Source organism: Mizuhopecten yessoensis, unplaced genomic scaffold (genome assembly GCF_002113885.1).
Source record: "Mizuhopecten yessoensis strain PY_sf001 unplaced genomic scaffold, ASM211388v2 scaffold2681, whole genome shotgun sequence".
Classification (NCBI taxonomy): Eukaryota; Metazoa; Mollusca; class Bivalvia; order Pectinida; family Pectinidae; genus Mizuhopecten; species Mizuhopecten yessoensis.
In genome coordinates this window covers 1,387,080-1,459,168 of record NW_018404667.1, presented here as the reverse complement: position 1 = coordinate 1,459,168, position 72,089 = coordinate 1,387,080, and the positions used below count along the sequence as shown (strand labels likewise).

At 34.0% G+C, this 72,089-nt stretch overlaps 5 protein-coding genes across 17 annotated transcripts in view; 3 read left to right on the top strand and 2 right to left on the bottom strand.

Moving 5' to 3' along the window:
• The window catches only part of LOC110446386 (galactoside 2-alpha-L-fucosyltransferase 2-like), a 31,651-nt gene extending 29,747 nt beyond the window's left edge, over positions 1-1,904 (top strand). For all 7 annotated transcript variants that reach the window (XM_021491518.1, XM_021491517.1, XM_021491516.1 and 4 more), the window contains one exon: positions 655-1,904. In XM_021491518.1, the coding sequence (XP_021347193.1) occupies positions 655-1,866 (1,212 nt within the window). In that variant the 3' untranslated portion in view covers positions 1,867-1,904. The remainder of the gene's footprint in view (positions 1-654) is intronic.
• Positions 1,905-6,013: 4,109 nt separating this feature from the next.
• Positions 6,014-13,625, top strand: LOC110446385 (ladderlectin-like). Of its 7 annotated transcripts, none has more exons than XR_002462457.1 (6): positions 6,014-6,565; positions 7,175-7,269; positions 7,820-7,913; positions 8,625-8,817; positions 9,237-9,735; positions 11,921-13,625. XR_002462457.1 is itself a non-coding variant. In XM_021491511.1 (5 exons), the coding sequence occupies exons 1-5, from the start codon at positions 6,256-6,258 to the stop codon at positions 11,943-11,945; spliced, it is 717 nt and encodes a 238-aa protein (XP_021347186.1). In that variant the 5' UTR covers positions 6,015-6,255; the 3' UTR covers positions 11,946-13,625. The 7 variants fall into 7 exon arrangements, 5 of the variants coding, with proteins under 5 accessions (XP_021347186.1, XP_021347184.1, XP_021347188.1 ...); XR_002462456.1 differs by having other exon boundaries at positions 8,625-8,853; XM_021491511.1 differs by lacking the exon at positions 9,237-9,735 and having other exon boundaries at positions 6,015-6,565.
• Positions 13,626-27,555: 13,930 nt separating this feature from the next.
• Positions 27,556-42,429, bottom strand: LOC110446398. The gene is made up of 18 exons (XM_021491530.1): positions 42,352-42,429; positions 39,794-40,009; positions 39,446-39,607; positions 39,060-39,119; positions 38,606-38,856; positions 38,038-38,118; positions 36,221-36,586; positions 35,479-35,579; positions 35,018-35,078; positions 34,218-34,400; positions 32,986-33,194; positions 32,212-32,485; positions 31,801-31,950; positions 30,997-31,192; positions 30,647-30,837; positions 29,784-30,047; positions 28,936-29,150; positions 27,556-28,575 (listed from the first exon to the last, which is right to left on the bottom strand). The coding sequence occupies exons 1-18, from the start codon at positions 42,401-42,403 to the stop codon at positions 28,485-28,487; spliced, it is 3,123 nt and encodes a 1,040-aa protein (XP_021347205.1). The 5' UTR covers positions 42,404-42,429; the 3' UTR covers positions 27,556-28,484.
• A 5,993-nt stretch (positions 42,430-48,422) lies between these two features.
• LOC110446356 (oncoprotein-induced transcript 3 protein-like) lies at positions 48,423-52,535 on the top strand. Its single transcript, XM_021491470.1, has 6 exons — positions 48,423-48,533; positions 48,714-48,911; positions 49,380-49,550; positions 50,085-50,189; positions 51,733-51,868; positions 52,071-52,535. Exons 1-6 carry the CDS (start codon positions 48,467-48,469, stop codon positions 52,222-52,224), a joined length of 831 nt encoding a protein of 276 aa, XP_021347145.1. The 5' UTR covers positions 48,423-48,466; the 3' UTR covers positions 52,225-52,535.
• An 8,560-nt stretch (positions 52,536-61,095) lies between these two features.
• LOC110446384 lies at positions 61,096-67,783 on the bottom strand. Its single transcript, XM_021491507.1, has 4 exons — positions 67,581-67,783; positions 65,978-66,406; positions 63,304-64,458; positions 61,096-62,650 (listed from the first exon to the last, which is right to left on the bottom strand). Exons 1-4 carry the CDS (start codon positions 67,624-67,626, stop codon positions 62,292-62,294), a joined length of 1,989 nt encoding a protein of 662 aa, XP_021347182.1. The 5' UTR covers positions 67,627-67,783; the 3' UTR covers positions 61,096-62,291.
• Between the last annotated feature and the right edge of the window lie 4,306 nt (positions 67,784-72,089).

Genomic DNA, 72,089 nt, shown 5'->3' with positions numbered 1-72,089 from the left:
AAAACCTATGCCGTCTTTAAACTTAATACAGTTGTTCGATATTTGAATGTTTGAAAAGGGAAATAACAACGTGAAATCAACATCTGCATGTTTCGAACTAAGGACCTCTTCATTACAAAGCTTACGCTTACCTAATGCTATCACCCAGTAATTGTAAATACTCCAGGGGTTACGCTCAATTTCGCTATCTGCACCTCTGGAATATTTCATAGTGGAATTGAAGGATCGCGGCTAGTAATTGGATTGATCTTAGATAAAGATTACAGAGGATAGACAATCGACTTCAAAGCCAGTCACTTTTACCGTTTCGCGACAGACAGGATGTACATAAAAAGATAAAATAGTATTCTAGTCTCATCTGCAATTTGACGCAAACTTCGCCTTCTATTTTGTGTATATATTATGTATCTATATGGTATTTTAAAATCATGAAATATTCCAGGGGTGCAGTGGACGAATGTGAGCGTAACCCTTCGAGTGTTGAGGATGGCCCAGTCGCGCTACAGTTTTATCCAAAGCGAAGTTTAGGGGAACTTTCTAAGGTTTTGCTTGCAGCGAGACAGGTATCAATAAAGCTACTTAAACAGGCGGCGACTCGTCAATTAAGTTGACCTAAGATATAAGTTGAATTGATTGTGAATTTATCTGTTTCAGGAGCAGATGATCCATCGCTGTGATATGAAAAGGAGGCTGAGATCCCCAGGGAATAGGCGATGTCACGTATCGTGCCAGACATGCGTGTTGTACACGTTTGGTGTTTCCGTATTCCTGGTTGTCATTAGCAACGTAATTTCGTACACTGCACTAACAAAAAAACCTGGCTTCTTCCGTGAATACATCCGGAATATGTCGTTTATGGATTCTTCTTACATGACCAATAGATCCACAAGAAATGGTCTCGGATGGATGTTACCTGCTATTATAAGTAAAACCCAAAACTTTCCGAATGTGCATAATAAAGGAGTTTTGAAAGAGGATGCTACATATCGTTATAACATCGTTAATGGAACGAAAAGTACATACCAGAGAACATCTAAACCGGAAACGTTTTTAAGGAATGGAACAGAGGCTTTCCGAAAAACACATTTTATGACTGTTCAAGGAAATGGTCGTCTTGGTAACCAGATGTTTCAGTTTGCGGCATTATTAGGTGTGAGCGCTTTGCATAACTACGCACCGTTTGTGGCTCCCCATCACAAACTTACGCAGATTTTTGACCTTGCGCAGGCGCGTGTGATTACTATGGTAAATGCACGAGGACACGGAGAAGAGCGCGCAGGCGCATTCGACACCCGAATAAAAAACTTATCACATTCGAAAAATTGGACGTTACAGGGATATTATCAATCCTGGAAATACTTTGATCATGTAGCCAAAGATGTTAGGAACTCCTTTCGATTTAAGGCCGATCTTTATCAAAAGGCTTTCACAAAATTAAAGGCTTTGAATGCTTCCGTCACTGTTGGAGTTCACATCCGTCGCGGTGATATGAACAGTAAACGGGAACTGTCCCGGGGATATAATGTGGCAGACGAGTCATTCATTAAAAAAGCTCTTTCTTACTTCCGGTTGAAATTTAAAAATCCAGTTTTTGTTTTGATTGGTGATGATGCAACCTGGATGAGGTCGAAGGTAAATTATGACGATGTTAAAATTGCCACTTCCGGAAATGCTGGTGCAGACCTTGCTATAATGGCCCAATGCAACCATAGTATCGTCACTTCCGGTACGTATGGTTGGTGGGGCGCCTTTTTAGCGGGGGGAGAGACTGTGTACTTTCTGGATTATCCTAAACCAGGATCCTGGCTGGATAAACAATACAAAAGGGAAGATTATTATCCGCCAAAATGGATTGGGATGAGCTGACGTCATACAAGCTGTGATAAAGACCGTTGTCTCGTTTATCTTCTCGTTATAGTTTTCTTTTCAAACGACATGTAGTTTGTGAAAAGATTCTGGTAGCACAACCAATAATTGACCAACACTTACTATTCGTGCTACATGAATCGTTTCACAAACCGTACTTACCAATCTGAAGAAAATGTTAAGAACGAGAGGCCCAGAGGCTCTGTATCGCTCACCTGGATATCGAAGCAATCATGGCAAAATATTTCCCAAAAAAGTTAATACTGATTTCAAAATGACGCAAGATAAACTTTAGGTTGGCAAGTTGAGGAATAACAATATGACACAAGCTATAATGAAATTGTAAGACCGACATAACAATTAGGCGCGCCCAGGGCCCAGTTGTTCAAAAGGTGATTAGCTTAATTATTGTTTAACGACATTTTTCAATCTCTAATAATTTGGTCACTATACAAAGTAAATCCTATAGGTTTTGCATGCAATTTACTCTGATGTAATATTAGCTGTCTTGTAAATTTTAACTCGGTGAATGGTTATATTTTAAAGATACACAAAAATAAAATTTGCGCTTATCAGTGATTATGCTAATCACCGTTTGAAAAACTGGGCCCAGGACAAGTTCGGCCAATTTTATGAAAGTCCGTTCTGGGAAGTATGGCAGTACGTTCGTTTTTTGGAAAAAAATATATGGCTAAATGAGCCCCGCCGTGGGGTAAGTTTGGACAGATATTCCGGGTAAGTTCGACACCCTTAATTATGACGTCATAAAGCATACAAGGGCAGATTTCCCCGCCAATATTACGGCTTTTTATATGTTGCATGGGCAGAGCTTACCCCGGTATCATGGGCCGAACTTGTCCGGGCCTAATATTGAGATTTCAATAAATTCTTAAAGTACGGCAATATGATAATAAGTGCTTGGCTTGGCTTTCATGTATATTATCTGACCGTAAAAAAAGTAATTATTCCATTTAAAAGTAACTTTCTCATGTTGAGTAATTTTATATGAGAGTTTTCCTTACCATTTTTCGTGTGGCTGCCAACTATAATAAGCTATGTTCCTTAAAGTTGTAAATATTAGCTCAAAAACAAAAATATGAGGGGTGACCGAACTTGCCCCGGTCTCCCGTATGTATATTGTTTATATCATGTATAATTGGTAAACATATATTCATGTTTTTGCGTCAAAGACCATTTTCTTCCAGTCAAAGCTCACGTAGATATTTGTTCTTTTACATAACTTCTATGTTGGGCCAGGTGCACAGTGGATAGCGCGCTCGTCTTAACCAATATGGTCGGATTCGATCCCGGTCACCTGCCCGACTACGCGGGGTTTCTCATGATATTTCGGCTTCCTTCCAAATTAGGAATTAAATCCTCTGTGTGCTTCCCTCAGGGCATAAAAGAGTGATTGAGACGAGTTTGGAAAAAAACCTGTTTGGTAATCGCTTCAGTGAAAAAAATAATATTAGGTATTTGACGATTAATCTAAGTAAATGTATAAAGTATTAGATATAAACAAAATAAAAATAAATCAGAGAACATTTTCATACTTTGATGTAACTGAGATTGTCGTTATATCGAAATAATGTCTCAACTCCTGTTCCATCCTGAAACGCCGGCTTGAATTTATTTCAGTTTTGTTAAAGTCACCGAGGTTTGACAGGTAAGGATACCAAATAAAAATAAAACAGTTTCTGTCTGTAACTATAGTCATAAATCGGCACGTGTTGTGAAAAAGTAATAAGTTGCTAAAAAAAACCATTAGTTGATTTCGACATAAATGTATAATTTATTGTTTCTTTTATGAGTGGTGATGCATAAATAAATTGTGTTAAGATTTTAACAAGACTTTTATACGTGTTAATTATTTCGTTCATATTCTCAACAAATGGAAATCAAAAGCTGATGAAATTTGAGACGATGAAAAAATCAATGTACACGTAGACCTATCAGCTTAATGCTGGTTCTTTTTGAAGATAAATCAATGTACACGTAGACCTATAAGCTTAATGCTGGCTCTTTTTGAAGATCAATCAATGTACACGGAGACCTATCAGCTTAATGCTGGCTCTTTTTGAAGATAAATCAATGTACACAGATACCTATAAGCTTAATGCTGCCTCTTTTTGAAGATAAATCAATGTACACGAAGACCTATAAGCTTAATGCTGGCTCTTTTTGAAGAAAAATCAATGTACACGGAGACCTATTAGCTTAATGCTGCTTTTTGAAGATAAATCAATGTACCCGTAGACCTATAAGCTTAATGCTGGCTCTTTTTGAAGAAAAATCAATGTACCCGTAGACCTATAAACTTAATGCTGGCTCTCTTTGAAGATAAATCAATGTACCCGTAGACCTATAAACTTAATGCTGGCTCTTTTTGAAGATAAATCAATGTACACGTAGACTTATTAGCTTAATGCTTCCTCTTTTTGAAGATAAATCAATGTACACGGAGATCTATCAACTTAATGCTGGCTCTTTTTGAAGATAAATCAATGTACAAGGAGACCTATCAGCTTAATGCTGACCATTTTTGAAGATCAATCAATGTACAAGGGGACCTATCACCTTAATGCTGGCTCTTTTTGAAGATAAATCAATGTACACGTAGACCTATAAGCTTAATGCTGGCTCTTTTTGAAGAAAAATCAATGTTCACGGAGACCTATCAGCTTAATGCTGGCTCTTTTTGAAGATAAATCAATGTACACGTAGACTTATTGGCTTAAAGCTTCCTCTTTTTGAAGATAAATCAATGTACACGTAGACTTATTGGCTTAAAGCTTCCTCTTTTTGAAGATAAATCAATGTACACGGAGGTCTATCAACTTAATGCTGGCTCTTTTTGAAGATAAATCAATGTACACGTAGACCTATAAGCTTAATGCTGGCTCTTTTTGAAGATAAATAAATGTACACAGATACCTATAAGCTTAATGCTGCCTCTTTTTGAAGATACATCAAAGTACACGTAGACCAATAAGCGTATGTACCGTAATGGGCTGTAAATCAGGTAATTAATTGATAAAGAATTAAACCATCCAATAACATGTAAGCTAGTGGGTATCTAAAGAGAGCAGCACTTTGGTCAAAAGTACATTTGAGGTAACACCGTGCATTGATTGACGGAGGACTGTGGAATTGTAGATAATGCTTTAGTGCTATCCATCTAGTGGCGACCAGGTCAGTCATGGATAACATAGAGATAGGACCGGGAGAATGTGAACTCCCCAAAACAGACATGTGTACATGTAACTGCCATTGTCATATGGTATATCTAGCATTGCTGTTTCGGAAGAGGGAAGTTAGCTTAGAAGATATATTAAATTGCTGCACGTACCTCATTATTATGTACATAGGTGGTGTCTATTCACCAATAGTTAATGTTGTATAGATTGTTTTGAGGTGGTGATCTTAACCTTTTCGAAGTTATGACCCACGGGTTAAGTATCCAGGGGTAAAACAGACCCCAGAGCAATCCTGGAAGCAATGTTGCATTGAGGAAAATGGTTGGTGGATTATGTACATAGGTGGTGTCTATTCACCAATAGTTAATGTTGTATAGATTGATTTGAGGTGGTGATCTTAACCTTTTCGAAGTTATGACCCACGGGTTAAGTATCCAAGGGTAAAACAGACCCCAGAGCAATCCTGGAAGCAATGTTGCATTGAGGAAAATGGTTGGTGGATTATGTACATAGGTGGTGTCTATTCACCAACAGTTGATGTTGTATAGATTGTTAAAAGTACTTGGGGGGATTTTATAGGGGGTTAGACGTCTAGAGTGAGAGTTGGAAGTTGATGTTCGGAAATGTGAGCCTCTGGAGAAGGAGTCTATAGTAGGGATCGACCGGAGGGGCCAAAGATGAAACCGTATACAACACTTAGTGAACGTTAGAACTATGACGCTATATAATCTGTGTTCCAGTAAATTTGCTGTCGTGTTCAAGCACTATATTAAAAAGGAAATTTACACAATGTAAGAGAGATCTTGCTAAGAGAGCCTTGGTTATGGCCTCTGAATGACGCGATCACAATAAGTAGTAGTTATACAAACAATAAGTCCACTTTTGTTGTTCGATGTGCTGTGTGATACACACAAGGAAGTTGTTCAAGCACTTGATATAAAGTACTTGGATAGACCAATGACGAAGGAAAATGAAAGTGAAAATGATAATTTTCGGTAACATAGTCAAGTTCAGCCTTCGTGAGGCAATGCTATATGATGTGAGTGTATATATTGCTAACCAGCAATCGTATTTATTTTAGATGAATTGACACGCAAACAACATCTAACGCGTACTGAATTGTCCAACTAGGCCTACTTCCTATATTTGAAAACTCCATCTACAGGAAATACGAAAGCAGATAAAATTAACAATGAAGTGTGTGGTGCTGATGTTGATAGTTTTACTACAAGTTGATGCTTCTTACCAACAAAATATCCTTCCCGAACACAAAAGGAGACACTGTAATGCTCTACAGACCTCGGATATCATGGAGCATGCGTTACCTGAGATACGCCGCATACTTCAGACAGAAGCCGAAAAAAACAGACGTCTCCTTCAGACAGAAGCCGAAAACAACAGACGTCTCCTTCAGACAGAAGCCGAAAACAACAGACTTCTCCTTCAGACAGAAGCCGAAAACAACAGACGTCTGCATGAAGAGCACGTTTCTACTTTAAGAGGTAATATCATATCTTCAATTGTTTAAGAGTTGTAATTATAGAATATCACACTGTGTTTTCAGGGTTTGTTTTGAACATATTTCTCTCATCGCTAACCCGTGTAATAAATCCAGACGTGAACAAAATACCAGATTATCAGTCTTGGACAATTGTTAATAAACAGATTTTCGCAGAGGAATTCCATGAACTTTAAAACTATATAGAAAGATATTGTAATACATTTTAGAGCGTCGGCTTCTCAATATGCACATTTACGCGTAACTGATGTTTTTTCCTCACAATCTTTTGTTTTATAATCCCAAAATGGTAGGTTTATGACGAACTAGCTAGGCGGAACACTTTTTCCATTTAAGGACGACAAATGGCGTGAGCAGACGAATTTCATTCAGAAAATACATTCTTCAGCAGGACATGGTTCTCATGTCGTTCTCAAACTTATTCTCTTACTTGCAACCCATTATAACAAATAAGCCTTACTACCGGTAGGCGATACCTCGTCGATAATCATTTTTTGTGTATTTAATGCTTCAATGTATCGTAGACGTTTAACCAAACTTTGCCATGGAAATCACGTGTTTTATCGCTTTTTTCTCTGTCTTCTTATTGCAGGTGTGATCTTGTTGAGATGTGATCCTGGATGGTTATACAATGCTAATCATTGTTACCTGTTTTCTCAGTCACGCAAAACATGGCAAGAGGCAATAGTAAGTCTATAATTTTGCTTCACAATTGTTCATAATGCGAATACATTTATTTTCTGGCAAAATCACAAAGGTTTCCCCTCTCCCGAATCATTGGACATAATTTGGGTTACCGATTAGTTAGTAACACACTTGACGTAATTTCATTGGTCAATCTTCTTATCTTGAGGTCAAGTGATGATACTGATACATTGCATTGCTATACACTTTCTTATTTTATTCAGATAATTCCAGGATGGACGAAACAGATGCATTGTCCTTTGAAAATGTAATCTCATTTTAGCATACTGTAAAAATTATCAATTTAGGTAAATGTATTTTTCTTACGTACATCTTCCATATGATGTATTTTTTTTTTACTTTCACACTATTGAAAAAAAAAAAATGCCAGAAATATGCTTGACACTAGCAGCTGTATATTGTTTTATCTGAAACTTTACATTTCTAAAATTCCAGGGGTAAAATCTCACTTACATTCTTTGCACTAACTTAAGTGAGCATAACCCATGAAATTTCGAGGATGTTAACTGAAATGACAAGGGTTTTTTTCTAGGAAAAATGCCAGGACATGAACGCCTACCTAGCAGACATTCAAAGTGATGAAGAAAATCGATTTGTCAAGATGGAATTGAGCAGACGCCATGAAGGTGCCTGAAATAAGCATGCTGTAGACGTGTACATTTTAGCGGTAGTCTTATTTTAGCGCATTTTTCTCTGTAAATATTGCATTAAATCCTGATTGCGTCAATTTAAAGCGCAAAGCCTCGAAATTTAGGAAATTTGAAAACCCCTCGGTTGGAATTTCCCTTTCCTACACCCCTTGACATGCATGAGTCTTTTAACGGTACATTCGGAAGTTCTGCTAGTTGGTTTCTTAGTTCCCGAGGTTTGCCGTAACCTCGATGTGGCACTGTTCGTGATTACACATTTTACTTGTTATTGATTGGAAATCAAACTGTGTGTCCTTCATTTTATAATTCGTGTAAATTGTCGTTTAAACAATTTTGTATCGCCAACATTTCAGTCCCTAGCATCACCTATGAGTCTCAAAAGGACGAACCAGCGATGTAGTTTAATTTGTATATGGCATACTATATATGAGACAAATTGTAGAGGCGTTATCACGTTTGTGCCATTCGGTCATTTTTCATTATCAAACGTAAAAGACGTTATTGTTATATTTTGGGAAGTTTGTTTTCTAGATATTCAACAAGGTTTATATAGAAATGATATTTAAGTGGAAAATATGAAAAATATGACAGCAATAGTTTTATAAAAAACATAAAGTAATTATGTTACTGCGCAATATAGCAAATCGACTATGGATTCCTAATTTCGTAAATGATCATTATTTTTAGAAAACCCAGAACTTGGTGATTATTTTCTTGGAGGATATCTAAGCACTACGGAACGTAAATGGATCTGGAGAAGGACTGGTGAGCAATTTGGATATACTGACTGGGCACCAAACGAACCAAACAATCACCAGGATCTTGGTGAAGAATGTCTGATGCTGTACGGAAGGACACTCTTTCAATGGAATGATGTTAGGTGCAGCAAAACTTTCTTTTTTATCTGCAAAAAAAGGTAATGTTTGGTTCAAGATAATTGTTCCTATGCAGGGAAAAGTCTACAGAATTCCTCTGTAGTTATCTTACAAACATACACTGTATGTGTTACCTCCCTTTGATTTTGATTTCGATATATTTTATCAAGACAGAGCTAGAATACTTCCGATAACCAGTAGATTAGTTTGTTCGAACCACAAAATATGAATTAAATCTAGGGTTCAAATCATGGTCCATCTTTAATAATCCAAGAGTTTATGATCCCCGTCCTATCCAGAGCAAAACACTAAAGAATTCCACTGTCGTTTTTCAGTGTTAGAGTCACCTGCACCTGATAACCATTTCGACAATGTTGTTATCTAACCTTGAATTGATTTCGTTTTAATAACGTTTCGACTACAGAGTTGTGTCCCTTGCGTTGAAAATCTCCAATCGCGAAAGTGAGGGGAAAAAGCTGTCGTAACGATGTAAACAACGTCGCCGTAGCAGTCATGACAGACACGCAAGCCCGACGCAAAAACGGCCGTTTTAAATGTAAACGAAACACATATACTGACAATAATAACAACAACAATGTCCAATATGAACTGCTTGACCACGACTATGCGACAAGAAAATGTGACACTCGTTCACACATTGAAGAGACGCTATCTACTGGGGCCCCTACTGCCAATTTGACTGAGGAGCCGACACCGATGAGGATCCCTTCAGTACTACTAACAGTGACCAAGAATACACCAATAACTGTTTAACCTGGTCGCAGGGTAGACGTGTGGTTGAACTCGCGGTGCTATCGGAATAACTGCACCAGAAAGGTTGTAAGGAATGCGGCACTAGGCTACGGTTGTGTAATACCCAGCAGGAAAGACATTATGGCATTGGAAGTCTTGAATACATACAAGTAAGTATCACACGGCATCATAAGTCAAGATTATATTTTTATATTTGTCACACATAAGTCCCAAATAACTGACTCTCTCCTCAAAAAAGTGTTTGGTGTGGTGGAGAGACGCCACATAAAAAATAAGCAGAGAGTGCGTTATTCCGGTTTTTATATCGTCTACATGTAGCACACGTATATATTCAGTGTGATGTTGATGTGATGGTGGGGTTTCAGGAATTTCAAATGTCTTGTCTGAATTTGTCAACCCAACACTGAAAGTTCGTGTGACAAGGTGTAAAAAGACGCATCGGAGTATTTCCAAGCACTTTTAAAACTCTGCATGAAACTTGGAACTGTATGTTTATTTGTCGACACGTTTATACAAGGATAATGCTTCTCTGTGCTCTTTGTTTGATTTGTTATTATATTCCCAATAGGCCTATATTTCAAGTTATTTTTTTATATTACATACAACAGTGATTTTTACAATGTTATATTTTTATGCCACACTAATGTATGTTGTTATTTGTACATAATTTTAAAGTTTATTATTGTTTTATATTATGATATCTATTATACCACACTATATATAGTATGTTGTTATCTGTATATATTGACGACCTTTATTATTGCAATATAATGTGATATTTTTTTTATATCACACTATGGTAAGTTTATTATTGTTTTGTTCAGAATGTAAAACTTTATTATTGTTGTATAGTGTGATTTTTTATATCACAACATAGTATGTTATTTGTGCAGTATTTAGAAATGTATTATTGTTGTGTAAAGTATGTGGAACTTTGTTATTGTTGTTGTGACATTTTTGCTATGACACAATAAAGTACATTGTTTGTTATAATGTTATTTATACACAATGTGCAATTTGTTTTATATTGGTCATTACATTTGAAGTAATTTTATTAGTTGGTATGTCTACTGTATTATATTGGTATATAAAAAGTGCTATATTGTAAGTTGTAAATTGTATATATGACTTTTTGAGATTTATAATTAATATTGGTACAAATGTAAGAGTTGTCTCCCTTTTTTTTTGTACAATAAGTAAGTCAGCAAGATATTTATTTTTTGTCACCTATAATTTCTTTTCGTTGTCCTTAACGTGTTGCATTGGCACCCGGCATTTTATTGATTAATTTGATAAGAATTTTTGTTTGTTTTAGTATTATTGTTAGAAAATTACAAAGTTTTTTTGTATTTTGTTCATCATTGTTGACATTGTTATTATCTTTTATGTGAAATATTTGTAATAAACCATTGTTGCATCGAATAACATATCTTTTGTTCCATTTTGTTCAATTGGAACAAAATCAATAAAAAAATCGAAATTTCATGATTTCCCAAAAAAACTGAAGAAAATCCAGCAAGGTATGAGTTATTGATCACAAATAGTTTGCTTATGGAATAGAGATGTCGTAGACACACAAAAACAATGCCTCATTACGTTTTTAGGCGGAGGGACGGGGATCCTTAATCCCACTTTCGGTATATGTATCCCTGGAATAGTTCATAGAGAAATTGAAGACACGTGCTCATTTTATCGTACATTTAATTAAACAGTAACATGTATTTCATTAAGGGTACACTGAATTTAATAATAACTCCCTATCTAGCTAAGAAAAGCCACTCTAAAGCGTTTTACAGTACATAGATATACACCTCACACAATCAATACAATTAGCATATACAATAATCAGTATTGAGAAATTCGCAGGAGCTGCCTTTTCAAGCGCTAACTCCTGGTATGTCACCTGAGTAATATCTTCCTATGTTTGTATACCTTTGTGTGTCCTGAAGCGAATCATTGTAAAGAAAGCCTGATATTATTTTTTGTAGTTTTACGTACAATATTATTGTGTGCGGCGTAGGTTTTATGGATTTTGTACTTTAAAAGTACTTTTTCGCATTTTTTGTGTTATCAGTATTGCGCAAATTATGATTGCACTTTTTGGAATTCAATAATGTAGACTTTGTATTGCAAATATTGTAGGTGTGCACCGCTTCTTCCATGCGCTTATGCGTAAACATACGATAATTCGCTAAAACGACATCGCGATTCAATCAAGACGTAAGCAGTATATAGAGTACATAATTTGCTATACAATGTGCAGAAAATTTATGCATATATATTGGTATTGATTAATACTTGTATCGAATCTAAAAGTACCACTTTTGTTTTCAGGGTCGAACACGAAGTGTTTCCTTGAAGATGAAGATGAACAATACCTACCAGGACAGGAATGATATTCAGACGTCACACGTGACAAGTTATCACTGATAATTTGATTTCGGGTTTTAGAACATTATATGATTGACTGTTGAAATACTTACATATATTATATATTGCATATTACATTTATAGTAACTAAAGTATGTTTATCCCCTCGAGACGATGTCGTGGAGGATCTCCACTGATTTGAATCAAACTTCATATAGTGGTCATGCATGACAATATCACGAACGCGTTTGTGTTTCCTTGTACAAAGGTAAAGTTTAAGGTCGCAATTACACATAATGAACAAACGTTCCTAAACTTAATTTAAGCACAATGACGATGACAATTGCTCGCGCATGTAATGACACCTCCCCGGTATTCCAAGAGTTACGCCTGCTTTCGATCTCTGCACCACTAGAATATGTGATAGCAGAGTTGAAGGCACGCGGCTAGTTTTCTGATTGGCATCAGGTGAAAAAAAATCAGACCAATCGCATGCTGATGCGTGTCCTCTGAAGATTACAAGGGAGTGACATCCGACTTCAAAGCCAGTCAATTATTCCGATTAGCGGCCGCGATATTCGTTTAGTGTATATGACAGGATCAACTAGGCATCTTGTCTAATCCTTAAGGAGGCGCACACTGAGCCTTCGATTTTGCTATGACATATTCCATGGGTGCAGAGAGAGTAAATGAGCGTAGCCCTTAGAGCATTGAGGATGGGTATGCCAAAAATTATGAAAAACGATAAAGAAAGGGATTGAAAAAAATTGCTCTGTCTGTAAGTCTGCAGTATAGAAGACCAGGTTTCGACATCGTCAATACCAGTTTACTTCGAAACGGAAAATAAATATAAGGGGACGTTATGGTAAATACAAACATGGCGTTATGGAGTGTTTTGCCGGCGATGGGACAGGAATCCTGCATAAATTGTTTGTTGAGAGAAAGTTACAAGCTGAAGTGCTCAACACTCCGTGTCATCATACAACTACATTAAATAATGTTTTTGTTCCTCTTATCATTGAAGGATCAAACGAAGGTTTGTACGTAATTGATGGAGCTACTTCCTTTACTTCATCTTTATAAATATTTCAAAATTTAACAAGTAGTTTATTCATTTATCTCCTCATTAACCCTATCGTTTTGCAAGAATGAATACAGTTAATGTGCGGTTGACTTGAAGTTCTTTGTTTATTTCTAGCGATGATTCATTGAACCTAAGACATTAAGATAATTAAAACAATCAATGAAAACTTCCTTTAAACACGCAATGCATTTGTTTTTTAACATCGCGATCGTTCCTCCCTTCATTGATGGTGGCAGTTTTACCGAAAGTTTATTAAAACCCACAGAACGTGTAAAACTACTCTGAACACCTTAATTTAGGTCCAGATATAGTTGTAACAAACATACACCAGTTTACGATTTGGTAACGATTTTACTGTCCAACGAGTTACGCTCTTTCGAATAAGTCATTCTTACAATTGTCTTGCACTAACTCTGTGAAAATAGAGCATTTTATAAAATATCAGTACATATATACATGTGTGGATGCACGTGAAAAGGGCATAAAATGCGCGATAGCCTCTGATTACACGTACCTTGACAGGTATATAGACCATGCGCAAGCAGGCTGTGGAATGATGTCCCTTGTCCACATGATCGAGAGAAACTTGTATCCATAAAAGAGTAAAACATTGTTTTATATTTTGATATATTTTATTGTCGATATGTTTTGACATATAATGACTATATATTTATAAAAAATACAAAAACATATAGTTCAGAATACCAGGAAAGTTAGATTTTTATAACACTAGGCATACGCAATACTTTGTTCATCTCTTTTTCAGCTTATATGTGATTGGGACAATTTTGATTTAATTCCATTTTACGTACGTGAAGGGAGATAACTGTTTTTATGAAAATATTTATCCCTCTGCAAAAAGTTCCGGTATTTTTCAAGGAAGACAACCCCCATCGAAATCAAAATTATTGTAAAATGAAAAATAAGTGAAAGGAATAACAAATAGTGGGGTTTTTTTGGTCTTTTTCCTCCGTTTTACAAGAAACTATATATTACGTTTGTTTAATCACATTTATTATTACAATTTCAAAGAAAAAAATACTATTTGTATAACTTTTTTAACATATTTGTGAAAAATGAAATTTTGTTTTGGTAAATTAACAATGCCTCTTTTCCTTTATTACTTTTTGTTATCGTTCCAAACAATGTCTGACACACACATCCCAACAAATATGATATGATACGTAAAAATTGACAAAATCTGAATGTTTGGATATTTTCCCCCTTTAAATCACCAATTTATGAGATTGCTTAGGTTTTCTTAAAAACACCTCTACATGGTTAAATAAGTATTATGTTAATGTTTCAACGAAATCTGCTGTTTAACTGCTGAAGGGTAGAGCCTCCCTAAAAAATATATTGAGAAGCGACCCCTGTTCATTTTTTACTGACATAGGGGAAGCAACTCTTACGACCTTACAAATTGACTATTTTGAGGAAATTAGCCAATTTCGACATTTCAGATATCCGTATGGGAAAACACGTGCTGCTTATATTTGGAGAGTACTGGGCAGTGGTCAATTTGCTCACTTATGCGATAAGGACCTTGGAAATGTGAAGGTCATCTCAGGATGGCGTTAGCTAGTGAACTAACCGCTGTTGTCGAAGACGAAATAAAAAAAACATATATGTGTTTAATGTATTAGTTTGTACACAGTGATGTTGAAAAGCTTAATTTATCATGGTACATTATCATCCCGGTTGCCTCTTACAGAAGTTTTGCTTTCTATAATCGAAGTTTTTCGACAAATGAAATTGTTTATTTCTGATAAATTTTCGAAGAGAAAAAAAGGTATTGAACTGATTGTGATATATAAAAAAGAAGTAAATATTATCTTATTGAAATTATTGAGAAAATGAATAAGGTTTAACTTATCTTATACATATAGTGTTATATCAATTAATCAATCAATCTGCCGTACCTTCAACTATAATTATGCACTGGCATTATTTTTTATGTCATGAGTACAGCTTTGTAAAAACAAATCAATCACTTGCAAACTTTTATGAAAACATGAATGAGATGAAATAAAGAATCTACAGTGAATTTAATTAAAAAATATAACGAAATCTGAAAAAGGATATAAACCTAGGATCCCCGATCACTATAATATTGCCATTCTGTTGCGCTACAGTTACATCAAAATGTATTAATGGGAGGTGACTCTGTATATTAAGAACTGCAGTGGAGTTCTCTAGTGCTTTGCCTGTAGTGGGACAGGGGTCTTAAAGGGATAATTTAGTGAAGTAAGTTATTTTCAAAAACCTGGTTTAAAAATCCTACATGAAAATATATTTTGATATTCCTTATGAACAACACATATCAATACTCTGACAAGAGACAACGTTTTCTTGGCGTTCCTGTTCAGTAATGAAGAAACTCGTAACTGTGCAACCGTACGTTTTAGTGGTAACTGTCGGTTAATTGTGTCTTTGAGCCGCGGAGAGAAGGTAAATTATCGCTTTGTTCACCTAACTTCATCGGAAAACAAGTACTGGCATTTGTTCTAAATCGATCCAAACAACCTAATCATCGTTATAAACGAGTAATATATTTTTAAGTTTTACCTATAGATATCACACAATGTTTATTTCTTGCTGAAAGGCCCATATATTGCGCTATTTCGGTCGTAGTTATTTTTTATTACCGACTTTCCCAAAAGATAAAACTGACCACACTGGACGTTGGTTTCATGTTATTACCAACTACGTAGACTTTCGTTAGGAGATCTATATTTCAGTATCTAATTGGTATTGATGGTTTTGCTTGACTAAATAGCCGCTTTAACAGAACAATATTTGACTTTAGTCTTGTAATCAACGGTATACATATTATGGTGATTTATTTTACTGCAATTACCTTTGACCTGTTATAGAATTATCTATATATGTATGTCCTTACCTGTTGGAATTGTAATCAATAACATACTATTGTTGAGATGAGTATCTACTAAAGATTAAATCTTAGGAAGAGTACAAATCGGATTATCTTAATTTTCGTTAACACCGTTAATTTCATAATACAATCGAACAACTTAAACACGTGATTAAATATAGAATGTTATGTTAGGTATTTGTTTTCAAGAATAACGACAACAGCAGTATATATAAAACAATTGACACCAATAACGCTATTTCAAGGAAACATTTTTTTCGAAATCGTTCTTATCTTTCACAACTTGCAGAACGATTAAGGAGGAACTATATACAACGATTATCGCTTTTGTCAAAGCAGTGTTATTTCAAGGAAGTTTGGGGATATGCTTTGAGTTTGTAGCCCCCACATTGCGCCAAAACATCTTTGATGGGAATAAAATATCCCTCTCGGCCTCTTCCAGCAAAGAACAGTCCAACACACTCGAGTTTGCCTTCGGCATTTTTCACAAACACTCCCCCTCCAGAGTCACCTTTCTCATGACTGACACGACACAGTATTTGTGTTAAACCCCTCATAAGAACTTTACCCTGGGGATACTCAACATTTTCCTCGTGTCATATGTCTGAACAACGACAATCCAAAACTGGAGTGAAAACTCCGAATTTCAAAAGATGATCATCTATCGTGTATGCTCCAATGGCACCCGTGTTGAAACTAAACCCTGTAATACAAATTTGTCATTACTGAAATTGCTCGAGAAAATATGTTTTACATATTCAATATAGTGGCAGGTTAATTCAGATACAGTGATTTCAAACTAGGAAAGTAATGGGAATATATTTCAGAATGTCAACAAGATTTTGCAATAACGAAATTGATAAGTTTTATTTGTGATATCTTTCAAGAGTCGATTTTGCGAAACTTTGCACCACATATAGATACTTGTTTTATAAAACATCTTTTGTCGTAGTCGTTTTATTTACGATAAACTACTAAAAGTATCTCAGTAGTATTTTTTTTGGTCCGTATATATTACACATGGTAATCAAAGCATTTGCGAAATATAATTTTTACATTTATTGGATTCATGATCGGCAAAATTGTTCAAACATTTAGCAAAGGATGCGCCTTCTTTAGAAGCAACGAATACAGTTGACCAGGGAAACGTAATTTTCACGACGACAGCATCAATAGATGTCCAATTGTCCCGTACGTTTTGTTATCCGCACAACTTCCGATGATACAGCCTTCAAATGCAAAAGGTTCAAGTCTCTCAGACGAGTGATTAGCCAAACACAAAGTATGTGCACCCCGAATGTCAACAGGAAAACAAGAACCCCCACACCTCAAGATGCGGGGAATTCTTCATTTTTCTCAGGTATGAACCCTTTGAACATGCACCAAAACATCAGCAGTTGTTGCGAATGATTTTTCTCTTCTAGTACAGATCGATGAAATACGAAATCCACTGAGGTTTTCATGATTGTTCCAAAGAGCGTCGTTTTTTGCTGCCACAACACGTTTCATTTTGTCATTATGTCTTGTTCAAAACTGCTTGTATTTTTGTTTATCGTTTTTATTCCAGCTGTTTTCGTACAAACACCGTCGAGTTGAACGTCAGTGGTATCAGTTAAAATCAGTTTGCCCTACTGTACATTCTGGTGTTTCTGTCGAAGACGGTTCAAAATGCCTAAAACATTAATAATCTTTTTTCCGATAAATCCTCTACTTTGTTATATATATATTTCTTTTTGATTTCTTGCATAGATTAAACATCCATGTTAGACTAAACATAAATGCATACATAGATAAATAAAGAAAAATAAATGAATTAAACACATATTTTTTACACATACCTATATTTGTTACACATTTATTTATCACTTAGCTCACAAAAAGGCATTTTCAAATGCATAAAAAGCGAGCAACATTTAATTATGGAAACTACTGTATAGTCTCCGTTCTATACGCCTCCGATTGCGTATATTTCTTTTTAATTCATACAATTAAAGAGGCGTGTTTTTAATATGCATGTATATCCACAAAAAAACAATTCTCAACAAGGCTTTTTACGTATCAATCTTACCTTCGACACCAATGTTCCGTGGTTTTTCAATCAGATCCAACAGTTGGTTTCATCTTTCTCACTTGCTAAATCATAGACATTTTTCCAATCTTTATTTTAAAACTCAGTTTCAAAACCTGCCTTTTGAAGCAAGCGATATATTTCAGCGTCGCTCTTTAGGACGAAAATGTGAGGGGCATCTAAACCTTGGATGTCAAAAACAGTTCCCTTGTTGATACAATGATGTCAAGTTTCTTAAAGGTACTTCACGAATTCGTTTTGCAAAAATAGCGACAGCTATTTACAGTACGGATCGTTCACCTTTGGTCGTTGAGCCACTATCCCCAGCGTTATTAATACAATTTTTTAATCGTTGAATGTCTCCCCACCTAATTTCTTGTAGAAGATTCCAAGGAATTATGTTATAGATATGCCTCCTGCTCAAACAATATAAAAAAACAACTGAATATGCATTTGGACTGAAGTTCAAACTCATCTAAACAACTCTAACAACCCAGGTGGAGTATAAAGTGGTCTGGAGTGGATGTTGCGGTATTTGTGCTGTAGTATTAAAGTGAGGTAGCACCATAAATGTTACCGTTGGAAGCACGGTGCCACTTCAAAAAGAACACAATACATTTCCAGCACAAACGCAGGCATACACACATAGGGAGATAATTGTCAGGTGACATATGACTAGTAATTAACGCCTGATAAGGAAGCTCCCGCGAACTCCTCAAAATTGTATTGATTAATATATATAATAAATGTATTGATTGTATGCATTGTATATCTGTGTATTGTAAAGCGCTTTAGGGTGGGTTATTCTAGCTAAATGGGGCGTTATATCAAATGTTGTAAACTATTATTATCATTAGGCAATCATCTACAAACTGTCGATAATAAAGTTGTATTTATCTGTGTGTTTTTGTATTACGTGCATCTTTTTACTTAAAATTATGTTAGTTTATATTAGTCTCCATAAAACTATACCAATACAAAAATGTACATTTTGCTTGGTCGATTTCTGATATTTTGTTTCCAGCAAGCGGGTTATTAATTTCGTCTAAAATCAGAAAGGTTACCTATATTACTATTGTAATTGTTATAATTTAACATTCTTATTATAATTAATGCATACCTGCATAAGGCATTGTATTGTGTTATCAGCTATCTTGACACAAAGCAAAAAGTGTTTATGAGGTACATGAATCACTCATTTTTATTACATTTTACTGCAAATCTGTTATCTTCAATCCAATCATTGTCCAATCACAACGGTACTTTCTATTTACTGCTAAGATGTTTATGATTTAAATTTCAGATGAAGCGACGGCAGAATAAGTGGTTCTTTTATAAACATTTGCAACATACAATGTTGTATTTACATATATACACAAAATATATCACTCTTGTTTAAAAATCCTACCAGATAATAGCTGCAAATGGCAGCGTAGCATATTCAAAACGGCGCTCTGCCTTTATGTTTTGCATGACGTCATTATTACCTCGCATCGAATATTTCGCTACTATTTCCTTCAATTCCATGGCAGAATATACCAATGTTTGCATCTGTGATTCGCACTCGTGCAAAATATCGATATTCTGAAATATTCGTTATATATATATTTGATTGAAATTTCTGGTTGCATTTTTTTAAAGAAAAACCCCTCTATAAAAAATAATTATATTTTATTGTGATAATAAGTGTATACATCTTTGAGTTTTAATACATGACATCATATATCTGACGAGCTCCGTGTCACTAAGTTATAAACAAAATAATCTCGTCATTTGTACATTTTGAACCGTTTTAATTAATTTATGTTGTAACACGACACAAAAATTGAACAGTAACATAATTTTTTCCGAAGAAGCCATTCTTAATAAACGTGCTAAGAGTAATACTTTTAGTGTGTTACTTCAAATGCATAACAATATATCTTAATTTCAAGCCGTTTCTAAATACGCTTGTAATCAAAATAATCATGTAAACTTTACACTTAAACAATAATAGAACGGTGTGAAAATAAAAGATTTCAAGCAGCAAAATCCCCCTCCTACGTGACAAAATACAAATAGAACTCTCCAAGACATAGAAAATAGAAATTGTGAAGATATTTTTCTTCTAGAAAATCCGTGAAAATTACAGTGGTCCTTAAGAAAAAGGTTCGTAAAAATATAAAGGGATCAAAGGGAATAACACCTAGTTTGTTTATACTTTGATGCTTTTGAGAAAATATCCATCTTTTGTGAGGTGGTGGAAGTGGGGGATCATACCGATCTAAAGTGTTGCTTCGAAGGAGATTGAGCCTCTAAAAAATTAATGGAATCAAGATGCAACAAACAAACGAATAAATAAAGATTCTATCATTATGCAAAATATCTTTGTTCATTGAATGATGTTTGGGTTTGAGTTATTGAAGTTCATAAACCTGATTTGAAAATATTATTGATAAGTACACTAGCCGCTTCCTACAGACTCGGTCAGGGATCATTTCTTTTTAGCTCAATAGTAGAGCACAGGACTCAAAAACCAGATATCCCAGTTCAGACTACTAGCGGAGGCGTTGAGTTAAACAATACCGAACTTTGCTTCACTATAACAGATACAAGTAGGCGTTATTCAAGCGTAATTGAATGATCATATCCGGAACTATAGTGACCACTCATTGGTTTGTTCGGGCGCAATGGCATAAAGGCCGTGTTAATAAAAAGATTAACTGTGTTTTGATTATTTCTAAGAAAACGTGATGCCGTTCTGTGACATGTAGTTTAGATTAAAATTGATTTTAACTTTTTAAACTTCCTTTACACATTAAATACAGTATACCGGACATTTTCGCTGTTCGCCTATGAAATCAGTTTTCGCCTAATGCTAATTTCGCTTTTCAGATTTCGTTACTATTTATATTAGGTTTTTTACTTATATTCGCTATAATGATAAATTCGCCCTCATCACAGAAGGCGTAAAAAGGCGAAAATTAAACTGCACCGAACATTTCCCGGTTTACAGTATTAAAATCACTTATTTTTGTGCAAGTGCAATTCATTTCGGAGCTCATGAGTTTATCTACGTTGTTCCACCATTTTCAGTGTAAAAAATAAGGTGTGAACATTGAGGTAAAAATTCCATTATTGGGCTGCTTACCTTGTGTTTTGTTAGGTACTTGCATATTTGTAATACGGAAGCCGGTACAGGTCATTGAAATAGAAATGCAATGTCATAATAGCGACTTCCTTTCTCGTTATAACGACAGAGCTTTGTAATAAAAACGACTTACTATTGAAGTGGTTGTTTATTTTATAATTACATGATTCAATACATATTTTATTGTATAGACTTGGTTTTTTTTTCTTTGGAGTAGTAAGAGTAGTTTTGAGTGGTCAAAAAAGTACACGTATAAGAGTAAGCATTCATTTACTTAGAGTAGTGTGCTCTGATTGGAAGGATGGAAAGGTGTTTAAATAGAGGTTTCATCTGACAGTCACAGTGGAAGGATCAATACAAAATAGTGACCAAGATTAATACGTTTGGGCCTACATTCATACGTTAGGGTTTCACTGTACTCCTTTGTAGATATTAGTCATAATAAAGTAATAATAAATAATAACAATGCGAAGGTTCTTATATACCGCTTTATCACAACCTTGTTCGTAGGTCGTGTCAAAGCGGTTCACAAATTATTATTCGTGGTTATCTTTCTCAACTCCTTAGGGAGCATACAGACGGTGGTGCCATTTCGGCGATCACAGCTAGCATTTAACACTTCTAGCACTGCCGAACCACGTATTCATTTACAGCTGAGAGGACTGGAACAAACGGAGTAAAGTATCTTGCTTAAGGATACAACACAGTGCCGTGACGTGATTCGAACCTGCAACCATTCGGTGACGAGCCAGGCGTTCTACCACTAGACTATCCGTGTATCACTTGGTAGTGTAAATGGCCACAATGTATCACAGTACAGGGCAACGTACTGTGTATCACAGTAAAGTGCAACGTACTGTGTATCACAATAAAGGGCGACGTACTGGGTTTCACAGTACTGGGCGACGCATTGGGTATCACAGTACATGGCGACAATGTCTGTGTCACAATATATGGCGACATACTGGGTATCACAGTACAGGGCAACGTACTGGGTATCGCAGTACAGGGCGACGTACTGGGTATCACAGTACAGGGCTTCACAGTACAGGGCATCATACCGGGTATCACAGTACATGGCAACATACTGTGCATCACAGTACAGAGCAACGTTCTGTGTATCACAGTAAAGGGCGACGCACTGGGTTTCACAGTACAGGGCGACGCATTGGGTATCACAGTACAGGACGACGCATTGTGTATCACAGTACATGGCGACATACTCTGTGTCACAGTATATGGCGACATACTGGGTTTCACAGTACATGGCGACGCATAGGGTATCGCAGTACAGGGCGACGTACTGTGTATCACTACTACTTGGTATCACAGTACAGGATGACGTATTGGGTATGACAGAAAAGGGTGACGTTCTAGGTATCACGGTACAGGGCGACGTATTGGGTATCACAGTAAAGAGTGACATACTGGGTATCGGAGTAAAGGGTGACGTACTTGGTGTCACGGTACAGGGTAATGTACTTGGTATCACGGCACTGGGTATCACGGTACAGGGTCACGTACACAGTACATTGCAATAGTTAATTGAGATAATGGCTATTTTGATTATAAGGTTATAGTTATTTGAGTCATATATAAGTCCAGTGTTTTATATGTTTAAATTTTTGTCATTATTTATGGTTTAACAGTTACTTGGTCCAAGATTGGTAAAGAACTGTAGGCACTATGTAGTACGTACAACTTTCTATGTAGTATAAACGACTACAATTTGTATCTGTGTCGTTGAAACTACTTATTAGTATCTTGTATAATTTGTTATAATAACATAGCTTTTTCGAGATAGTAAGTCGTTATAATGACATACTTCAGTCGTTATAACAAGATAGTAAGTCGTTATTATGACATACACTATGTAATTGAGTCATTATAAAAAGATAGTAAGTCATTATTTTGACATAATTGAGTCGTGATTACAAGATAGCTGTGTCGTTGTCTCAGGATAATACGATGTTATGACAACTTAATACTGTTTTCGCAGTGATGCATAACGGCTTCTGTATTTTTGATAACCGAATAATCTGATATGAAAATTTGGTAATTGACGTCAACATTAAATTTAAAAAAGCATGCATATCTGTTAGAGCGACGCTATCTTTATTTCTTTTACTAACTGGACATTTCCGATAGAGTGAGTTATATAATTATATAACCTTTGGTACAGTACTATATATAAGATCAATAGTGAACTATGTATGTAATTATTTAGAGTTAATTATATATCGGTTTAATTATAGATACCTCATATATGACCAACTGGCTGCGAAATACATTTTTATTGTTAAAGTACAAACTTGTTTACGTCTAATAATGTAAACGACTGCAGAAATCAGATATCAGATATCAAATATCAGATATCAGAAATCAGATATCAAATATCAGATATCAGAAATCAGATATCAGATATCAGATATCAGAAATCAGATATCAGATATCAGATATCAAGACTAAATTATGATATGATGTTAAAACTTTCCCTATGGCAGTCTATAAAGATATATAGCGCAAAATTGAAACTGAAAAAAACAACAAAAAAAACCTGAAATTTTCTTTTTAAAACGGAGAAGCAATACTGTTCCGATTGTATTGTAAATGTCGAGCGGGGTCTCGATTAGTTGGAGTATGTGCGCATATTGCGGCAATACTTTGGTACCTTGGATATGCCCAACATTGTGAAAACCTGTCATATGGAGTCAAAGATTGGGAAAGATGCATTGCGGATGCTAGCCAGATTCCGGAAGTTGTTGACGAGAGTGACAGTGATGAAAGCGTTGTTGAGGAATGAAGTATTGTGAATAACTTATCTTTCGCGAGATATTAATTATGGCTTTAACAAGTTTCTGTTAAAGAATTTGTCTCAAAATAAAATATAATTGTTTTGTTTTTTGAAATGAAGTACTCATTAAATCTAGAGATTATTAGGTAAAGTATGTGCTAAATATAAGTCATTTACAATAATGCTAAATAGGAAATGAAATATCTTAGAATGAAAAGTGATGGTGAAATATCTTTCCACACTTACTGGGACATACACTGACTCACTAGTATTGGCAAAGTTTCTTGTCATCTTTGTTAGTAGCAATATCCGGTGTCAACTTACCTGAACACTGCTGTCTAAACGGCACAACGTGTGTTACCAATTATGTGTATATCTTAACGCTGTTGATTAACTTGTTTTACTTTGTTTTCCTGAAGCTCTTACTCAGTTACCTAGTATGTTATTTTTACGGTTTAGATCAGACTAATAATGTAATTTCTTGATAGCATTGTATATAAAAGCATGTATATGTTACACATTCTTCAGAGAACTCTGTGAAATATTAGTGTTTTTTTCATATGTTTGGTGTCATTCGTAATCCTTACAATCACATACTAGAATAAAAACATGCATCCTGAAAACATCTATTTCACCAGAATTATCAAGCATTATCAAGCATACGTCGAAAAAACTCGGTCCATGCAGAGAGATATCTATATATAATAACTATGGCTGTAACGATACACATATGCCCCGATACGATACGTATCACGATATCTACCGATACGATACACTTTGATACGATACAGGATGACGAAATGTTATGATTCCTTTTCAAATGCGTCGCCATGTTTGATGTGTTCCCTGACTTGTAACTTAAATCTACGAAACACAGTACTTTAAAATTACCATCACCAGAGGGCGGGGTTTTACATTCGTTTCCGGACGTTTTGTCAACGCCATTAAACATTTCAATGAATAATGAAATATTGAAAAATATACCTATACAAGCATTCATGAAGTACCCGTGTATTCACTTTTATCGAGAACAATGTAAGAAAATGTGTCAAATCTCCAGAATAATGCCATATATTTCCACTGAATAAATCATAGCTAAGCACAAAGCCAACAAGGCTAACTGAAGTTGGAAAAAAGCATGCAAAGCAAGTGAGATTTTACCTGTACGCCATTCAAAACACCTTCAAGTTCTCACTCAGGTAATCTGGCTTGACTTGTATCAATAGCCTTGCTAGCTTCATGAATTATTGTAGAATATCCAATGCAAATACATGAAATCATTCTTTTTGAAGCAGTTTCTTACATTTTTCTGGTTAATAGTGAAAACATGGATACTTCAGGAATGCATATACAGGTATTTTTTACATGAATTAAAATATTCAACGTAATTTTGGGCCACTCAACTTCTGACTTCAAAAATTGAAAAGGGTGGGTCAACCGTTGACCAATGAAAACATTTACCAGAATCCCGGTAAGCCTCGTTATGATGTCACAAAACAAAAGCACTGGGTTTGACCAGACTCTCTGTTCGGCGTAGCTTGGGCAGGCAACAAGAGTCTGGTTGAACGAGACTAATATATATGGCGACGTGAGGTTGTGGTAGAGTGATCGAAACGTATCATAGTAGAAAGGTGGACATTCGTTCCATTATCTCTCAAAATTAAATTTTCTATATGTGTTTATATATTTTTTTGTATGTCCGACCCCATTCCGGGTGCAAGGGTCTTGGTGATATAGTGAAACAAAAAAACGTATTTGCATACTTAAGAAATAAAAATTATAATATATTTTGTCTTCAGGATACACATTTTACAGCAGAAAAGGAAAATTTAATTCGGGCTAATTGGGGTCTTGACTGCCTTTTTAATTCCTACAATTCAAACTCTAGAGGGGTTGCCATTCTTTTTTATAATAATTTTGAATATAAGATTTTAACACTATAAAATATGACAATGGGAATATTTTAGCTTTTAACATCCAATTAGAAGGTGAAAAACTTGAAACAGTGCAATTTGTTTTAAAAGAGTTGAAAAATTTTCAGTTTGTAATATGTGAGGATTTTAATTTAGTTATTGATCCGAAATAAGACTGTGACAATTATCGGCAAATAAATAACCCAAGGCTAGAGATAAAGTGTTAGGACTTAAACAAGAACTAATCTTAATATTAAATTCAGGAAGACTAAAGGGGCACAGGATATTTCTGCTGTTTTATGCCAAAATGATAGAAAACCTACGTCACAAAGGAAATGGTCTACATTCAGGACAAATAATGGAAAAAAATATACATGTCCTTTTAAAACTACTGATAGTACTAAATTAAGATGGCTTCAATGCCAAATTAACCATATAATCTTCACTACATACATACTCCTACATAAAATGAGAATAAAACAAAATTCAACTTCTACTTTTTGTAAAAAATATCCAGGAACAATTGAACATCTATTTTGGGATTGTGGTAAAGTATGTGAAATTTTGAGAGAGCTTAAACAATTGCTTGCAACCAGTAATATTGATTTGAATTTTGACAAACAGGAATTTTTATTTGGACAATTCAGTTCTAAGGATGCTGATTTGAAAGTGGAAAATCTTATCCTTTTATTGATTAAACAATACATTCTTAAACTGAAATGTCTAGAAATGGAACTTAATATAACGAGTTTAAAGAATCACATAGTTTTTGAACTTAAATCTTATAAGATCTTGATAAATAAGCATAAAACCTGCATACATAATATAGACTTACACAATAAAGTGGAAAAATGGCTTCTCTTATAAAATAACGTGAACAATTATCATTACACTATTTAAAAGAAAGGTTTGCNTTTGCAATCCCCCCACTTACCCCCGCGTGTGTGTGTGTGTATGTGTGTACAGTATATAATTGGTCTCTTGTAAAGAGGTGTCCGTTGTGAAGGGAATTGTATTCAATGTTATGTATGCTTGTTGCTTTGTGTATAAATGTGTTGTTTATAAAAAATAAAAATTGAATAACAAAAATATTGCATGTGACATCCTACAGGTGTAAAGTCGTCATTCAATATACTTACTGGCACAGTCGGCATATATATATATATATATATATATTAGCTATAGTCTAGTTATGATTAAATCATCGACATATACTTTGAAGAAATCAATCGGCTGAAAACGTATCAATGTCAATGTTCAATTCGGCCTCACCTGCAGACGACATGTGCGCCTCGGTCCGCCGTTATTTTCCTGTTTAAGTAGGGCACAAAGCCGTTCATTGGAAAGTTACATATTATGTTACACCGAAGTATTTCCACATCAACAATGTCAAACCCTTCAAAACCTTTATTATCATCGTATGTGACGCTGGAGAATAAATGTTTACGCTACACATATATGGTTAAATTCCTGAAGTCAGGTCAGGTAATACTAAAAACCGAACCGAAACGAAAAACGGGGAAAACATATAGGCGAACACCGAACCGAAGCAATTTAGCGCGGTTTTCGGTGCACCGCGGTGTATCGTAACAGCCCTACCAGATTAACGTTAAGACATTTTGTTGATGGTTAAGTAGTTTGTTGATAATTAAAAGTACAAAGCAAATAGTTCGAAATTCAGGTTTTTTTTTATTTTTTTTTCTAAACACTCCTTTATAGTCATTACTTCACGATCTAAATTGAGGCAAACGCTGAGCGGAACTAATTTATATGCATACATATATACAAATATATGTATCAATCTGTATGGAAATCTATCTACGCGTAATTATGTTGCTTCAAACGTTAAAACAACTGTTTCATCCAATAACTGCATATGAAAATAAATCTATTTTAAAATACTGGGTTATATTATTTAACTAAGCGCACAAAAACAAAAACAAACCGAGTAGAAAGACATGTAAATAATCTTTCATTGTCGATGGAATGTAAACTAAGCGCACAGTATATGCATATTACAATATTCCTGAGGAATATAACACAAAAAAACGAATTTAGGAATTTTAATATTCCACTAGGGATTTTTGTTTTAATTTAAAATGTAATTATATTTGATAGTATGATTACGTTCATTCTAGCAAGAATTGACATGTTCTATTCAAAGGGTCTTTAAAGAGAATAATAAATATGCTACAGAAAGAAAACGAGAAAACTAATTATTATTTTAGACACTGGAAAAGGACAAGCTAATTCGTGAAACGATCAACTGAGCTAACCTATTTGGTTTTTATATGAATCTATATCTAATATAACAATTTGCTATTCTAATACAACTATCTAAGATATACTTATAGTTTTCATATTCACAAATCGTCCAGTATGGATTAACTGGTTCAAATAGCACAAACATCTTGTGATTCAACTATCGTTTATGAACCTGAATCCAGGCACTATATCATCAGGGAATTGTCAATTCAAATTGATTGTAACGACAACATAGCGAACTATCACGGCCGTCAATGCATACCTTGCATCCTGTTTATAGGTATATATACACTGAGTACATATAGACCAAAGAGTTTCTGGTAAACTATCACCAATTGAATATTCTCAGTTCTTTGGAAACGACAATTTGAACTTATTTTATTTCTTGTAATGGGTGGCAGCTGGAGGGTTGGAATACACATGCAGATCTTCGTAGGTTTCCCCAATATACTGATCATGAACATGCATCCTGAAAGCAAATATAAATGACGTAAAAATGAGTTGCATTTGAAATGTAATAATTTGTCAATACCTTATGAACGTTCCAAATTACATGAAGCTTAGGTATCGATTTTTTTCGTAAATATCAAACTAAAAGACACATTTTTTCAACCACTACAAAGATATTGTTGAAAAATCATATTTACTGATGACGCTAAACTGAACCTGTTCAAAGTCTGAATATTTCTGATCAAGCATAATCACATAATTGTAATAGTGGCAGCATCGTCTGCTTAATTCACATAACACAGCCAAGTTCTCTAAGATTGACAATTGATGTATACATAAATATATCTAAATTTATTAAAAAAAACAACTGATATCTTACTTTGACTTGACGCAAAATTTATACAGGACTCCTCCAATAATTGCAATGAGAGCCAAGCCTCCTAGGACGGCTCCGATGATCCACATATTAGAGTTCTTGTCATTGTTGTGATCGTCTTCTTTATCATCGCCGTCATCGTCGTCGTGCTTTTTATTGTTGCGACACTTTTCCGAGCTGAGAGAGTAGCAGACATCTCCAGTCACGCAGATATCGTTCTGATAATGAACAATTGCATGCATATGCAATTTAATCTTTTGAATGCAAAGACATATACTGTATGTAGTTAACGGAAATGGAAGAAATTTGATATACAAGTGAAAGTGTGTTAAAAAGCAAAATGAATAGCTGAAATGTGTGTTATGGGACCATACTAATATTTACTTATATATTTACATTCTGATAGAGTAGTTATTTCGAACAGTTCTTTCAACAGCAAATTGAGTCATGACAAGAGTAAACTTGAAGACGTCACAAAAGAGAGTGTTGACGTAACGATAGCAAACGTTGTTATAGTGTCACATCAATATTTGTCTTATCAATGCATTTCATTGAAAGGAAGAAGAGCAGATGTATATATATATAAATGAACACATTCATAATTATGTATCCGAGAGTTTTGTCCTGGTCCATTTAATTATACATTTGCAATATTGTATTATTTTTGCATTGTGATATATTAGTCAGATACACTGATTATGATATTCTAGCTACAAATTTATCACTAAAACCAATACATTGTTTACTAGCTAGAGGCAAAATATGACCTTCCTTAATGTGTGCTCAATTAACTGAGCATTTTGTATAAACAGGACAATTATTTCAATAATGACGGAAGCACTTTTTCTTACCCTTTGCTTGCATACTATGCGCCCACCAGGCATCGTGCACATCATGCATGTCGAGTCGTAGATGACCACTGGTACAGGAGCACTGTAGTTATTGGCGTTATTGGACACAGAAACCATAAGCTGAGTGTACCTAGACAGAGAGGAACTACCAGATCGCCGCTTCCTTACATTGCCAAGGGGACATAACACCTCGCTGAAAGATTTCTTAATTGCCCCGATTGTTGACACGGTATCAACAGTAGTCGTATCTGCATCATTACCAGACTAAAAGTAATAAAATCAAGATAAATTGAATAATCGGTTATCGTATGTGGAATATTTTTCGAAAATAGGGGAAGCATGATAAAGGAAAGTATAGCACAACAAAAACATAATAAGAAATACATTATTACATTTATAATGGAATAAAATAGTATCCAAGTAACGTTAACAACAACTGAAAGCATTTGTAAACCTCCATACTTCGTATTTCTTAATTTATGTCAGAATTGTGATGACAAAATAGATATATAAAATACCTAAATAGATAAGTTTTAATAAAATGATATATAATAGAAGTTATGTAAACTGTATATGAAAACATGTTTGAACTTGTATTTTTCATTTTATATCAGAAAAGTGATCACATAATATATATATATATATATATATATATATATATAATAAACATCAATCCGCCTGAAGAAGCCCTAGAAGGCAGAAAGGCCTAGCGGACGATCTGAAAAATTTGTTTTTATTCTATATTTTCCTTCGCAAGGACTTATTTATTGATTATCTACTATATATATATATATATATATATATATATATAAATTAATGAATTATAATAAAATGAGACATTATGTAAATTACCACACGCATACCTTCATAACTTGTATTTTGCATTTCATGTCTGAACTGTGATCAAAATTTGACCCGAATAGCGATACCCCTCCACAGCTGGCCTTGGATCGGTCGCATAGGTTGTTGCTGGTTGGAGGGTATAAGACAGGACTTGCGTTAATGTCTATAGAACAATCGGGTCCAGTATATCTGTTGAAGCATTGGCAGGTTCCTATGTACAAAAAGACGTTAATCATTAAAGTCCTTATATTCCCTATCGGACATCTTGTGGATGAAATAGCGTACTATTATAACATAACACATATCACATCATAACTACACATATGAGTATTGAGTTGACAAGGCCATTTATTGTGTTTTCTTAGTTTACCTTGTACACAAGTTCCACGAGCCACATTTTCCTGTTTACAATCGTTTGGACATTGCATAGCCATGACCTCTTCTGCTGGTGATATATGGCCTTGAGTGGAAGATGTCCAGAGACTTGTGTTGAGTCGTACCTCGTTGCTACATGTCGACTTGAACGACTCAACCGCTCCCGAAGAGAACTTAGTATGTCCCGTTATCTTCAGGCAAAACAATACATATCTTGATCGTTTAATAAAGGTACCAAAAAGTAATAATAAAAGATATCAATATGATTCATAGACATTGCTTTTCTATGTTGTAATGTGTAAACAACATCATCGTACATTTATAAAATTATATATCGAAGTTGCCTATGACAACTATTTAAGGCTTTCACTTTCTGGTAGACAACAGCAGCCAATTGCATCTTCCTTTTGCATTTATTTTAGTGTAACAAAACGTTATATAATGTAGGGTTTGATCCATAGGCTTCCAATGGCTGATTTCTAATTACTAGGGGATTAGGGTGAAATAGTATGGGAGAAAGGGCATACGATACTTGCCTAATCTATAAAATATTAACCCTGATATAAATTCATGATGTTTCCGTTAATGATAAAATTCAAATTCAAATATTCGTACAAAACATATTATTGGCCATTATTCTTAAACAGGAATTGTTTACAAAAGTCTTGAAAATTCATCAATTAGACGTTTTGATTCGTTCGGCAACATTTATTCTCTTTTTGTTATTGCCATACATCTAGTATCTGGTAATCAACATATTTATATTGTATATTAGTCCGTTTAAGTTAATTTATTTTACCTGTATGTCACTAATACATATAGAAATGCTGTCAGAGTCATTAACAGTTGTATGCCGTTTGCATGCTGCAAATGCACTGCTTCCTGTTATAATTCGTGTGCAGTATTCTGTAGCAGACGTTCTGTTCCATCCATTTTTCCATTCTGCTAGCTGTAAGATACATCAACTCGAATGAAAGTTGAAAATGGAAGAATAATTTTAATCCGTATTCCTTTTTTTAATCGTATATCTTCATTTATATTTAGTAATACCATTCGTTTTGGTGATATTGACCGATCTACAGAAAAGTGCGTTAACATAATATTTAACATGTATTGATAAACGTAATCTGATCGTCAAGTTAGTAAATGAAGAACGAAATATCTATTTAAACAGACATTTCTTTTTTGATGCTATAATGAAAGCAATTACATTTGAAGGTGGAGGTTGATAGGCTACAAGACTCAACGGTGCATCGATTTCAGTATCATCAATTAGTCCATCGGCATCCCTTTTGCTACGATATGAACATTCCTGTTCATTCCAGTTCAAAGAGGGACATAGAGGCAGCCCTTCTCTCCATGAACAAGTCGCAGATTGATGAAAATCTGTGCCTATCACATTATTACAAGAACAAAAATAATATGGTCTGTCCAGTTTTGCGGTCCTCGACTTTTCAACAAACATGCTCTCCGTTGGGGAAACACTGAAAATGATAGTAATAAGTTATATACTTTTTTCCATGAACAAATATTACACTTTTACTTCGATAAAAAAAAACTACAAACTATGACAACTCGACCTTGCCAAGGTTAATTACCGGCTTTTCATCTGTATTTGTGTTGTAAATTCGGATAAACATAAATACCAGTTCTTGCCACACTTATAACTACTAATGAGAGTTTATACCTTTACAATATTTTGCACTGGTATTTGTTTCCAAATATCTGTTTAGGGAGTGTACATTGATTCAGTGTAAAATTGAATTTGAAGGTGGATACTTAGAAAAAGCACTTTCGACCAATCAGATAACAGGATTCTTACATTAAATTCAGTTATTTCCATAAACTTTAAATTTAACCGGCAAATGAATGGCAAAAGAAATGCAACTAAACTCTTTTGATCATGCAGTGACGTATTCCAAAACTTATTATTTAGAAACCATTTCCTGTACAGTCTGGCTTTTCTATATTCAACTAGATATACCTCCAGGCTTTGGTAAACTGCTCATCACTGGATACAGTTTTTCCAGATCTATCTATTCGGTCGTCATATCGGTTCCCGTTAAATGTACCGCACAATCCCTCTGTTTTGTTCCATTCAGATGGCGATATGTGAATCTCTACATCGAGATAATGTGACTGGTAAATTGGACTTATCTTGATTACTATATAGGTACCAGAGGGTAGATGTACCTGGAAAAATAAACATGGATTTTAACTAATGAATAATCCTTTTATTTATCGGTAATTAACAAATGCTTGTGTTTGTAATGGTAAAACTCCATCATTAGGTTTTCATATACTTCTATAATTGATTTTGTAAAAAGTACTTAGTTTAGAGGGCATTTTTTTAGCGTATAATCGATTTTGAGAGATTAGCGCATTGATGAATAGGTGCACTCGCAATAAATGCAAGAGGGGAGTATATTCATAGTCTAGAAACAGTACAAACATAATTACGTTAATATTTATAGCGAGAAAGAAAAGGTCGCTCAATTAGAAAACCATTAAAATATGTACATTGTACACTTACACTATATCACAGTCATGAAATATGATTGTATTTCACAAATATGACAGGAATAAGATATTAAGTGATATACATGTTTAAAGATTCCTATAATGCCCCTCTTTTGAATATTTTTGTTATTCTTTATGGCTTCAGACTGTTAAAAATACATCCTCATGTTATGTTTAAAATGTGTCCTAAATAAACATTACTTTTCATTTGTTCATCCTGTCTTGAAATAAAATGATTTCGTATGCAATACGAAATTCCATTACACTTGAGTAAAAGAGAAATTAAAGGGACATGGAAGCGGTCGTATACGCTTTGATGTTTCCCAAAGACTTGGTCATATTATTGATCGTAGAGAAACAAAGACAAGACATATTTCATATTCCATTATCAATAAATAAAGAAATACACTAGACCTTCAAGATGCCCCTGCTATATAAATAGATGATATATTAGACATGATTATAAGCGTATATCAGCTGAATGTATTAATATGATCCGTGTGTATGGAAATAGTAACCAATTTATCAACTTAGCTAATAGATGAAATAATATCAACAACATTATTTAATAATCTGTCATATATAATGAACGATATTTGTTACGTTGATGTTTTGATATTCCCTTGTTCTAAAGGTTCTGTGGAATGAAAATACAGCTGATACGCAAACAGTTTTTATGATACAGGATATACTTACTTCATAATTGCGTCCATTGTCCTTCTCATAGATATCTAGTCGATTTGTGTCTTTGCTGCAATACCTTTTGAATACCCATTTACCGGGATATTCACATCCGTATATAATAAATATATCGGCTCCCGCCTGAACTCCAACGGCACAGTTTCCAAAATCTGTTATGTTTGTTGAAATAGTTTGTACCTGCAACAACAAAAACAACAACAAAGTGAGTGTTTACATTTTTTCAATAACAGATAGTTGTATGTTGACTACGCATACATGAAATCACGTAATAAATGTAATGTATTGCTTTACGAAGACACCTAAACAGGATATTAAATGTTAAAGCAAAATTAAAATATTTGTTGTCTCATCTATTGTGTATACGAAAATAAAATAATAATTGTCTCTGTTTTTGAAGTAATGCTATTTTTATCATGATTCAACTGCTATTTAAACACTAACTATTAAATAAAACACGATGGTGTGGAATAAAGTTCGTCATCTTGTACAGAGTGATGTTAAACATATAATATAAATTTTCATTTGTTAAATCAATTGCACATTAGCATATTATACAATTTTGACTCAAAAATACATTTAATAAAGCGTATTACCATTCAAGAACAAACGGGCTTTCACCGACCATGTGAAATGTTTTCCAACCAATAAGGTTTTGTAGAGAATAAATTCAATGTTGATAAAAACGGATTTCGAACGTATATCAATCTTATTTAAGTTTTGAAAGGAAGGTTTATGTTCATAAACATAAATTGCCAGTTAAAGTATATTTTGATATTTAGAATATATCTACTTACTGAATATGGCTTTTCTTTGTTTTTGTACAAGATATATTCTCCAATAGAAGCAAACTGACGACTTTGCAATAAGAAGAAAGAAACAAATGTGTAATGTCAAATATAAGTAAAACAATTTAATATTAATTAGATAAGGATAGCATTGTTAACTGTAACAATAAATTCAATTCATTAATTCGAAACCTGCTTCGTCATAAAATGCATTATTAAGCAGGAATCTATATAATATGACCCCCTATACTATCAAAATACCGGAAACAATCCGACCGACTATTGATAAAAAGTGTAAAAAAGAACGAAAAAATCTGCAATATGCATCTGCAGTGCAAACAGATATTACGTATGTTCTTGAGTGTGTTCAAAGCATATATTTCGTTCGTTGTATTGAACGGTTTAGTTCTCAGACTTCGAAAAATGTAGTTTGGAGTGACACGAATCATTATTGGCATATAACTGCTCACCCATAATATGAAGTACTGTCAAACTGTTTTATATGTGGATCTGTAATGGACTTGCAAACGTGTCCTTTCTTTGACGCAACACCCGGATCTGTTATTACTACCTGCAAGTATATTAATTAAAAACAAATAAGACAAACGTTACGTTTTGAAATGTTTCCAAAATATATGTACACGAACAATAAACCATATGGTTTGTTTTGAAGCAAGGAATATTGCAAAGGGGAAACGCGGTGTTCAAATGAAGCTCTCATTCTTACATACACAGAGTTTATATCTAAGGATAACGATTTCTAATTTTGCGTCACACACAATTACCTGATAAATTAGTTATCAGTACAATTTTGAATTTTTAAAAACGTTATCAACTCTTTAGAAAACTTAGAGTATTGATACAATACACAACCATCAATAACAAGTTTAATATGTCTTGTTTATTATTTTATGTATTTTCAAACGAAGACATTACAAGTAAGTGTGTTATTTGTATGCCTTCCTGGGATTATAACAGAATCTTAGATTTAAGGATTTGCTAATCGTTATTTGTGATTGGTTAAGTCGAAACTTACGATAACTTTAGACTTAAGATCGTGTCATGATTGCGAGGCCTGACATGGTGTACATATTGATGTAACCGAATGTGGACGACTGTGACGTCACATTTCATCTGTAAAACTACCAATATAAATAATTAAGAAAAAATAATAAATTAATCATAAAAATTAATTTGGTAAATACAACTTACTTTTATATCTGGCAATACGAAATTGTTCCAAAGACTGTCATAATCGTTCTGAAGAGTACGTAATTTTAGGATCGCTGTATACTGTGATCTATATTGTTGGTCAGCTAAAGCAGATATGACCATATTTTGGTAAGTACGCCAGCGGAAGCCGTCAAACTTAACACCGCAATGAGAATGATTGTGATGATCCAGCTTTGTCATATTTCTGTTGCACTGCGTGTTCCTTGGCAGCTGTTCAGACAGATCAAACATTTCTATGTATATCGTGCAATGGGGACGAATAGAAGGGCAAGCTATCGGGACAGTCGTTCGGATTCCGACGACTGCAGTATCTCCGCTATTCACTGTGATCCGTGGTTGCCTTATCTACAATTTACAAACAAAACATTATGGATCTGGTATGGTATTGAGTTCTTTTTTATAGAGAATATATTTATGAAAAATGAAGTAATACAATGCATCAGCAACTGCAAAGGCTGATATTTATATAGACAACATATTACTTATTTGTTGATTTTATGCATAATTAAATTTATCAAAGGTTGTATTTTTACAGTTTTATATCAAAGTCGAAATTGAGAAACGATCTCTCGAATGAAGTACATACCATGAATATGCAATATTTTGATTTCACAACTCAAATTGCGCACATGGTTATCATTGATGAGGATTATAGCTCGAGTGAATTATTTCAAATCCAACAAAAAATTGATGTAATCTGATATCTAAGGTGAACTCAAATGTGGTATTGACATTATTAAATATCATACTTTAATATATATATAAATACATGTAAAAAAGAAATAAACAAGTCCTTGCGAAGGAAAATATTGTAACGTGACGGGGAGGAGGTTTCCAGAATACAACATTTCACTGCAAAGTTATATTGACAAGTTTATTTACACTTTATATACAACTTACAACATCACGGTCAGCATAGTCCATGACAACACCTGAGATAATCCCTTAGCTAATGTATCTCAGCTAAGCTATACAGGAGACAGCCTTATCACGTATGTACTCCACTAGATCACTCTCTTCTCTCCCCGGACCCCACGCCGGTCTCCCCTCAGCTATTACTCATACATGTAGGTGTACCTGAGGCCAGCCCTGTAGCAGTGACAGCTCCCATGAGCTTAAAGGTCAACTCACCGGCTCAGCCATGTTCCAGCCTGCCTGCTATCAGTATGGTCCCCCCTCCCGGTGTCAACTAAAGCCTGTACTAAATACATGCCCCATCATCCTTCTCAACACATTAGTCTTAACACAATATGCACGATTAGGAATATATAAACACCAATTTATCACAATATATAATAATATAATATAATTAATATGATATAATATGATATGACATATAAACATGCATATATAGTAGATACTAAATAAAAATCATTGTGAAAACAAATATAAAATGAAAACATAAATATGTAAAATCTACCGCATATATATATATATATATATATATATATATATATATATATTTCATACGTACAGCAGTAAGATTAACCTACAAGCTAAACATGTTATTATTATCAATTCATAACAAGAACTATTGCGCGCGAAAGCTTTCTAATAAAGTCAATTTGTCTATCAATAAGGGACTGTTCGATTGTATCGAGACAAATCAACCCATTAGCTCCAACGTGAAAGAAATATAGGCTCATTGGATAAGGCGAATATTTGTTTTGCTATAAAAGACGTACGGTAACTAGTATTGCATAACATGAAACGTGTCTGTTTCACATTTGAAAGAATGTTAAAGGTTATAAAACTTGTAGTCTTTTTTATTAAATTTAATAATGATTTTATTGTACCTCAAATCCGGCGTAGAACTTTTGACTGTAATAAAATGCCGTAGAAGAGTGTGTGTTGTGGGCGCGAATGGCACATCTCACCTACAATTAACAAAATAAATAAATAAATATTTCCCACAAATATTTTGTGTAAGCATACAAATTACGCATGAGCAGAAAGGGAAACAGAATGTGCTGAACTCTCATGTTACCATATTTTGTAAAATAAATTATACTAATGGATGAGAAAAAAAATAAGTCTATAGTAAAGTGATTATTCAACAAGATCATACCATTGAAATACGCATTGCGATCTATTTACCAGTTAGACACCCATCATGAGCCTCATTTGAACACATAGTGTAAATTGTAGCATTTATGAGGTTCTTATTATAAAAATGCAACCTCAAGAAAACGTGAAAAAGTATTTTTTCACCAAATTTAAATCTTTATCAATATGGTGTTATGTCAGCAATCTACCGTTAAAGCATATGTACCTTTTTCAAAATAGGTAACTATCAATTTTATTTGAGTTGTAAAGCTACGAGGAAACCTAACATTCTTTAAAAAAACTTTAAAACGTTATTACATGCATTCCTATGTTTTGGCCAGTTACATTCCATTCCCTTTCGATTAACCTCCCATCAGTAAGAAGTGAAGAATATGACAAGTTCAACTTGCGATTCACTTCTGTGCCCTCAACTTCCCACACAACGTCGAATTGCAGACTTCGATACATCGATGATACACCTGCACATGTAAATTTTAAGTGTCGTTGGCCTGGGTTGTTTGTAAGACCAGGCGAAACTCGTGGTGCTACTCTGAAGCTAAGGTGGCTTGCTGAAAAAAATGTAAGGTTTTTTTCTTCGGTAATCGAGAAAATGAGCAGATAATATCTTTTTCATTTACAAGTCAGACTTTGATTAACTTGAAATGAACACGACATTTGATTAAATTAAAACAAGTATTCTTGGTCAAAAATCATTTGTTTAACAAATAATATCATATATTCATCTTCCAAAACACTCAATATCATGACTTACATGAGCAAGGAGCATAGCCTGTTAGGGACGATTCTGATCCTGTGCACCTCCGTGAACCACCTGATTATTTTGGTTAAAAAATTATGGAATTACATGTGTTGTGAAAATAACAAAACTGACAATATATACACTATGAAGTATAGCTTAAAAAACCAGAATACAATGACAATATATATCAGACAGTATATAGGAACTGTAGTGCAAAGAAAACTGTTTTATTATTGCATTATTGCAAATTATGTGGAGCAGTTTTAATTTGCAACCTTTAATATGATTTGTCCAAAAAGTTAAACCTCTGTTATTTAAAGCACATTTGACATGAAATTAAGATCAGATTCGCGTTTTGATACAATATATGTGCAACTTATTATAATGTATTTACTTACGGAAACAGTACCGCCCTGTGCTTGCCTTCATTGGATGTAGGTTATACACGTAAAAGCCGTCACATCTCTTTACTTGAATGGTTGAAGACGATCCACAGCACCCAACGAATGTATGCTTGCATGCCTGTACAGTTTCGATTTTACCTTTACTAGGCAATGTTCCTGAAATTAACCAAGCAACTGTGTTCAAAAGAAATATAAACGTACATGTATGTAACTCACTTTCATCAAATCAAATGAAAAAAAAAAATATAAAAAAAACATACATAAAAAAATATTATTTTTCATGTCAAAGTAAAAAGATAATTTCAGTTAAGGTACAATTGTGTTTTGTTCATTCATACAAACCATTTATCCACACTGGAAAAATTGTGCCGCAATCTGTCTGATTTGGACATGTTGTCATTAGGTCCCCATCCGATCTGTGAACATTTCGGTACCAGCCTGTCGTAAGGAAAGCGTCCGATAACTCGCTTTCTCCATTCTTCAGTGTGTATGACGTTAAACGTGTTGAATCATTTAGTGATATATATGAGAAGCATGGATCAGTCGCTCCAGATACACCTGTCAGGAAATATTAAATGTGTCATGAGGAGCTAAACAAAACTACATCAATGAAATAGTATATATTACAAAAACATCAGATAAATCAAACTATTGTAATGAAGAGGGTGGTTTTGATGTGCGTCCTTATTGTTTAAAGTCATAGTAATAGCGCCAAACTGTTATGAATAATTTCTAACCCAAAATTTGATATGCACATAAGGGGTGAAATACACCGGGTGGGAAGCCCGAAGACTTCCGACGGTTTAATTTTTTATATAATTTTAGCAGATTATTTTTCATGTTTTAACTTGCTTTGAAGTCGTAGAAGTTCTTTTTTTTTATCAACTTTCCGATTCGATTTTGTCTTTCTGTGTAAATAATGTAAAAAATATATATCACAATTTCTATTTTTTCTTTTATGTAATGTTATTTCAATATTTATCGGCTATGCTTGTCCAGCAGACTGGAACATCCACATGTCCACAGGTACTCGGAAATCCTATCTGATAAATATACCTAGGTCATTATTGAGACGTCATAAATCATTTATGCAGCAATTGTGACGTCATTGGAATGGTTTTTTTTATTTCTTCGTTCAAACCATTGCATGTGTATATACATCTCATACTGGATAAAGACCATATTAACCTTTGTAGAAATTGACCGATAAGTAAGTTCAAATAAATACCTCTTTATCAATGCACAAGAATAGATTTCTAACTACAGTTTGATATGAAAAGAACAAGGAAAAGAAACAAATGCAAAACAATGAATATATAAACGTTGTAAATGTGTATTTCCGTTATATTTGATCCCCATACCCAATGTCCATCCGGCTTTTTATGCTAGTACTTCGTACCTAGTAAGTCAAGTAATGGATATTTCGGAGGTACGATAGTTAAGTGGTAGGACGCCAGGCTTTCGACCGAAGGATTGCGGGTTCGAGTCCTGTCACGGCACTTTGTTGTACATTTGAACAAGATACTTTACACCGCTTGTTCCATTCTGCGCAGCTGTAAATAAGCACATTGTTGGTCAGTGCTAGACATTGGCAGCACCGGCCAAGGGAGCTGAGAGAAAGCTATTGTCTAGTTGCAAAGGCCATATAACCACGAATAATTATATGTGAACCGCGTTGAGATGACCTACAAACTAGGTTATGATAAAGTGGTAGATAAGAACCTTGAATTTTTATTATCATTGTTATTAATAAATTCAGTCACATTTATTTGTTTGCCGCTGATAATGATTTGGGAGAACTGGGGGTTCTAGGGCGATTTATGATAGGAACATGTACATGTATATACCGTTCGCACTGTTATGATGTACTATGTTCATTTAAGATATAACCGGTCATGACCATTTATCGAGCCGTAACGACCACATGCTTTGTACATATTGCATATGATTAGATAGTCTAGTGTAGTATCGCTAAACTATTGAAAGCGTTGCCGATTAAGTTTGGAGCTTGCGGGCATATGGATATGCAGGTGACGCAATGAAGCGCTATCGGTTCAAAGTTTTCCCGCATCGGCCCTACTCGTCAGAATTTTCTCCGAGAACTACATTATTTTTCTAAATGTATCAAACTGTGAAAAGTAGAGCTGTGTGCACGCTTTTTGCGGTCCGAATGTGACCTCCAGACAGCAGTTAAGATGTGGTGGTATGAAATATCACCAAGTTTATATCAGAATTGTCTTTTAGTTCATCGTCCTCAGAGTGATTACGTGGAGAAAAATGTGAAGGTTTATTGCAAATTAGTTTAGGGCCATTGTGGTCATTTACTTTTACACATGTTATTGAATGACATAAAGGAAATAAGGCACATGTTCCTACAACTTACTAGGCCTCTCTCTTTTATCACTTTACATTATACAAATCTATAATTCTGACAAAATCATCATAGGTGTCATAACATCATCTTCGATTGACAGGATACAACAGGTTACATTGATATGCTAAATATAAATAAATACATTAGTTCAATCACCGTATAAATATAAAGTATAAACTACAATCACTTTAGCAGGTCCACATTTATCAACAAGTGTTTATAAAGCACCGTCATTAAAAGCAAGGAATACCTAATTAGCATCGGCTTAGATAAATAAACATTCAATACTTTCTAATCCGCCAGTCAATATTTCCAATAAAAAAGTTTCTTATAAAGATATCAGTGTCACATTCAAATGTGAAATTAACTCATGCAAGCACAATATCGAAGTTTCGAAGTAGTCTGCAAGCAAAGTTAATATATAGTATGCGAGAAACTGTTGTCAAGATATTTGCTGATAGTGACTATAAGTGTTTAACAAAGCACACTCGCACATCATGTCAAAATGACCAAAACATTAACTTACCGTTATAGCCGACGGTGATAGTTACAAACAATAGCAATATTTGTTGCATCATTTCGCATCCTCAAGATAACATCTAACAGGTCTCTGCGAGGACAACAGTTACCGGGTATGTTTTATATCATTATAAGCACCACGTGATATGGTCAATCATGCCCTTATCGCTTAGGAACAAAACTAGCTGTCACGCTAAACACGATGTTCGCATATATACAAATGATATAAACTGCACATGTTACCTGCGAGCTGAATATCAAAGATAAGAAATAAACATACAGTTGAAAGTGGTACAACACTTATATACATGTAACATTGTAAAAAGAATCGAAACTATTTGAATCTTCTAAGCAAAGTTTGCATTTTTTTCTTGATTATTGTTTCATTTGATATTGAAACAAAATAAAATTGAACTGCATGCCCAAAATAATAACAAAATTACATTATAAAGATAAAATCTACATTATTATAGATATGAGTAGTCCTTTTTTTCGAAGATATGTTACATTTTGCATTGCTTTTTAGACTTTAATAATGCAGTTATTCAAGCAAAATTATCATGACGACATTGAAGAATCACTTTATTTTACCTTAATGTATAAGGCATCAACATGTCTTTATACATACGTATATAACGATATTGGGTACCTCCGTAGAACAAATTCAACTTTTGGAGAGTAATATAAATATTATGTTGTTAATTCATTTAAGAAAAAAAATAAAAATAAAAAAAATAATATGATACCAATGAAATAAAATATCCTATATGATAATATGGATATGACATCACCGGGTATAGGATTTGTGAACAATATTCTAGACTGACAGTATATGCATGGACGTATTATAAGTAATAGATTAATGAATCGCAAAAGCAATTATCTAATGAGTTCGTTGAAACGTGATTATATTGTAGGAGCGTCTAATCTTAAATACACGTCAACCTACAGGCATATCATATGTCCTTGTTATAAATGAGCACCAATCAAGATAAGTGAAACATTTCTTTTGCGTGAATACAAAGTTATGTTTTGATTTACACGATTGTATCTAAATTTGTATAAAGATGAGGTTTTAGAAATATTCAATACTAAGTATTTTTATAATGTTGTTTCCAGTTTTTATCTGCATTTTTGTATTGTAATGTCAATATATCAAACATATCCTGGCTTCCATTTTTGTACGTAGAGGTATAATACACTGGAAGTTGATTTCTTCCTTGTTGATAAGAGCTGTCGATTATAAACTACATATTTGCATTGCTACGCATGCTATTTTAAATGACTCATTTTTAAGTTCAAATTCGTGTATAACCTGACGCGAATAAAGAAAAATGATGGAGCTAAAAATAATAATTGCATAATAGACTTAATAATATATATACAAAGCCGATAATTGATATATCTTTAGATTTCAAGTCGCTACATAACAATCACTGTACGAATCGTTGTCTGGGATTTCAAGCAATCACAGTGTGATTTATTTTGACTTATTTTGAAAGGAGGAATGCAATCGGGCGTATTTACAGCAATTTATTGATATGATAAATGTGGGTAGCACATATATATCATTTTGATGATACATTTTCAGAAATAATCTTCTGTAGGTTTTTGGGAAAATAGACATCCGACTAATGTCACATCATGTTTGTTAAAAAAACAAGATCGCCAATGCTCCAGTTGTCGATGGGCCGTAAAACAAAAACTAGCAAACCGACTAATGCGGGGTCCCTGTGGATTCGGGGATTTGTTTATACTTAGGGGACTTTTAGACAACCCAGATGTTTCTGTTTCCCCTTTGCAACGGTTTTTCTTTTCGTTTTTTTTCAGTTATCTCTCTCTCTCTCTCTAACATTGTGATGTGAATGCACAAGAAAAGTTAATACTTAACATATACAGAAGCCTTGATCCCTCGCCACAGTTTTAGTGACTTTACTGAATTAAAAGACATTTTTTGTACGGAAATTGTATGAGTTCAAACAGCAATATTTAGTTGGGGGAATTGTCAGCCTTTAAATTACTGGTTCAAAGTTATGCTAATAATGTCTGAATTAGACGTAAATATAACACGTAAACTATTTTTTAGAAACACCCAGTGTTAGTTCTTAATTTCGATAGAAATAATTTCCATTTGTAATCCATTACACACTTGTTTTCCTAATGGCACTCAAAATACTGAGAACGCCTACATAAATTGTATGTACAAGGTGAAATACAACATTGTACTGCTATAACATATATGAACTGGTACATATGTTATTGACAAAACGATGCTATTTACTAAAGTGTCAATATTATTTTGGAATAACTTAGCTCTTTTTATTCAAAGTTAAAGCACCGCTGGAATGGAGAGCGTGCTAGATTATACATATAATCATCATGTTTTGAAAAAAAAACTAGGTTGACGTGCAAATTCGGTTGTTGATCTGTTTTGTCAAGGAAAGGACCACATGCGATCATCTTATCAAACAATGTTTACAGTTGTGGAATCTTACACCGCACACCTCACCCTCCCCCGCCCACCACCCCTCACCCCGAAAAATCACATATACAAACGTATCAAGTATAACTTATAAACGCTAATAATTACTTCAGATATAAAAAAATAAGCAATTAATGAGAAAAAAATCGAATGACGATGACAATGAAAGTCCAAATCTTCCTCACAATAAAACCTTGCCGTCAATTACTTATGGCTATTTCACTGGAGGTTACATAGTGTGTATGCAGTAAGTGCCACAATTGTTTCACATCATCAAGTCATTTTTTTTTTATCTAATTCTAATTTATTCTGCAAACCCGAAGATTTTCTGACAATTTTTTCAATATTCATATAATTTGTTTCTTTTAACTAACTGTATAAGCATTGGTCAAATTAAGTTTGTACGGCAAAATTTAACATGGTATTTTTCGGATTAACAACTAAAGTAAATCTCATGCAGAGGTCAACAATTGATATCCCAATAAAATGGATGGATTTAATTATATCAATATAACTACTAGTAGTACCCAATAGTTATGTAGCTGTATGCAAAATGTTCGCGGTGTTGATGTTCATATGTCTGTAATGATTTTCATAACTAATGTCATCAGTTATTTAAAAGGTGGCAAGTCTGCGTGTAATGTTCTTGTTGTGACTATTAAAAATGATGTTTAAACTTTCCCATTGACAATTATCCGAAGATCAATATTTCCTATATATCTATAATCTCTATTATTATCTAAAATGCACAATCGTGCGTGGATATTCTCTCGCTGATATGCTAATAAAAAAAAAAATTCATTGCCACAATACTTACTTTTTTCATTTACACTTCATTATATAAATTATCATGTTGAATATCGTAATGTTGTTGAATGTTGAAATTGATTTAAGTATAACAAATGCAAAGAAGTCAATTATGACATTTTTCATTAAATGATATTAATCTTACGTTAACGCAAACACTGAGCAACATACACTATTATTTTTTCAAATAGTTCAATCTCATCTATTCCTTTGACATTGATACGAAAACAACATCAATAGTTCATTTGGTCTGTAAAACGGGAATACAATAATACGGAATAATGTAAAAATTAAGGATCTTGTGAAGACTTTGAATCGGTTCATATGTTTATGCCGAAGTATATATACCTGTGCATGGCACAAATTAAAACGTATTTACATATATTCAATATCGTACTCGCCAATTTTTCACATAGCAATTTGATTCAGCTAAAACTGACAACAGAATTATGGTATTAACATGGTTTGAAATAAAGGCGGTGCTTATTGTACTAAAAAAAACACCGAAACAGTGTTTATGGATTAAACGTTATAGACAATCGATATCTGGTTTATGTTGACGGTGTATATAATTTTGAAGCAGGAAGAAAACGAAGGGGAATTAAATCAGGCACATTGCCAGGCCGTATCAGTGTATATATCATCGCAGGTAGCAAGTGGGGATCACTGTTGATCAGAAATAATTCCTCCTCTGTGAAGGTTTATCCATATCAATATTTACAAAAGAAGAACACGTCGAATCAATTGCTTAAACAAACATGTGTAGAACGAAAGATTATCCGATGTTTGTAATGTTTTTTACCATTTGTCTACTTCCTTGTTGCACTTCTCAGTATATTGTTTAAGGTAACACTATCCTAAAGAACGGTTTGAATTGAGTATTTGAGCAATCATTCATATCGTTAATACGTGTACTACAAAGGCGACTAGGTACAGACATTTCTCCCATAACCACTATAGCGTCACTCCTTAATAACTGAATAATCCCGCTGGGGGTTTGTTAACATGTCTGGCTATTCACTAATGGGTAACACACTGTACGTTATTTCATTGATCAATATTCGAATTGTGACGCCAATTAACAAGGTTTTGCGACGACACCTTTTACTGTGATGTCATAGTTTATGGCGATTGTTTCCCTGATCGGAAACAGAAATATTTTGTTCCGAAGAAAAAGCTAAATTTTGTGGGAAAAAAAGCTCCCCAAACTCGTTATGGACAATTCTCATGTTTAGTTAAACACGTAAACCTCATAATTTTATATAATTTGAAAATTAACTATCTCGAGTTAAATAACTATGATAACAATCACTCTCCTTAGGCGAACCTCTATTGTTCTCGGTTTCAAATTTTGTATTAAACCATGTTAAAAACATAGTATAACTTTAAACAAAGGTTACATGTATTATATCAAGAATTGTATAGATCGCTAATAATTTTGATATAGTTTGATTTTCAGGATAAATGTATACTTAGTGTGTTGCTGGTGTGTTATATACCTTTTTTTCTATATCAGGGGAAAAGACACCAGTACTATGCATTTACGTTTATATTGTTTCATCATTGTTTTATGTACCTGCAGTGTAACTTTTTCATAAAAAACAAATCTCCTTGTATATTTTAACAAATAACAGACATATTATGAAACGCTACATCATGAAGTTTCGGATATCAGGGATAATTGTTGATATTTGCATGGTATTACATTCTTCTTAAAAGAAAAATGATTAGACGTTAATAAAGACACTTCAGATATATAGTTCTATTTTTAAAATCCATGAATTATTTGTTAATTGAATAGATGCATTCTGTTAGTTTTACTATCAAACTTAACCTATCAACAATGCTACATTTCATAATTATTGACAAATATGGGTCTTTTATTTATTTAGTGATACTTCTACTATTCTATATTTTTGTTTGGCAGACAAAAAAAAAAGATAGAGGATATCAGAAGAACTCGGTGGTAGCCAATAGAAAGAGAACCTAGTAGCAACACTAAATAGCTACCTACACTTAGGTTTCTGTACTTACACTTAAGCGGCTTTATTCTACTAGATTTTTAGTTTGAAATGGTATACAGTAATATCCCGCTTACTCGAACTCGTGGGGCCCAGATCAGTAGTTCGAGGAATACATGGTATTTATCCAGTCCGAGGTTCGGCCGACATTGTCATTTTTTATCAGACGGGACGACAGACAGTTCAAACATTACATATATCGCGGACAGTAGATGATGGATGTTAAACAGAATTTCATATAAAACCGCTGAACAATGAAAAAATATAGCCATCGGTATTAAGAAATACAATAATTTAAAAAGGCAACACATCTCGTTTTGGCAGTCCACCATACTGTATCTGGTCACGGTCGGGACCAAGCGAACTATTCGACGAATAAGGGGTATTCAGGTGATGCGAGTTCGAATAAGTGGGTTGTCACCGTACTAAGAAATTCAAGTGGTCAAAATTGGTAAAGTTTATTATTTTCTGAATGTCAGAATAATTAACAGACGGGGGCTTGTCTAATACAAAATGTTTGCTATACTTTCTATCATTTTATTATACGGTAGACAATTTGTGTTTTGCTGTATCAAGGAGTTATGATAAAATGTTTCATTTTCTAAAGGGGCGTAATGGATATGCTTAGCGTTTTGAACATATCGTGGCTTGAATATTTACATACAACTTACCTTGGTAATTTATTACTTCCTGGTTGATAAGGACGGTCACATGCAAGTTACATGCTAGCGTTGCTAAAACATATTAATATATACAAGTATAGGAGAGCACAACGTTTTTAGATTGACGACCCTCAAGAATCATGTTATAAGATGGTGGCAGTATATGTTTTCCTTATTATCTTCCTGGATCTGGCTGCTGTTCATTCAGCTGAAGCAGGTATTTCTGCTTATTTGTATGCCAACGCAAAATAATGATCTCGGTATAATAAATATTTTCTCACTTTGAGCAGAATTGTAAATTTATGTAAACAATCGGACGATATGTAAAGGAATCTTACCCTTATTTTTCTTTAACACATAGAACTACCAACAGATATTTTTTATAACTTTAATTTAGATCCATGTCTTGCACACAAACTCCTCGGGAAAATGGATATACGAGGTGCCATGTGTTCAATTTCGGGAAAAGTCTACTGTGACCGACTCATAGACGGCGGATGGTACAAAGCCGTCTATAAAGGGCTTCCATTGGATATGCCGACATCCTGTGTTAACCCTGCTTCATGTGGAACAGGCTTTCCAATATGGCTGAATGGTATGGAAACTGAATACTTGACAATTTTCGCCCAATCAAACTTTCGCTCTACGCCAGTAAAATCAATATTAGCCCAGTGTTTCTGTCGCCGTTCATATCTAATTAGTACGTCGAATATGTTGTTAACTTAATTTTTTTTAGTAATGATACATTTGTTTTATTATGGTGATCTTAAAGGGGCTAAGGTTAAACTGCGGCTAAAATTTACCTAATAACTGTATTCAAAATACCGGTACTTTTCATATTTATGAATGCTCTGTAGCAGCAGTCTGGCCAAATGCAATGTTAGTTTTAATAAATATAAAATATTGCTTTGACATTTCGTTCAAATTGCACGGGTCAATCACATCATTGTTTTATAATATAAAATAGTAGTATATGTACATACAAAAGATAATACTTTTCGTACAAAAAAGACACTCCCTTATTTTCGCAGCATTGAAAGTTGGTTTACGTTTCTTTGCGTAGGTAATCTACCAACGGTAACCGAGGGCGTTGTACAGAGACAGGCCTGTGTACGCGGTCTGGTTGGCGGGGACTGTTGTATCAGACAGTATAATATAAGCGTGAAGAACTGCGGAGTATACAACGTCTACAACCTTCCTTACACAGTAGCTTGTGATGAGGCTTACTGCTTCGGTAAGTTAAAATTGTATATGTACCGTTAAAATGGGTACTTAGACAATTCTTATAATTTTAGTGCTTTGTGCGCTAAAAAAAGCGCACTAAATTATGATTTCGCAGATCACCAATTTTCTTATTTTTATTACATTAATCTTGAGTGCGCCGTTTTTTCAATTTGCTTATCTGTTAATATTTGATAATGCACTAACATTCAAAACCGCTAAATTTAGTGCTTTTACCGTTCATGGATTTTTGTTATAAATTAGATAAATGCATATATTACTTAAAATGTCACAATTATATATAAATATAATTGTGAATGCATATGAGTATAGTTCTAGAAATCGTATACATTGTAATATCTAGTACTTGTATATACCTGGCTAATATTATCATTTTCTGTCTAGTTTTAAACTGTGTGTTATTATATGAAGTTTGAAAAAGTACGCAACTCACAAAAATACTGGATTGAAGTACCACGAGTATCTACACGGTGAATCCGTACTTGTGTTTTTTTAAATCATTGAAGTGTAGTCATTTATTTTGTAGGTGATCATGACTGTGGTATTTCAGTGACCAAGTCACCGTCATCAGTTCTGATGTCAAGTACGATCACGGCAACGTCTTTTCCTACCAGTCAAGAAAGTGTCCAAGGTAAATATGATATATGTTTATATCATAACACTCGTTTTTTTTATTGAAATGCATGCGTATTTTATATTAATTACATTCTGTATGTTTGGACCCATTGACTAAAATAACATTCATTTGTTTTGCATAACACTGGTGATCTCATCACTGCGTATTGATCCACTATAATGACGTAGTATAGGGCGTACTTGATTCACGTTCGCCGGGGGGGAAAAACTGTATTTTTTAGGCTTGCATCGAAAAATGAATAGCACTTAAAAATATGACTATAAGGAATGGAACAACCCGATTCATAGAATATGTCCAGAAAGCCAATGTTGTTATGACCTCATGACTGTTTGAAAAGTGTTGATCACAATTCATTTGTATTGTTTTGTGTTGTATTGTTTATTAGCTTTAACCCTTGCGACTCATAGGAATAGTATTACAACATTATACCACGATACCAATGAAATAGAATAATCCTGTAGAACAATATGGATATGACATTACCGGGTATAGGATTTGTGAACAATATTCTAGACTGACAGTATCTACATGGACGTATTATCCTGTACAGGTCATACATAACTATGAATAGTGTTTGCATATTTCCCGAATCCTACTCAGCCCAGTAGTACTGGTGTAGCTATAATGTAAGTGTATTGTCGCGTTACTTGGCGGTTGCATGCTACAAGAGTGGTATGCAATGTTATCAATGTTATAATACATTTTTGAATTATTATACTGAATTAGAGATACAAAATAAAATGGTCAAAACTTATATATGTGGCATATAGAAAACACATTAAAAATAACAAAATGTCACTGTATCCAAAATACTTAACGCATAGGTTTAGTATATCTTTGATCGTATTATCAAATACGTACGCCTCGATAGCTTGTAAACAAACACGAGTGGTCACAGAACACACAGGTAGATAAACCCGGCTGACACGTTAACCACTCAAAATCAAGGACACACTAAGCTTCAATAATCACTGATAGGAATAGTAACAACGCCGGTTCGGAGCAATACATTATTATTGAGAATTGTTAAAAAACGTTATCTCATGTTTAAGGATAGTGTAATGCTGATAGCCATATGATTAATGTATATATTGCAATCCATTACATTCGATAAATAAGTTTTCAATTTTACTTGCATTTCCATTTTTAATTTTTGTTTTCAATATAACCGTAGTTGATCTGCGCCAGTATGCTACTGTTGGCCAGGTAGCTTTTTTGGTAAGAGCAATAGTTTGAATATTTGGGATTCAAGGGATCAAATCCTGGTTTACCCTTATGCGGAAACTGGTCTGATCATTTTTTTCCATTTGTATTATTCTTTTTCGTTAAAAAAGTTCCGGAAGGTATGGATTTCATTTTTAAAATATCTACCAAGTTGATAGTCGTGCACAATAAAAACAGTTCCAATGCATTGTTACATTTATTTATCGAAATACTGTCCTACCATCTGTTTATCCTATTGAGTGCCACATTTTGGTCACCGTATATAGATATCCATTATCGATTATAAAAATAATTGAAACATTTGTTACCTCAGGGAATGTCGCGCCCTGGAGTCCACATTGCAAAAACAGAGCAGACATAGCAGCGATCGTGGCGGGGTGTCTTTGTTCTGCCGCTGTTGGCAGCTTGATCACTTTCCTAGTGTTGTACAGGTGTGATGGAACACGCAGGTAACATATGTAATAAACGATCTTGTGAAAGTAAAAGAAGAATTTCAACTAATAGCAAAAACAAAAAAGTTTATTAGTTTGTTGATTTGTTTGTTGTTGTTGTTGTCCTGAACAAATAAACAACATTAAACAAAAACTAAGGCAAATCTTCTATTGTTTCAGCCTTTACGTCTAATTTGCTGTTTATTTTGTATACTTACAGGGGGAAAGTCTTCTTAAACAACCCCGAGATCAAGTCAGGAGATCCATTTTGCTACAGTGTCTTCAAAAGTAAAGATGAAAGTAAAGCTGATATTACAGAATTTACAGTAGAAGACTGTATCTCCTGTACATTGCAAACAATATCCCACAAATAATTGACCAGACACTATCAGTGACTTATATTACTTGAGTTAGGGCTGCAACAATACATTAAGCGATGATATGTCGCGATATTTTGAATATAGTACGATACACAATATATTTAGGATATGTTACGTATTTTGTCGGTACTGAGTTTTTGTCTACTCATATCAGTTCCAACATGCCGAAGGACATTTCCAGCTCGGCATGTACGTCAAGTCATGTCCGTTTTGGACCAAGTCTATTTCCACTTATAATATTTCAATTTAAGATTCGCAACACCATTTTTCTCTTTTCTTCTACTGTTACAATATTTATCGGGAAACATGTACATATCGTATCGTGACCACAGTATCGTGATACTTACCGTATCGTGACCACAGTATCGTGATAGTAATGTATCGTTATGTCAATGCATTGTTGCAGTCCTAAGTCTTGCACACTATCAAATCACTCATTTGTGCGGGGTTTTTAATATCGTTTAATAAGTGGATTGTTACGGAGGTTTTCTTCTTATGAGTGGATACTTGTAATCCACAGATCTGTGTAACCACAAAATGATGTTTAGGTGGGGACCACGATATTTGGGTATAAAGTATAAAGAATTACGCTCAACGTGTTTAGGATCAAAGTAAGATACTTAGAGGTGACTGAAACTTTGATGTGATAATAGATTCAGTATCAGTAATCAGTATAAGGGCACATGTATAACTGATTAAACTGCATCATAAGCAATTTCGTGTCTATAAGACTCATCTGTGAAAGAAATGCATCTTCAATCATCATCGATATCCAGGGGTCATGTTCACTTTCGCTCTCTGCATCCCTGGAATATATAATGGCAAAACTGAAAACACAACAACTTCGACCTTGTTCATGAAACCGTTATCATGCTCAAACCCATTTCTGTGCTCGAGCCCAATTTCAAAATCTTGTAATAAATTGATAAAAATCACATATTTCAATGATAATGAAGAATTTTGAAGAGACATTTAGCTGAGTGCTGTTTTCAATGTTTAAACTTCACGTTTTGACAGTGTTAATGATTAAATCCAGTTACAAGAAAGTTGGTTTGAGCACAGAATCCATGCTTGAGCATGGGTACAGTTTTATCAATACGAGCCCAGCTGTTTGATTGTTCTAAGGTAAAGCAAAAAATCTGACCAATCGCTAGGCTGGTACCTGTCCTTTGAAGAGCACAAAGAAGCGACACACGACTTCAAAGCCTGTCAATTTTTACTGTCACTTGACCGCGAGATTCTTTTGATGTACATCAACGAATCGAATTATTCTTCTTGTCTCATCAACAAGGTGGTGCACACGGAGCCTTCAATATTGCTGTGACATATTCCAGGAGTGCTTAGAACGTAAGAGAGCGTTAACCTGGAGTATCGAGGATTTAATTGAATGTGTTCGGACAAAAGCGTTAGCTATATTTCCTGGTCCTTTTGTTCAGATATACCCTAATTTTACAAACGTCTGTGTAAACTCGGATAATTTTACATCTAATATGCCTTTGACCAGCTAAAACATCTTGAGCGAATCTGTTTTAAAAAAAAGAACAAATATAGTGTGACAGTTCCAATAGGCTAATATTAATTAATAGTGCAGACAAATGATAAATATCCCTACCTGTTTTTTTTAGTTTTTGATACTTATTTTAATTTCGTGTCCTTACCTAAATGATTTGAACAGAGTCAGGTTTTAACCAATACATTTAATTTTAAGCTAAACTTCTCACAAAACGTTTTCATTAACTATAATCAGTATTCAATGAATGTGTGTTTGATGAAAAATTAAATGAATAATTATTATGCATATGCATTGATTATCTTCTATTTTGCATAAGTACACTGTAGCTTGCATCTACTGAATGTTGGATTCGGTAAGATATTTGTAATTTTATTTGAAGAATAAAATCTTTTTTTACAAATACAATGGAATTGTCCTTATCTATGACAAATTAACTTACATTATTTTGATGTTTTTGATATTTTGAGTTATAATAGTTACCTGTCGGTGAAATATGTGTGAATTTTCGATATAAAAAGATTCCGGTCTCAATATGAACCTAATTAGTATCTCTGCACTTCTGAAATGTCTAATGGCAAAATCGAAGGAAGCAGTGAGCCATTTGATGACATTTATGTAGAAATACCTGATAAAGCATTGCAATCTATTTATTAAAAATCAAACAGTTCCAAGAACTATTTATGACACACTTTTAAAATCGTAAGGGATGTTGACCTGTCAAACGCGAAATATCTAGGGTTCTTGATAATTTACCTTAAATTTCTCAAATACAGACGTTTGATATTTTTTTCTGTATCGTTAATAAATATGAAAAATATGTTTTGAAACTATTAATTTGCACTTCAGACATCACATTGAACTGATTAAATAAGCAAAAAGCGTGTTTGTCTGCGATTGGAAATCCGGAAATGTGAGGAATAGTCAGCCAGATAAAGGGACATAACTCCTATTATCTTTAAGATATATACTGCAGTACATATTCGTTACAACTGCATTCTTATCGAATACAGACATGGCTAATCGGCAAATGAAAGCATTTATGCTCTTTTAATACATTTTAGATGATTGTTTCAGATTGGAAAGCGTACAGTTGCATACAGATCAGTGGCGTAGCAAATTACTTTTCGGAGTTGCGCATTATCTTTTCCTTAACATTGTAGCTTCTCCATTATATAGATGTTATGTTAATTCGTTTTAAAAGTATTACTCCCTTTTTAGGGAGTTAATTCATACTCCCATTCAGTGAAGTTTCAATGCAAAGAAAGACAGACTAACTAAGTAAAATATAAATATTGTAGTCTTACACGAAATGATGCTTGTTATATATTAAGGTTTCTACGTTAAAGAAACACTAGCAAGGAGATGGCATTCACAGGATTTTCCGGTTGCCAAGTCCCTGTTTTTCCTGCGATTTGAACAAACAAATATTCAAAAAAGGAATTTAAAATAAGGATGCCTTCATTAAGTACCGTTACTATAACATTGGTTCTGACTGTAGTAATAATAATTAATTCATCGAGGCCCAGCTAACAGTAGATTGTGGATTTTGTGTCAGACTACATTAAAAACACCAAACACCAAAAACCTGAAATTACAGACCCGTACACGTTTTCTGTTCCACCTTGGACGCAAACGATACGGAAGTGCTACGCAAACGGTACGGATGGTACGGAAATGGTACGCAAGTGCTACGCAAACGGTACGGAAATGGTACGCAAGTGCTACGCAAACGGTACGGAAGTGTTACATATATATACAAGTCATACAGTCAATACAATTAGCATATACATTAATCAATATTGAGGAATTCACAAGAGCTGCCTTATCAGGCGTTAACTACTAGTCATATGCCACCTGGTTAATATCTCCCTTTTTGTGTATACCTGCATGTGAGCTGGAGATGTAATGTGTAACATTTACTTGATTGAGCACATATATTGTTTTTGCTTACCTTAATTAGTTAGTTTAAACATATTTTATTGTACAAATATACAAATGGATCGGACAACAAGTTATTACAACTTAATAGAGTCCTCTCTTCAATACATATTGTAAAAAAAGGTTTATATGTTTTAGCGGAAAGGGAAAAGATAGGTTGAGGAAGGAAGGAACTGTGGGGTGGGAGGGGGTGGGAGTGATGGAGGGGAGGGGTGTTACCTAGAAAATTAAACTTGAAAACTGAGAAATTGATCCGCATTTGAATCAATTTTAAATTATACAGATTTCATGACATGCAACCTGGTAGAGTACTTTCAAAGCGAACAGAATAAATGTAACAAATAAATCAGTCAAAATAATGAAATACAATTTCATAAACAAAAATAACAACTTAAATAAGAATAGAAAATTAATTATTACTATCAAAACCTATTGCTGGATTTGATGTAATGATGCACATGTCTGAAGATACTTATGTTGTTTTCTACCGAAGGTTGACTATTTCCAAACAAAAGTAGTTCTAAATTTAAATCAACATGCAGGGCATTTAAATTTAGGAGCAGGTTATGTCTTTCGTTGTTAAAAAGTAAGCACTCACAAAAAAAGTGAAAGTCATTTTCACAGGGATGGCCACAATAACAAACTGGACTATCGACCAAATTTACTCTAAAAAGATCATAGTTAAGTGGACTACACTGATGTCTTAGTTTAGTATGCAAAATGTTCAATTTACGTTTTCCGAAACCTAAGTAAATTGGTGGAGGAGATTGTACATTTGAAGTTAATGAGTTTTTAAAAGAATGTAATGAGGGCAATGATCGTACTGAAAGGTCCAATGAATTCCAACCGCGAAGAGTTGAAGGTATAAAAGATGAAATTGTTAGAGAAAGCCTGAGAGGACGAATTATATAATCATCATTGTTTCGCACAAATATGATTCCCCCCCCCCCCATTTTGCACTTTTATTAAAAATTACACCTAAATGTTTATGATGATCAGTAAAATTTAAAAATTCGCCATTAATTTCTAATTGTAAATCTTCATCAATTTCAACCAAGTTTGAAACAAAAATTACCTCAGTTTTTTTTCTGGATTGAATGTTACTAACCAAGTTTGGGACCATGCATTATGAGACACGAGATCTCTATTCATAACCGTGTGGATTTCTAGACATAAAGAGGATGATTCAGATAATAAGGAAATTGGCCTGTAGTTAGAGGGAGAATGCCTATCACCTTTTTTAAACAGTGGCATAACTTTGGCTGTTTTCCAAGAGATTGGGTAAACACCAGACGATAAAGACTTTTTAAAAATGATTTCAAGGGGAACACAAACTGTTTCTGATGTGTTTCTGAGCATATGGTGACTAATTTCATCCTCACCCGAGGCCTTACCAAGCTTCAATATCTGTAAAATATCACGTATTTCATTATTATTTACTCTAATGTACCCAAGACTCTTGTCAGTTTTTGGCTCGATAAGAGGAACCGCAGTATTTCTGTCGTCCACACGAGTTATATTACAAAAATAGTCATTTAATAAATTAGCTTTGTCTTCATCACTAGTAACCACATTGTCAGAAACAGGATCTACAAGAGTAGGTATAGATTGTGTAGTACCAGATGATTGCTTTAACCTGTTGATGAGTCTCCAATAAGCTTTTGGATCAGAGGACGAGTATTCTTCAATAATACCATGAACATTTTCATAAAATAATTTACGGGCATATTTTTTCATGTTATTGACCTTATTCCGTTGAGATTTGAATTTGTTGATGTCCGAAAGATGTTTGGTTGACCTCGCAATTTTATGTAACTTATCTCTAATTTTAATTGTTTTTCTTAATTTAGAGGTCATCCATGGTTTATCATTAGGTCTCATAGTTACATCTTTTGATGTAATACATATATTTGCAAATTTTAGGAACGTATCTGTAAAACGATTACAGGCAGTATCAACTGAATCACAATTTAAAAAAAATCATTCCAATTATAATCAGAAATAAGATAATTAAATCTGTGAAAATCTGCCCGCTTATACAGCCAAATTTTTCGCTTAAAAATAGGTTTACATTACATAATGTAGTGCTTGTTTATAATTAGGTTTACGTGCTCATCAATTAAGCGTTTCATTATTATGCTTAATATAGTCTAATTTTTTGTTTTTTGTAGTCTTATTGACATGTCGACAATGTTCCTACTCTATTTTATCCCAATTTTTTTTTTTTTATTTATTTATATTACTTTCTTCATAGAATCGCAGCATTATTGTGTGCGCTGTATGTTTTATAAATTGTATACTTTCAAAGTGCATTTCGCGCTTTCTGCGTGATTAGTTTTGCGGAAATTAGGATTGCGCTTTTCGAAATTTAATAATGTAGTTTGTTTATTGCAAATATTGTAGGTGTGCACCGCTTCATCAATGCGCTTATGTGTTAGAATTAGATAGTTCGCTTAAATTTCACCGCGCTTCACTAAGGACGTAAACAATATATAGTATGGTATATAGTTTGATATACATTTGATGCAACATCGGTTCACATGTAATGCTATTGATTAATACCTGTATCTTATCTTCAAAGTACCATTTTATTTTTGTTTTTAGGATCGAACACGAAATGCATCCTGGAAGACGAAGATGAAAAATACATACCAGGACAAGAATGATCTTCAAACGCGCTACGTCACAAGTTATCATAGAGAATTGATCCATGGTTTTTGAACATAATAGGATTGATTGTTTAAATATGTTGTTTACTTATTTCATATGTAGTAACTAAAGTATGTTATCCACTCGAGACGATGTCGTGGAGGAAATATAGCATTCCGTTGATTTGTATTTAACTTCAAATATTGGTCGCTTTTGCTCTCTGCACTCCTAGAATATGTCATAGCAGAATTGAAGGCAAGCGGCTAGTTATGTGGCATCATGTGAAAGAAGCTGACCAATCGCACACTGATACATGTCCCTTGAAGATTACAAAGGAGAAACCTCCGACTTCAAGGCCAGTCGCGAGATTCTTTTAGTGTACATGACAGGATCAAACTACAGTATTCATCTAGTCTTATTCTGATCTAATCTAAGGTGGCGCACACTGAGCCTTCGATTTTGCTATGACATATGCCATGGGTGCAGAGAGCGTAAGTGAGCGTAGCATCGAGGATGGTAATGCTGAAGACTCTTCTAAAGATTGATGTTCAGGTTTCCCCCTGAAAAAAATACACAACAAATAATATACTTCATCGGAAACGTTTGTTCCAACATGACTATAGCTTTGTAAATCATTTCTGTAAAGAAAACCATACATTGCAGAACTTTTATGAAAACGATAAAGAGATGGAAATAAAAAAAGTTTTTCTGTCTGTAAGACTGCAGCATAGTAAGACCAGGATTTGACATGGTCAACAATATTTGTCTTCAAAACGGAAAATAAATCTAAATGGGAGGGTATTGTACCTGATGTTCTTTAGTGTTTTGCCGGCAATAGGACCGGAACCCTTAAGAAATTGTTAGTTGAGAGAAAGTTGGAAGCTGAAGTGCTCAACACTCATTATACAACTACTTTAAATATGTTTTTCTTGAAGGATCACACGATATTTTGTGCGTAATTAATGTAGCTACTTCCTTTCTTTCGTCTTCACATATATTTCAAAATTCAACAAGTTGTTTGTTCATTTTTTCTCCTCAATTAACCATATCGTTTTGCAATAATTTTAACAAACCGAAAGATACATGGATACAGTTAAATGTAATGTGCGGTTGATTTAAAGTTGATGGTTAATTTCTAGCGATGACTCCTTGAATCTAAGACATTAAAATAATTAAAGGATTAAAGAAAACTTCCTTTAAAAACGCAAAGCATTTTTGTTCAACATCGCGAGCGTTCATCCCTTCATTGAGGGTGGCAGTTTTACCGAATGTTTATTTTAACCCACAGAATGTGCACAACTTACGCTGAACACCTTAATTTAGGTCTAAATATAGTTGTAACAAATCATCAAGTCCCCATGACGTCACGTTCTTACACCAGTTTACAGTTTAGTAACGATATTTGCTGTCGAACGAGTTACTCTATCGAATAAATCATTCTTACAATTGTCTTGCACAAACCATGTGAAAATAAAGTATTTCATAACATAAAAGTAGATATATACATGTGTGGATGCACGTGAACAGGGCATACAATGCGCGATAACCTCTGGCTACACGTACCATGACAGGTATATATATCATGCGCAAGCAGGCTGTGGAATGATGTCCCTTGTCCACATGATCGAGATAAACTTGTATCCATAAAAGAGTAAAACATTGTTTCATATGTGATATATTTTATTGTCGATATATTTTGACATAAGCTTTACTTGTTTGTATATGACTCTATATTTTAAAAAAAATGCAAAAACTTATTGTTCAGAATATCAAGAAAGTTTAATTTTATAACACTAGGCATGCGCTATACTTTGTTCATCTCTTTTCCAACTTATATATTATTAGGACAATTTTGATTTAATTCCATTTCACTTACGTGAAGGAAGATAACTGTTTGATGAAAAATGTAATCCCTCTGCAAAAGTCCATTTTTTTAAAGGACGACAACTCCCATACAAATCAAAATTATTGTAAAATGAAAAATAAGCGAAAGGAAAAACACATAGTGTATATTTATTTTAACTATTCATCCGTTTTACAAGAAACTATATATTACGTTTGTTTTAAGCTTGTAGATATTTACATTTATGATTACAATTTCAAAGTAAAAAAAAAAGTATATTCCTTTATTATTTGTTGGTATAGTTCCAAGCAATGTCACACACACACACACAACCTTAAAAAATGATAAATATGTAAAAAATGACAAAATCTATTATTTTTTTTATATTTGCCACCTAAAATTCATCTATGTATTAGATTGCTTAGATTTTCTTTAAACATATCTACATGGTTAAATAAGAATTATGTTAATGTTTCAACGAATTCTGCTGGTTAATTGCTGAAGGATAGAGCCTCCCTCAACAAATTATTGAGTAGCGACCCCTGTTCATTTTTTACTGACATAGGGGAAGCAACTCTTACGACCTTACAAAATGACAATTTTGAGGAAATTAGTCAATTTCGACATTTCAGATATCCGTATGGGAAAACACGTGCTGCTAATATTTTGAGAGATAAGGACCTTGGAAATGTGAAGGTCATCTCAGGATGGCGTTAGCTAGTGAAATAACCGCTCTTGTCGAAGACGAAATACGAAAAAAAGTTGTTTAATGTGTTAGTTTGTACACAGTGATGTTGAAAAGCTTCATTAATCATGTTACATTATCATCTCGGTTGCCTCTTTCAGAAGTTTTACTTTCTTTAGTCGAAGTTTTTCTGCAAATGAAATTGTTTATTTCTGATAAATTTTCGAAGAAAAAAAAGGTATTGAACTGATTGTAGGATATAAAAAATGAAGTAAATATTATCTTATTGAAATTATTTAGAAAATTAATAAGGTTTAACTTATCTCATACATATAGTGTAATATCAATGAATCAATCAATCTGCCGTACCTTCAACTATAAGTTTGCATTGGCATTATCTTTCATGCTATGAGTACAGCTTTGTAAAAACAAATCAATCACTTGCAAAATTCCATGAAAACATTTAATTAAAAAATATAACAAAATTTAAAAAAGGATATGAACCTAGGATCCCCGATCACTATATTGCCTTTCTGTTGATACTCCTTATGAACAATGCATGTCTAGAGACTGACAAGAGACAATGTTTTCTTGGCGTTCCTTTCCAGGATTGAAGAAATCCTTAAATGTGCAACCGATTGTTTTAGTGGTAACTGTCGGTGAAATGTGTCTGTCCAGCCGTGGATTGTCGCTTTGTTAACAGCTTACTTCTTCCGAATACAAGTACTGGCATTTATTCTGAATCAATAGTATCATCAAAACAACATCGTAATTATCGTTATAAACAAGTAATTTATTTTTAAGTTTTACCTACTATATCCCACTATGTTTACTTCTTGCTGAAGGGCCCGAATATTGCGATAGTTCGGTCGTAGTTATTTTTATCACCGGCTTTCCCAAAAGATAAAACTGACCACATTGGACGTTGGTTTCAGGTCATGTCATTATCAACTACGTAGACTTTCTTTAGGATATCTATATTTTCAGTATATAATTGGTCTTAATGCTGTTGCTTGAGTAAATAGCCTCTTTAACAGAACAATATTTGACTTTAGTCTTGTAATCAACGGTATACATATTATGGTGTTTAATTTACCTCTGACCTGTAGTAGAACTATCTATATATGTATGTCCTTACCTGTTGGAATTGTAATCACTAACAGACTATTGTTGAGATCAATACCTTCTACGACTCATTCTTGGGAAGAATAACAAATAGGATCATCTTTATTTTCGTTAACACCGGTAATTTGATAGTACAATCTAACAGCATTTACACGCGATTAATGACAACAGCAATATATATAAAACATTTTAAAAACAATCACGCTATTTCCAGGAAAAAAAACCCGAATCCGTTCTTGTCTTTCACAACTTCCAGAACGATTAAGGAGGAACTAAATACAACGATTATCGCTTTTGGCAAAGAAAGTTTAAGGATATACTTTGAGTTTGTAACCCCCACATTGCGCCAAAACATCTTTGATGGGAATAAAATATCCCTCTCGACCTCTTCCAGCAAAGAACAGTCCAACACACTCGAGTTTGCCTTCGGCGTTTTTCACAAACACTCCCCCTCCAGAGTCACCTTTCTTATGACTGACACGACACAGTATTTTTGTTAAACCCCTCATAAGAACTTTACCCTGAGGATAATCAATCTTTTCTTCGTGTCCTATCGCTGAACAGACACAGTTCAAGTCTGAAGTATAGGCGCCGAATTTCAAAACGGGACTGTCCGGCAGGTAATCGCCAATGGTTCCTGTGTTGAAAGTCAATCCTTCTGCAATACCTATAAAACAAAAATATCGTCACTATATTTGCCAAAATATTTTGTTTTTCATTATTCATTACGTTGCAGATGATTTCAGACACAGTGGTAATGATTATTAAACTAATTCTGCTTTGAAATTGACGTTGTAATAGAAACATATTTCAGACTGTAACATTCTACATTTTGATATTATGTTTCTATTACAAGGTCAACTGTATCATCTTCTGATCATCCTTTCTCAAGAAATATTGATTAGAAAAGTAAACGAAGGAAAATCGAATTATTTTTATCAATAAACTTTTGTGTTTTTTGAGAAATCGATAAGATATAGTTTTAGTCTTTTTCAAAAGTCGATTTTGTGGAAACGAGCAAAGCCTATCAAATCAAGGTTCGCAAAACGTTATCGTAGTCGTATCATAAATTATAAAGTATTTAAAGTATTTTGTTGAAATACTTTAGTCTTTATGATATTGAGAGTAAAGTAGGGCAGTGAACTCTGCGATTTCTTCCAAATATATTCAAAGATATTTATCTAGTTTACCTTATTTATTCAATTTTTCTACGTCTTTTCTATTTAATTTTGTCAGATTTGATTTTTTTTTTAACTTTGAAAATTAAAAATGAGTCTGTTTATCTATTGTATAAATGATAGACAAAAACAAAATGCAAACCTGCAGCAAGGAACGCATTTTGTTGAATAGAAACGAAGTTGATTGATCTTGGAATTCGCAACGCAGACGTAATTTTCACGACAGCAGCATCAATAGACGGATCGGCACTTGGTTTGAAGGCCATTTTCACTACTTCACCACAGAGAAAATCTTCATTAGAGTCTTTCTCTGGTTGATAGACGAGATGATTGCGTCCGGACTGAACACCAAAAGCAGGATTGCTATCAAGAACATGCGCACAAGTGATAAATCCTGTTTCCTGATTGGGCAATGCAACGAAAGGTCCTATTGTCCCGCAAACCTTGTTGTCTGCACAACTTCCGACGATGAGACCTCCACATGCCAAAGGTTCAAGTTTGTCTGACGGGTGACTGGTCAACAAGATAATATATTCTTCTCGAACGTCAACTGGAAAGCAGATACCCTTACAACGCAAAAAACGAGGGAATTCTTCTTCCTTCTCAGTTAGAAATCCTTTGAACTTGCAACACAGAACAATACAGTTATCTCGGAAAGCTTTTCCACCCGTAGTACGAACGGCCGATATACGAATTCCGTTGAGGTTTTCGTGATTTCTCCAAAGAGTGTCACTGTTCGCATCAACTACATATTTCATCAGTGCGTTTTCTTCTTTCGACAGACCGTGCACTTGCATATCTAATTCAAAGTCGATGGCTCTTGCATTGTCCTGGTCAAACCCGTTAGTGTTTTTGTATATCGTTTTTATTCCAGCTATTTTCGAACATACATCGTCGAGTTGATCGGTGGTATAAATAACTATGACATTTTCACCAGTTGCAATCAGTTTGCCATACTGAACATCTTCGTGTTTCTCTAGAAGCTGGGTCAGAATTCCTCTGACGATAATATTCTTTGTTGAGATGGTTCGAATACCAGCCAAACCTTTTTCGATGGTTCTGAAAGACGAATATTTTGCTAATATCTCCAGGACGGATATGTTTTCACTGTGCATTGCCAGTTCTAACGGTGTCATCTTCCCATATTTTGGCAGCTGCAGGTTGGTGTAAGGATGGATATCGGTGTCAACTTCAACATTGACATCTTCAAGAAAATCTTCAATCAGCCTTGAGCATTCCGTCTCTGATCCACTGACTGCACAAAGATGTAGTTCAGTCCAGGTCGACCAAGAGTTGCCTACAGATAAAATAAGTTAATATCAAGTTTTCTAAAGGTGAATATAAGACAGAGTTATTGTACGTTTAACATTTGGTGATATATACCGTATGCCAAAAATATAACTACACTGCACCATACAGCTGTTTCGTCCTTATAGAACTCACCGGTTATGATAAGTCTAAACTTTAGAAAGATATCACGGTACATAAAACCCATTAATTAGTTTTAACTTAATATTGAGCTGATATGTTTTAATTTGCGTTACTTCATTATTTTATTTTTATGACATCCAAAGTTTTTGTGTCGTTCTAAAGTCCAGTATTGTATAAAATCAGAAAACATTTTGTTTAAATACATATCGCTATTTTGTTCCTTCTTTTGTTTTTACAGAAGATCATCTTAAACGATGTGTTAATCTGTAGAAAAAATGTGTAAATACAAATGATGTGACACTTTGTGAATTTCGTGTCCCACTCTACAGGAATCAGCAAAGAAAATATCTTCAAATTTCAATTTGTTGTAGCATTACGTAATATGATTTGTACATGAGTATGCAATGTACATTGTTTTGGGTAGCATCCGATGATTATAGTCATGAAAAATACTAAAATTGATTCAGCAGTTCTTTGCGATTATTTCTTTCTCATTTTTACCTCGTTAGAGAGGCATGATTTGAATATAAGATCAGCTTATTTGACACTTGATACATAAATTGTAAACAAGTAAACAATCGTCAGTATTTTTTAAGGATTCCAGTGCCACTCCGAAAACTAATTCACTGAAAGCATTTTTAGGGTAAATGGTTAAAGGTTTGATCAATTATTTCTAAAATAAAATAATGTTTTGCGGAACTCTTATGAATAATAATAAAAAATACAGAAAAAGCAAAACTAATTGTATTGGTCATAACTGTTATCGAGCTCCATCAATATATATTCCCTCTTACGAATAGTCCGTCCGTTTGTCTTTCCTTGTGTTTATTGTGGCTAGAGTGAGCTCTCCGGACAATGATAGTACCCTAGCTATCTTGTCTTACAGTTATCCAGAATGGTCCGTCCGTCTGTCTATTTCGGCTAGAGTGAGCTTTCCGGTCATTGATAATACCCTAGCCATCTCGTTCTATAGTTATTTCCAGAATGGTGCGTCCGTCAGTCTGCCATTTTGGCTAGAGTAAGCTCTCCGGACAATGATAGTACCCTAGCTATCTTGTCCTACAGTTATCCAGAATGGTCTGTCCGTCTGTCTATGTTGGCTAGAGTGAGCTTTCCGGTCATTGATAATACCCTAGCTCTCTCGTTCTATAGTTATTTCCAGAATGGTCCGTCTGTCCGTCTGTCTTTTTCGGCTAGAGTGAGCTATCCAGTCATTGATAATACCCTAGCCATCTCGTTCTATAGTTATTTCCAGAATGGTGCGTCCGTCAGTCTGTCTATTTTGGCTAGAGTAAGCTCTCCGGACAATGATAGTACCTACTACAGTGGAATCGTCCAGTGTTTTGCCTGTAGTGTGAATATAATTCTTAATGTAACATTCTTACCTTTAACCTCAATATTTTGCGTCATACCGATGAGGTTCAAGAGGTGATTGTGATGTTTCTCCTTTGCTAAATCAAGGATAGTTTTTCCATCGTTAGTTGTAATTCCGGTATCAAAACCTGCCTTCTGAAGCAAACGATATATTTCAGCGTCCCCGTTTCTGACGCAAATGTGCAAAGCATTTAAACCTTGGATGTCCAAATCAGCTCCCTTGTTGATACAATGGGGGCGCTCATTTAAAAGGTACTGCACAAATTTGTATTGCCTATTAGCAACAGCTATATGCAGTACGGTGCTTCCATCTGTGCTCTTCGAGCCCAAATCAATCTTGTCTTCAATACAATTCTCTAATTGTCGAATGTCTCCACATTTGGCTGCTTGGAACAGAGTCCACTTACTGCACCCAAGAACTTTGGTGTTATATCTGTTACCTGTAAGGACATTAACACATCAACGTACTAAATCTGCAATCGAATTTAGACTTGTTCATTATTTTTGTAATTTTCCTTGGCAAAACTTAGTTATCACTTTATTTTTACCATATCATATAAATGGCAGTTTTATATACTTAAATCATTTTTCGTTGTTATTGTCTTTTTGTAGATTCTTGCCGTCTATTATAAATCCGAGGTGCTTCAATCTCAAAACAATGAGATATTATTAATACTTACAATATGAACAAAAGAGAAACACTATCAACTGAAACCTTAAAATTTCGTTATTTATACTGTAGGCCTAACATGAATTACACTGCATCATACAGCTGTCTTGTCCCTCCAAGACTCGTCGGTGTTTCTAGGGGCAAATAAGTTAACAACTCAATTGGTCTTAACTACATTTGAAACAGAAGGGGGAGCGGGTTAAGCCCCCGAATTAAAAAAAAACGAAAAATAGAGGAGTAGCTGTATAAATAATGATTGAAGTGGGTAAATTATGAACCGGTCTAACTATGTCGATGAAGTTAACTAAATTCTTAGGATTTTTAAAGTATAATCAAGTTATCAAGGGAATGGACACTTCGTTCAGAACGATGATCTTCTTGTTATTGTGTTCGGGTGGCGCAATGGATAGCGCACTTGCCTTTTACCAAGGCGACCGGGGTTCGAATCCCGATCATACGTGATGAGGTATGAGGTCACCTGCCCGACCTAGTGGGTTTTCACCGGTACTCCGGTTTCCTCCCCCATTAAGACCCCCTAGCGCTTTCATCCGGGCCAACAAGAGTGATTAATATAAGTTGAAATAACTAGTTTCACAATTGTTGTAAAATACATAAAGTTTAAATAATTATATATTCTTATGTTGACTTCTTTGCATAATTTGTGTTTGTTTCAAATTTATAATACATGATGTGACATTCTGACTATCAGTTGCATTTAGATGACAATGTTTACAATCTGACACAAAATATCAGCAAAATGTAAATAATTTTATATTTAAAATAAAAGAGGTCAGTTGCGCATTATAACAATAAAAAAAACGCAATATTTCTTGATTTTTCCGATTTCTTTTGTGTTGATCGTAAAAGGTTTAATCTAACATACAAGGTCATTTACTGCCCTTTAGTATAATGCTATATTAAACATTATCAAATATTTAACCTACCTGATATTACAGTGTGATGACGATATATTCGTATAGGTAATCTCATTTTCAATATAAATCCGATTTCCAACCAAACAGGATATTAGCAGAGTCCACAAAAGAACACAGTGCGTCTTTACACAGTCAAAATGTCTGCTCTTTAATTATATGCTTCTAGTTAAGTTTAAAGGAATTATAAGTTAATTGATATTGCATTGTCATGTCAAAATGTACAGTACATATTAATTTGACCAAAGACATATCTGAATGGCCTTATGACAACCAACGGTAAGATTTGGCACACAGTCATACACACAGTATTGTGTATATCAAACATTGTTCTGTCGTTTGTCAGGCGTTACATTGTGTTTAAACAAAGCCAGCTATTTTGACATAGTCGTCATTTGCAAAACAAAATGTTAAGGGTTAGGCTACGAAACAATTTGCCATCAACAATATGTTTATCAACTGTTATATTCACAGCTTATATCAGCATGATCATAACTGCAATCAGTTATCTAAAGCCAAGCAATCAGCGGAGACTTATACTGAGATATAGTTTAGCTAGTTAGGAGAACAGATTGTTATAGTTGGAAGACATTTAAGTATACTGCGCTTTAAATTTTGCGGTGTCAATATTTCGCGGTTTCGTATTCAGTACATATTCGCGAGGGTTAAACTTCGCTGTGCACCCGAATCCCATGTGTCGTGCAAAGTATTTTCCGTGTCATCATTTAAGGGTTAAACCTCGAAACACAGGTAAACCGTTTGGTAACACTGATACAGAGCGTCGTCATCCGCCAGTGACTTCACTCGACATAACATCAAATGTCTATGTACCTTTGTAGGAATAAACTGTGATCAATTAACCACCTATTGTTTACACACAAACCTGTTGTAGCCACTTATATGTAAGTGTTGTTTTTACATGAACTGTCCAGTTGTCTTGTGATGATCTGATTTGAGTTCATTTAAGCTTGCATAACAGCGTTAGAGTAATTTGTAATTTTATTTTTTTCGGATATTAGTCAAAGCGCGAATATAGCAAAATTAAACCCCCAACGAAATATAACATTAACAGTTTCTGTGTTTGTCATATACATGTTTATTTCATTACATTTATATCCTACATGTGATTCAATGATATCTATGTAAACATAAGTCTTTATGAAATACCAATAACACATATGAGTGAACCTTATAAATAGTACAGTAAAATACTTTTTGATAACTAGGGCAAAAAAGTCACCTTAGGACTAGTTTGTTGATTGGAAAACTAGTTTAGCCGCCCTGTCATCATTCGATTTAACCAGACCATAAATATACAGATACACCCTTTGTGATTACACAAAACGTATCGTGGTCGTATTCCTTATTTGCAAACAATAGCAATATATACAGGACACAGTCCATTGTAGTTGTAACAAAAGCAATGCCAGTTGCTTAAAACACTGTGAATTGAGAAGACATGGGTGTATAATTTTAAAACCTGTGTTTACGTAAATATCCGGAAATTCATGAGATTGTATGCTACACTAGTCTTCCGACGATCTTATTAAATTTTGATACTATTCTTCACATTGTATTTAATTGAAAATTAATATATTTCTAAAAGGAAATTTAAGTTTGCAGTCCGCCATGCTAAAAATGCTTCAAACAAGAACACGAACTCAAACCTAATAAAATGATAAATAAAAGACAATTTTTTTTAATACAAAACGTAAACAACTTGTAAAATATTCGCTCCATTATTTAAGTCTTTTCATTTTTGATCAATTTTAGGGTGAGGACATTAATGAATTATTACATTATGTTTTATTCAAACAGTTTATGTTCTATAAATAATACACCATTACTAATTGGCTATGTGTTAAAATGATGTATTTGATATATATGACAGGTTTGTGAAGATATCGAGTTAAAAATATGATATTTTTGTATGGCGTTTATTTCTCCACGATCCTTGTGCTGATAAATGTCCGTATTGGTTAGATCATATGACATATGCAAGGCTCACCACACTTAGATTAATTTGTCATTATATATAAAATGTGCAATTATGATTAACAGCATGAGTTCATTTCAAATGTTAATGCATATCCCGGATTTCTTAAAACATTTCAATATGCCACCACAGGGCTGACAACAAAATAGATTTGGTTAAGTATGTGTGTCTACATGAAGGTTCCAAATAACGATGAAGTATGTTCTGAAAAAAGATCATTCCGCAGTTTAAAGACGTCTAGAATATTGTATCATATATATGTTTCGCAAAAGCTGAAATGTAATATCATATCTCACATAGGTAACATAGGTCTGCAAAACCATTTTGGGATCAATATACATATTTCTTCTTCAAACAACTATACGCAGATATTTAACTAAATACGTTGTCTTGAAAGCAATTCTGTACTATATATGATTGGTGCTAATTTCCAGCCGTGATTGGAGGAGCGACGTCATGTGACGAGTCTGTAAATCTGCTACAGACCTCGTGCTATGAATAGAAAAGTATTCGGCCTCGGTGAATATTGTTCAAACCAGGTCCGTTAATCAGCGATTTACGTCACCTGAAGATCATAATTGTATACTACAACAGGTTTAAATTTTTATTATTTTTCATGTACATAGATATATAGATTTAAATGTGACTAAAAGGAATTTACATATTCCTCTGTTGTGAGTTCTATAAAAGTATGTTATACTGGTCAGTAATAATAACATGATTTTATTGTTTTTGGAAGTCCATTGTTATAATTGAACGTTATACAATACACAATATAACATGAAATATAACATTTATTCAATCTATTATATCAAATTAATGTGACGTCATCACTACAATGACATCAAAATGATTGCAGACAAGAACCATTGAAAGGTGGATATTCGAATTGACAAGAAAAAAACACTTAGAACAAAATACATTTCTAAAGTGTCTGCGGATAAGAGATTAAAAAAATATATTTCGTCATAAGTCAACTTTTTTATATATATATATGATTTGATGCTTATGGAACATTGATATACTTATATTTTCAACATTCACTTTTAATTACCATGTTCACAGTGAAAAACAATTACTGCACTAATTGATATGTTTCCATTTTCTAACTTTGTATATATATACGAATACGATTGTATTAAAAAAGATACATAAAAATATACACTTCATCAATAATACTCTGTTTAATAATAAGGGACATGATGAAATAATAAATACGCAAGTTTAATTTCAACAGCAATATTTAATGATTAACAATTTCATGAAACCCGTTTTTTGTATAGAGGTGACTATACTGTGAATTTTAATGAAAGTTTCATAAAAAAGAAATTTTGAAAATGCAGAATAAAGATGTTTTTTAACTCTGAATATAGTAACCGTAATATTACTAAGTCACTTGGTTATATTAATTACATAAAAAACTCATTATCATATTATTAAAAGTATAGTTAGAATTACCTGCTGAAAATATAAATACAAATATATTCGATTTTAACCTTTTTATATCATTAACTGTATTTCATTAACTCATTTTATACATTTGCATGCTATATTGTGTTATGTAAATATACAAAACTTTTAACAAAAGGACTTACCGTGTGTATGTAATGCTTGAAAGTAGTATTTACTAATCTTAATTTTTGTTCGAACTATTTATGTGTGTTTATTTATTACTCATAGTATTTGGTGTTATTCAGACTTGTTGGGATTGTCATAGCCGGAACTATAGAGACCACCCAATGACTTAAATAATCACAAGACTGACCATGTTTTGATTGTTTCTAAGACAGTTTAATTAAATTATGTTAATCCAGAGATAAACTAATTGGTATTCGTTTTGACAAAGGATTAAATCAAATCAATTTTACTCTGAGCTTGCTATTGTTCCTGTTATCAGCATGTCAACAATATCAAAATCACAACGGAAGGAGGTGTCAAAACACAATGGAAGGAGGTGTAACAACGGACATTTATGAAGTCTGTATCCCCTTATGGACGTCTGAATTAGTGTTTGGCTAATGTGTACTTGTTATACTGTGTACAATAGAATTGACGTCAACTTTTTATTTAGAAACCGTGTATAGCTATTGTTATTAATCAACGTTGGTCTTTTAATTTGCCAGAACAAAATATCAAAGACAGGAAGATACTATTACATGACCTTTTATGAAGTGCGTTAGATTAATAGCGATACTAAATATATTCTTTATTGTGTTGATATTGGTCCGACAATATACATGACTAATTTACCGTGCAATTAATTACTTTGTTCGGTTAAAGAGAATATTAATGAAACGTCTAGGTATGTAAACGACTGAACATTTATGACAGGATTTCATAACCATAATTTTCGACAAACTTTCCCTGATTACTGCTGTCTAAAAGACTACCTGCTTATAAAAAATTGTCTTTAGAGATATAAAGCTTTCTACAAGTACCCAAAGAATTGAAAAAAAAAACCTGTTATAAAAATGATTTCTCTTTAAAGCTCAGTATCCTTATTCAGCTTGGACGTTTTTCATAAG

Excerpts from the sequence above, each read along its gene's own strand:
- LOC110446385 (XM_021491508.1), top strand. The coding sequence starts at position 6,256 with ATGAAGTGTGTGGTGCTGATGTTGATAGTTTTACTACAAGTTGATGCT. Across the intron at positions 7,270-7,819 it reads AAACATGGCAAGAGGCAATA|GAAAAATGCCAGGACATGAA; the intron begins GTAAGTCTATAA and ends GTTTTTTTCTAG. Across the intron at positions 7,914-8,624 it reads ATTGAGCAGACGCCATGAAG|AAAACCCAGAACTTGGTGAT; the intron begins GTGCCTGAAATA and ends CATTATTTTTAG.
- LOC110446398 (XM_021491530.1), bottom strand. The coding sequence starts at position 42,403 with ATGATGCAACAAATATTGCTATTGTTTGTAACTATCACCGTCGGCTAT. Across the intron at positions 40,010-42,351 it reads TATCACCGTCGGCTATAACG|GTGTATCTGGAGCGACTGAT; the intron begins GTAAGTTAATGT and ends ATTTCCTGACAG. Across the intron at positions 38,119-38,605 it reads GCCAAAACATAGGAATGCAT|GTGAGATGTGCCATTCGCGC; the intron begins GTAATAACGTTT and ends TGTTAATTGTAG.
- LOC110446356 (XM_021491470.1), top strand. The coding sequence starts at position 48,467 with ATGGTGGCAGTATATGTTTTCCTTATTATCTTCCTGGATCTGGCTGCT. Across the intron at positions 48,534-48,713 it reads TGTTCATTCAGCTGAAGCAG|ATCCATGTCTTGCACACAAA; the intron begins GTATTTCTGCTT and ends ACTTTAATTTAG. Across the intron at positions 50,190-51,732 it reads CAGTCAAGAAAGTGTCCAAG|GGAATGTCGCGCCCTGGAGT; the intron begins GTAAATATGATA and ends TTGTTACCTCAG.
- LOC110446384 (XM_021491507.1), bottom strand. The coding sequence starts at position 67,626 with ATGAGATTACCTATACGAATATATCGTCATCACACTGTAATATCAG. Across the intron at positions 66,407-67,580 it reads TCATCACACTGTAATATCAG|GTAACAGATATAACACCAAA; the intron begins GTAGGTTAAATA and ends ATGTCCTTACAG. Across the intron at positions 62,651-63,303 it reads AAATGCGTTCCTTGCTGCAG|GTATTGCAGAAGGATTGACT; the intron begins GTTTGCATTTTG and ends TTTGTTTTATAG.